Source organism: Aplidium turbinatum, chromosome 7 (genome assembly GCF_918807975.1).
Source record: "Aplidium turbinatum chromosome 7, kaAplTurb1.1, whole genome shotgun sequence".
NCBI lineage: Eukaryota > Metazoa > Chordata > Ascidiacea > Aplousobranchia > Polyclinidae > Aplidium > Aplidium turbinatum.
The window spans coordinates 20,631,571-20,703,659 of NC_137478.1; the positions used below are offsets into that span (position 1 = coordinate 20,631,571).

General features: G+C 37.4%; 2 protein-coding genes across 2 annotated transcripts; one reads left to right on the forward strand and one right to left on the reverse strand.

The window, feature by feature from the left end:
• Positions 1–20,472: 20,472 nt before the first annotated feature.
• On the forward strand, positions 20,473–44,450 carry LOC145774509 (centriolar satellite-associated tubulin polyglutamylase complex regulator 1-like). The gene is made up of 7 exons (XM_082585766.1): positions 20,473–20,744; positions 27,735–27,837; positions 40,672–40,802; positions 41,199–41,369; positions 41,688–41,822; positions 43,243–43,419; positions 43,673–44,450. Exons 1-7 carry the CDS (start codon positions 20,702–20,704, stop codon positions 43,735–43,737), a joined length of 825 nt encoding a protein of 274 aa, XP_082441892.1. The 5' UTR covers positions 20,473–20,701; the 3' UTR covers positions 43,738–44,450.
• A 3,305-nt stretch (positions 44,451–47,755) lies between these two features.
• LOC145773828 (uncharacterized) lies at positions 47,756–51,372 on the reverse strand. Its single transcript, XM_082584955.1, has 5 exons — positions 51,346–51,372; positions 50,798–50,957; positions 50,200–50,302; positions 49,751–49,938; positions 47,756–47,937 (listed from the first exon to the last, which is right to left on the reverse strand). The coding sequence occupies exons 1-5, from the start codon at positions 51,370–51,372 to the stop codon at positions 47,756–47,758; spliced, it is 660 nt and encodes a 219-aa protein (XP_082441081.1).
• Between the last annotated feature and the right edge of the window lie 20,717 nt (positions 51,373–72,089).

Consider the following 72,089-nt stretch of genomic DNA (forward strand, 5'->3'; position numbering starts at 1 on the left):
ACTTCCAAACTATTTAGCTGTGTGTAGGCCTATATAGGGCTACATACATATATAGGCATCCTCCATATATAGGGTGTTTCATATTGTCATCATTTTGTATTTAAAAAAGCTTGGGGTCTGATGTGGTTTGAATTAAAACTCGACACCTAAAATTTCAGCTCATTATGACATCATAAGGATGTGGGTAGCTGCGAGCCATAGGTTCCCGACTTCTTTGATAGACTATCAACTGCTAAACAAAGGTTCTTTATCGTTAGTGCGCCATTCTTGTGTATTCGCCTTCTAACGAGATTGGTTTTTGAGACTGCTTCGAGCTGCGTATGACGATTTCGTCCAGTGGTGCCGAAGTTAGTTGAGGATTGGGGGGGATAAATCTACATTTTTTCAAATTTTAGACAATTTTAAACATTGGGGGATGCATATTTTTATACACAATTTTAGTGGTACCGGTATTAAGTTTATTAAACAATCACCGGACCTCGGTAAATTAGCTGCTAACAGCATAATATGCAGATAAGAAATCATGGAGATAAAAGTGCTACCAGTGCTCTTGTGAATGACTGCTGCAAGATTAAGAAACAAGCAAAGAAAAATTAGTAGGCTACCGCCATCGGGATTCGAAACTATATCACCTTCCAATGAATACTTAGTTTTTCTAAAATAAACACAAGTTATAATAATCATAATAATAATCATGGTTTTATTTGCGCCCATTGCGATAACATATAGTAAACTGCGATCACAGATGCGATACAACAGACGACAGGAAGCAGCGAAGTGACATATAGTTTTTGAGTCAGCTGCTCCCCTTATTTTGGCTTGCCTTTAAGTGTCTTTCGCCTAGACACAGCCGCGTGCACTGGAGCGGTGTCGAACCCACTCCTTTCGAACGTCGCGCAGACCTTCTCACCACTCGGCTACGCAAAGTATACTTTTCTTCTTTTCCTCTCCTTCACTGGAATCACTACACCACATAGTGCACTACAGGACAAAGTCACTATAGTCAGGTGACTGAAAACAATCGAAGCTACAGATTAATCCATTGCATACCAGAGACACAAGACCTGCACAGGAAATTAATACAATCAGTCTCCTCATAAGCATTACTGTAGTGCCATGATAGGTCTTTCATTGTCTAGCGTCAAATCCAAGACAATTTAGATTTGTGATCAAACATCAATAAAAGAAAAACAACAGCAATTCGAGATGCTTGCGAACAACTAAATCGAAGTAGGCTACAACGTCAGAGCAAATATTTTTTTTCTAAATTATTGGGGGGATACTTCCAAAATATTGGGGGGGATATATCTCCCCATCCCCCCCCCTACTTCGGCACCACTGATTCGTCTTTTCTCGACTCAGATTAATCCAGGATACGATATACAATCTTGAAGCTGCATAATTGGATAGACGAACAGCTGCCACAGAAAAAGATTGTTTGTTGCTCTCAATCTGAATGTCCAAACGTCAAACAAAAACTAACTCTCATTGTGAAACAAGATTTTTCATAAAAACGAAAATGACGCATAGCGCGTAGACGCTTAAAATTGTTATTTAATATAATTTAAAAGATTTGATAGTTTTGTTTGTTTTTTGATATGTGCTAAAATTTAATGAAAGTTGTGATAACAAAATGTATCAGAATCTGGCAACACTCAAGGGATGTCCTTTTTTATTTGCATTTTTTGTTTTGTACATTACCGGTCTATCCAGGGTTGCCAACCTTGCGGTTTTCACGCCCAATTGGGCGGGTTTCCGTCAGTTGCGGGATTTTTTCGAAGGTTGCGGGTTGCGTTTTTTCGGGCTGGTTTGAGTAATGTGTCTCAAAACAACATAGCCTAACATCGCTAAAACTTGTTAAAAAGGAGAGGATTTAGTCGAGATTCAAATGTACTGTAGTTAGGTTGTATAGAAAGCTGTAAGTTGCTGGCAGTGTTGGGCGCGATAACTCATTTTTCAGTTAAGCGATAACGATAATCGATAAACGAAAAATGCCTAAAGCGATAACGATAAACGATAAATCAAAAAAAAGTTAAGCGATAACGATAAACGATAAATTATCGCCGATAATGTCCGATAACGATAATTTTTTTTTTCTTGATTAGCGCTGCCCCATCCCATGCAGCACGAACTGTTTTCATCAACATGCCGAAATATCGAACATAATATACTGTAAAGAGACAAAACTTTTTGTAAGTTATGCATAAATAGAATCGCAATAGCGGCAGTGGGTATCGAATCTTCAACCTCTTGATCCAGAATCAAACCACTGAGGTAACCACCGTGCTTATAATTATACCTTCAGATACCAGTTGGATGCTTTTATCAATTGAGTTACACTGCCGCTTACGTGCAGTAGGCAAAGTAGTTAAATCAAATGAAAATACCATAAAAATTCCAAACTTTGTATTTTGCTTTCTGCTTAAAGAGCTGTTTACAACAAAGTCAGTGTCACGGTTTCTTTCTATCTCTTACCAGGAAAAAGACTTGGAAAGGTTCAATGACGTATTTTAATGGGTTATAACCGAAAAGTATAGTCAATTAACCCTTTCTGGTATTCGTGTCAAAGACACGCGAAAAGCACGAGACGGGACCATTTGGCCACGCCCTGATTAATGGGTTATAACTCAGCCGCTAAATATCGCACATTTGAGAAAATTGGCATGCACATAGTCAAATGCTTTTATTTTATATTGTAATTATTTGTTTTCGAAATAAATGCTTAGTTTGTGTATTCTGAAGACATATGTTGCAAAAAAGCTCTAAAAACGCGAATTTTGCTGGCATTTAGTCATTTTATGTCCGATTTTCTTCGTTCGAATTTTAATTTTGATGATTTTGTGACCATTCAAAAAAATACTTTGAAACAAATTATTTTCTCCTACAATAAATACAGTATTTTTCATATTCATACTACATCAAGCGATTTTGAGTTTATTGTGATGAATTGCACTGATAGGTTCTCCACATGTGGTCATGGCTGCTTAGCATCGCAGTATCTCTCATGACAAATCAAGATGAATGAAAGCATAAAATTGTTGTCGCGTCCCAGCCAGCAAATCATTTTTTTACATTGATTCAACCTTCGCAGATTGATTTTCTGGTTGAAAGAACTCTAGGTTATCACATTCTTTCCCAGCCAGCAAAATTGGTCCTTTTTACATTTATTTAACGTCTGCAGACGTCGAATCATTGTTGAAAGTGGTTGATTTACTGGCTGGGTTAGAAGTATAGGTAACACGATTTCCAGTCAGCTGTTTTTTCAGGCGTTTCATTTCATAACATAGAGTGTAGCTTTCATTTCAACCTGCCAAAATGTTTTAGAATCAGAAAAAAAGCTTCTTTTTGATACTTTTCAATGTAGCTAAACGTTGAAACGATATAAAAGCCAACTTTTCTGCCTGGGCTGCTGCTTTTAGCTAAATTTCCCAGACAGCAAAGCCCGTCATTTTTCAGACGTTGAATCAATGTAAAAATGACTGGTTTTTCTGTCTGGGTTGTTTAACTTGAGTCTGGCAATGTCGAGACAATGTAAGAATAGTTAATTTTACTTTTACATAATTAAAAATGAAATGTACCACAATTCTGGTTCAACACACAAATGATCGTGGAGTTATGAAAAATTCAGTTTACAAGCATTTAGAGAAACACAATGCTCGCTGTTCTGTTGTGAGTAGTCAGGTAGTGCTTACGCCGGGAAGATCGCTCCTTCTCAACTGCAGCCTACATGTCATGAATGGCATGACATACATAGTTTCAGTATGTGCTTTGTGCAAAAAGGCATATTGCATTTGGAGCGACGATCAGAAACTTTGCCGAGATTATTTCTTTTTTTGGAATAACCCGTTCCTCTGATGTCGTCTACACATAATGGTACAACGCTTTGTGGATAACTGTGGTTGATGATTCGGTTGTGATTAGCCCTGTTTTTCTTTTCAGAAGTAGCAAAGTGTAAATACTAAACTAAAGTAACGGATTATTCCTAGTAAGCAAAGTTTGCTTTTCAGGTTTTGAACACGTCGAATCTTCGTAAAAACTGGTCAACTTCACTTGGCGAGATTGTGCAATGACGCAACAAAAACTGCCTGGGATTTAGATAAAACGATAAATTACACTATGAGTTCCATTGCGTTTAGTTCTAAGTTTAAATGTGTGATTGATGACTTGACTCGCGGTTGACTGCGGCCACTGTGTACACAATAGCAGAAGCGATGAGTCATTTCGAGGCCGATTGCCAAAATATAGGAATTTAGACAAAATTTCTGAACAACCTGTGACAAAATGCTTATTGTGAACCACATAATGTTCCAAAAATAACCAAATTAGGTTTAAACGATGCTCAAATGATAAAAAGTAAAAGTCAAGAAATATCAGCGCTTTAGGAGAATTCCTTCTATATAAAATTTCAAAACTAGTGAAGGGCGGGACCATCAGGTCCCGGCTGATAACAGGTCGAGTTAAATGTCGAAAGGTTCCACTAGTGAAATGATAATCTAACTTCTTGAAGGACCTTAACGAACGGCTTCTCAAAAATAACTCTAATTTCGAACACAATTTATATCAGCACCAATTCTCATCTACTTGTATTCGATTTCTTCAACTCTCAATCAACAATAATTTCTGCACCAACTACCAATCCACAACTCATAACACAACTCTCATAATCAACTCGTCATAATACAACTCCCATAATAATCATTACGCAAATTACACCACTATTTATAAAAGGTTTGTTCGGTCTAGTAACTTCGAGAAGGTTACGTAATGTTGCATCACACGAACTCATCGTTCGGTCACGTTGCTCTGAGCGGCGTAAACAAGCAAGTTTAAAGAAGACTCTAGATATGCACGTAGCAATTGAATGACCTAGAATACACGTTACATAATACAGATTTCGTAATCAGAGGTTACTTCAGGATAATGACCGATGATAACCTATAGCATAAGAATTTTACAATCCAAACAGCACGCTCGATCGAGATACGAGCAGCCCGTCGCAAGACCTCGCACATTGATTGTGACAGTCAGCAATAACTGAAAAAATTCCAAAAAACGCAAAATGCTTGAAAATTTATCAGTAATCTTAAGCGTTCATGGTAGTAAAAATCTGCATACTGTGAAATCTATCAAGCCTGTCAAATTAGTCGTGTTTGTTTAAGAACAATAACATAATTATCGTAATTTACTGATAATTTCTGATATTTTTTTTTGTTTTCTTTGTGAACACCATCATTAAAGCAATGGCAGAACGCTGAGTTGTTGAGATAAGAATTACAATGTAGGCACTGTATTAGTGGGAATCAATAGCGCACCCAGAAAAAAATTTAAGGGGGGGCTAATTCAGAAATGCCGGCCGAGTGATTTGCGACAATAGTAACAGTGACAATAGGGCAAGCCCATCCCATTGATTACTATATAAAGGCACTCACGGCACACAACCCACCGTTTGCCGATACATCAAGATTCGTTCTCTCAATCAGATTAGAAGTTGGCCTAGTGAACCCCATGCTATTAGCAACATCAGCACCCTCATCCATACGTCCACTCTTGCAATCTTCTATAGATCTCGACTTTTTTGTCATGTAACTTATGACAAAATAGAATTAGCTTTCCGTTTGCCAACACAAATAAGTGCGAAAACAACAACTAGCACGAAAACAGTTTGAAATAAAACACTAATTTTGTAAACAGTAAATTTGATGTGGACATTTTTCTTACTTAAAAAACATTCAAAATTAGTTCGTATTTTCAATTGAAGTCCCAGACGCCTTCGTCTCTCTGCTCAAATGTCGTATACTGTTATACACCACGAGAGTATGGGAGCATCTGAACTTAAGGGAGTTAACCCTATCTGTAGCGACACGGGGTTTAATGAGGACGCCCCACTTTATCAGTGAAATATTTCTCAAATGGAAATATGCTAGAAATGTGAAATTTCTAAACTTTTAGTTTTTGTTCTTTGCGAATTTTTTAAACCTACACTGGTCATTTTTTTACTTTCCCGCCCTTCACAATAAGCATTTCGTCTCAGGTGGCTAGACATTTTCGTACAATGCTAGATACATATAATTTAATGTAAAACAATGAAAACTATTAATACTACAAAAAGTGCTCAATGCCAAGCAAAGCGAATTAAATCAGATATAGTAATAACTATTAACTATATTTAATTTAATGTAAATGCAATATAAATGTTAGGCCTATACCGCAATTAAGCTTACTTTGAAATGTAAAAACGCCCAAAAATGCCTTATATTTATGAGCAAAAATAATTTTTTGTTTACTTTAGCATTACTTTATGCTAATTCAAAACTTTCAATTTTGAAGCTATTTTTGAGAAAGTAGAATAAAAACCGACTTTCTGACGTCTTTTCATCTCAAACATTTTATTTCAATAAATTTGTTGGGTAAAAATTTAATTTCCATACGCACAATACACATTGGTATTATCTTGTAAAATATTTTGGCTCTGTGATTCTCATAGCTCCCGTTATTAGCGATTAATTAGCCCGGGGGCTAAGATAGCCCGTGACGTGCTTTCCGCGTACGAAAACAGCTCGAATTAAGATAGGGTTGAAGAAAGGTACCATCAAAGACCATACCATGGAGTGTTCTTTTTGCACAGATCAAAAATTGTCTGGTGACTCATTTAAAATTTTATGCAAAGGAAAATCTCAATTTGACACCAAAATTCAGGAAGCACTCGTCGTCGTCGTCTGAGCTTCTGGGGCCGAGGGTCTATCCTTTTACCACCCCAGATTCACGATGTTCCCGGACTACACTGGAAGGCTGCTAGAGAGCAGCCAGTCTTTAGTTTCATCATCCATGACGCGCAGACCTTCCACTCCGTTAGGTGGCTTGAAGATGGTACAGTCATTGATGATGTGGTCTGCGGTCTGTTCTTCGGCACCACATTCACAGGAGGAGGAAGAAGCCATTCCCCATTGGTGCATGGTTGAGCGGAAAAGCCCGACGCCCGTACGGAGACGGTTGAGGCGCACCCACGCCTGTCTCTGTAGTGTCAGGCCGATGGGGCGTGTGTCGGCGTCGCGGATGAATGAATGGAGTCTGGTGATGCTTGACCTCCATTCAGAATTCCATTTATGGTCCGCCCAAGTAGCCGCAGAGATGTCTTGTTCATCAGCTTCGTTAATCAGAAGCCGAGCGGCTGGCACGAATGGGTGTCTTGATTTCAGTCGGCGGGGGTGCCCGTTTGGGAAGGCAGAGATCTTGTGGTGGAGAAGATGATTAGGCTCCAGTGCCCGTCGACCGAGGGACAGAGTGGCTTCTTCGCGACGAAGCTCAGCAGGTTGGATGCCAGCGAGAATGGGGAGATTGTCCAATGGTGTGGGACGCAGGCATCCGGTCACTGTGCGCAGGGCGCTGTTTATGGCAGTGTCGATGTTGTGGCAGTGAGCACTGCGGCACCAGACAGGTGCACAGTACTCTGCTGAAGAGTAGACAAGGGCTAAGGCTGCTATTTGCAAAGTGTCAGCCCTCGCCCCCCAGCTAGAGCCTGCCAGGCGCTTCAGTAATGCAGCGCAGGAAGCACTGTTAAGTGTTAACGGTACAACCCAAATTCAAACACACAATTACTTGCTGGAGGCGCGTCCATTCTCCTTAACATTTACTTGATATATCACGTTCCTTGTGGTGCAAATTTGTTTTTAGTTATTTACAGTATGTTGTTGCCTTTTCCTAATGTAAATTTACCTTCAAGAAGTTGAAATTTATTGCATTTTTTAATTAACTTATTTTCAGTTTCCTGATGAGGGCTTAAAGTTAAGCCGTAAACGTTCGACTGTTAAAACCATTTGCAAATATGTAATATGCCTGAAACTTGTGCTTAATATTTGTGTAGTACCGATAGCTGCTAGGCCTACTCGATTTCTGTGTGGTGTTGTATTTCGTTTTCTTTGTGTGTTTGTATCCTATGGACCAATTCTACTTGTGTCTGAAACAAAATCCAAATAAATAAATAAATATTGTTATAATGCTCATTGCTCAGCCCTGTTGTATTGTTGTGTCTTATTCATATCTAACCTGTAAGCAAAAGGTATAACTTAAATGGGGAACATACAAAAACTTCATTTTTTGTGGCGGATTTGGGGGGGGGCTTGAGCCCCCTTAGCCCCATGCTGGGTGCGCTACTGGTGGGAATAAAAATATTTGATTGGGGTAGGCTATGTCGCATAGGTAGGCTACAGTAAATGAGAAAGGTTATACTGTATTTTGCATAACTTTACCACGCAACTCGATCCGCCTATTGTCATGCAAAAACTACTACAAGATGCAAAAAATGTGATGTCGGTCTGCATGTTAAATGCTTCAAGCAATATCATATTCCGCAATGACTTGTTTCAGTGATGTTGTGTTACTTTGCTAACTTTCATCTTCATATTTTTTGAACTTTCATTTCAATAAAATGCTCGATGACAATAATGACATGACAAGACATGAACAAGACATTTCCCATTGATCACTTTGAGCGATAAGCAAAATGTAATAACGCTTAAGCATTACGCACAAGAAACTTGTGACATTTGATAACGGATTTGCCTAGCGTCTTATATATAGGACGGCTTTTTTCTCAAAAAGTACAAACACAATTAGGAAAAAAATAATTGTGATATGTTTTTAGGTCATAATTATGCAATATTTAAATTTTCCGAAAATTTTTTCAAGTACTTTCACTTTCGGCACAAATGGGTTAACTTTTTAAAGTTAAATGGCACATGCATTCGGTTATTATTTTTGGATTAAAGTTATATCGCCAAGCTAGAAAAAAAATCGATCTTACAGTTTATAACCGATCTTGTGTTGTTATTGTGTGTGAATTTTGTCTTTTAATCTGAGTTTGTGACGTAACCGCACGTCTCAAGGCAAGTTCTTGCAATTTTAGTTAATCTACTCATCTAAAGATTTAATGCGCTTAAAACAGTAAGTTTCATGTTTTGACGAGAGAGATTTTATTTTCTTACGACAAATACTAAAAACTAACTCTTCCAACAAAAAAATGAAAACACAAGAATAAAATAGTTGATCGTGAAGTGGCGCGATAGACCATGTTTCCGATGTAAAAGAGGCCTCGTATTGCGACACTTTCCAACAAAACAACAAGAGACTTGTTGCATGCATTTCATTGCATTGCAATGTGCAACTCTAAAAATTATTGTGTTGTCAGGGCCGTCGCTGCAGGGGGGGGGGGCGTGCCTCCTCCTCTGATAACGACCTGTGTACACACACTTCAGGCACTGAAGAAGAACTGGTTTTAATTTTAGTTTCATTAACTAGGTGGCTAGTAAAAATATTACTTTTCATGATCTTTCCACTTGTGTGTTGATCCAAAATAAAATTTATCGGCGATTAATTATCGGCGATAATCAAATATTGCCTTTGGCGATAACGATAAACGATAACTGAAAAAATAATTGAGCGATAACGATAAGCGATAAAAATTAATCGCCGATAATTATCGCCTATGAATTATCGCCGATAATGCCCATCACTGGTTGCTGCTGTAGTGCTGTCATGTCAGCCATTAGATTGGTCTCATAAAAAAGGCAAGTTTATGTTGTGCTTGCGAGATGCATGAATTAATGTTTTATTATTTTTTTATTTTCCTTAAGAAAGTTTATATAAAAGTTCAGTAGGCCTGCAAAGCTTTACCTAACGCTGTTGTGTTCATAACAAGTCATTGTTCACCATGGGAAAGTGGGCAAAATATGGCCATCTTTGAAATTGTTAGATAAGGTTGACGTGAATATGTATGATCATAAACGTGTAGGTGTTCCAGACGGTTGTTCGCCTGGTCAAACGTCATATCAAACCGTTCAAGTCTACTGAATATTACGTCATGGAAATTCCCAAAACATGAGCCAAAATTGCGCCATCGTTCGTAAGACTGTGTCAAACCGGTTTAAACCTGTTTCAGTTTGAGACCTGTTTGCTGGACATGAAATATTGCGTCACGAACTGCTCTCGTGCCTTTGAGTTATCACAAATTTTTCTGATTCATTCTCAAAGTTGTTTGTTGGAAGTCGGTCGCACATTTAACTGGTTTATTTGGTGCTTGCTAGCTGGACAAATTCTCCGTCTTTTATCCAAGTAATCTGTATCGTAGTGACAGTTTTTAGAGGTGCAAGGCGTTGCATCTCGATTTCGATAGCCGCGGGCTAATTTTACAGGAATACACTTACTGAATAGACGTTTCAAGGAGTGTTTCTTTTTCGGTCGATACATACAGACAAACGGATTCGGGAATCTTATGTTACAATTTTCCCACGAAGAGATTATGGTTTACCGCTGTGACCAGTAGGTAATGTGTAATTGGTCAAAATTGGACATACTGTGCCAGCTGTGCTGACCTGTATTTAGTAAAGTTACATATTTGTTATTTTATTTGCAATGTACTAATCTCAATTTTTACACATTGATTGTTCTTTTTTTACAGGTAACGTACATGCTAAATTCAGCGTAAAATTATACGATCTAGATATGTTAGACATCAGTATATATGACTGAATTGATTCTGTCAAAAATATTTTGAAAGTTTGATGCATATTGGAAATTGGGCTGGTTTTGGGCTGGTTCAGTGATCATTTTGGGCTGGAAACATTTTCAAAGGTTGGCAACCCTGGGTATATCCTTATCCTACCGGTAGCCACTTTAACAAGTCGAAATTCTGCCACTAAACTTGACTAGAATGAAACCGCCAACCAATCATAAGCTACGGTTTAAGTGACGTAAAAAATGGAGAAAAAAAGATGATAAAAAGCAAATTAAGTGATGGATTTTTTGTCAGCTGGTTGGCTTAGGGGCAGGGTTGCATTCCTGGGGGGGCTCTGGGGTGGGCTCAGCCCCCGAAATACAAAAAGGCTTGATGTAAGGGGGGCTCAGGGGGGGCTCGTTCAAGCTTCCATTTTTCAGCTTTTCTGGCTGAACAACAACTTCTCGACTGAACAAGTAACACTTTAACAGCTTTCTCACAACAGAACTGCAAAAAAAACACGAACATAAGTTGATAGCAATCGCCAATTATCACTTTTGTCAGAAACTCTTCAGACTGGGAATATCAACTTCGTAGTAGCTAATCGTCATGTCAAATGGACTGTTAATTCTCTACTTCAAATAAAAAAAGCTATTCAAGAAGGAAAGTATTCGTTTGATGAAGTTGTTAACTTGAGTCCCGGAAGTACAAAAAACTACTCCTTTAAAGGCACAACATTGGACCAGTTCAAAGCTCGACGAAGCGACTACCCTTCTTTTGATCGTAATCGGTTTATTCAAGCTTTGGTTGACAACATTGGAAGCAGGATGGTGGACACCAAAAATGGAAATTCTGTGAAGAGCTTGGAAATTATTGTACCAGAGTTATGGCCTGCTGCAGTCGAAGTTCCATGGCAAGAAGGGGAGCAGAGATTAAGAAAAATAGAGGAGAGATTTCATGTCATCACTCCTATTTCCGATTTTCGATTGTATGTTGACAATCCTTGTCATATACCAGATACGATAAAGTTGCTCAAGAACGTAGTAGGCTACTAAACATGGTTGCTATAAGTTCTGCTGAAGCCGAACGTGGATTTTCACAAATGAACTTGGTCATCCCACCAGTGGCGGTTCGTGCCATGGGGCTGCACCCCCACCTGAAAGAGAAGAGGGAAGATATGTTTTTCTCTATGTTTGTCCGACCCTGTTACTTGTTTCACTTAAGAATTGCGGATCGAAAATTAAAATATTAAAAGTTTCGTTTGGCAACACCGACTTTGGGCAAACTGCTCTGCAGCCCGAGATTCTGGATTTCAAGCGCTTTGATTAGCTAAAAATTATCCACCTCTTTTGGTATTTTACAGCAATTTTTGAATCTGTTGGGGCTGCATGGAAAACAGCCCCACCTAACCGAATAACTTTACAGACTTTTTAAAGTTAGTTTTTATTTCGCAGGGTAGCGATGAGCCATGAACGTAGAAGTGTTAGCTGTAAAGTTAGGGCATTCAACAGGTTATAGGAAGTGCTAAGGGCATCTCAAAATCACTTGAACCTTGTATGCAACGGCTAGGCTAGCCAAGACTAAGCTAAATTCTAGTAAAGTTTGTCCCCAAAGCAATATTGTTAGTTTTTTTTTAAATACAGCTTAAGAATACATCAACTTTTCAAGACAGTTTGAATGCATTTTTTTAACATTTGGGGTAAAAATATGCTCAGAACGCACCAAATTTAATGCGATTTTTCAAATTTTTCTAGGGGGTGACTCCTCAGACCCCCGCAAAGTCATCGCCCTCGGCAAATTCAGCGACGGGCTTCGCCCCCCAGACTATTCATTGCAGCCACACTGCTCACAATCAGCACCAGCCGCCACTGCATCCCACCGCTACGATCACGGCTGACCATATCACTTGTTTCAGCATTGTTGTTCATCAGTATCCATGGACCACCTCCTCATTTATGGAATGGCACTGCGGCAACTCAGAAGTGGTTGCAGACTCATCGGTCGGCTGTGGATATTCAAGTTAAGCATTCTAAGCTGCCCACATTGAATGAACTCAGATCTCTGCAAAAACTGTTTGCTGGCTAAAATCAACGACTGTCGTGGTGCTTTTAACTTAGCCAATAAAACCAAAACTACCTGGCAGACAGGCTATTTGTTTTGTGTAATCTCGTTTGCACTAACTTGGAATATGTTTTTGCTGTAATTGAAGTTTTTTAAACTGTTCGTTAATAACTAAATGAGATTTTAGTGTAACTGTCACATTGCCAGCTTATTGGTTCTTATATAGCAAATCTGCAACCACAAGCGCTCATTTCAAGAATTGCATTTCCTTACTTTCCTATTGCAGTCAATGTTTTTGCAAGTGTGCTTAGGATTGGCTCATACAAATATGTTTACAATTGAGTTAAGAGATTGGAATTAGCTCATGCAAATCGAGTTTCAAGTGTAGGCCTACGCAGTAAAAAAAAGCAAAGGAGATTGCAGTGTAGCAACCAAGCCAAATTTCAAACTTATAATTTTATATCGGATTCAACTACGTTTTCACGTTTTGTTGCTTCTAGCCTACCTTTTTCTGTACTTCAAGCTATGTTTTAGGGTGCTGGTTAAGGATCGGCCGCCTTGGTCAGTGACGTCACGAAAAGTGTGACGTCATGCAAAAAAACGCAACTACTTTTAGGAAGGTTGCAAAAACACGGAATAGAAGTAAAAGCGGAATGCCTACTGATTTTAAACTTAAACTGTACTATTTTGTACCAATTCTTGCTTTATTAACCTACCAACTTTCACGTTTCTACAAAACAAGCTTTTTTCCAAGGCGATTCGATCGTGGTTCAGTGTTAGCTGCCCACAGTTTGCTGTGATCGATGAATACTGCCTCCACCAAATATGCTGTAGCTTTCTCATTTCTGCTCGGATTCTAACAATTTTACTATCGTTGGATGGCATTATGCTTCATCTACTCGAATGGATTAATTGCCAATCTAAAGTAGGCATTATATTTATGTAGCGCTAACTTAAACTTTACTGTTTTGTACCAATTCTCAGCAATTCAATTTTTACAATAAAAATACCAAACCAACACAAATTAAAAGAGTATGTCTTGCCTTATTAACCTACCAACTTTCACGTTTATATGTTATCTACAAAACGAGAAATCGTTGTTCAAACGTAATCGCTCGACGAAGTTTTTTTCCAGAGCATTCAGGCGACTCGATTCGCCACCCGTTCGCTGTGATCGGTGAATAGTGCCTCCACCAAATGTGCTTTAGCTTTCTCATTTCTGCTCGGATTTCAATAATTTTACCATAGTTAGAAAGCACGATACTTCATCTACACGAATCAGTTAACCCTAATTCACAAATAAACACTGGAGTGAAAACCACTTATAGTTTTGTTTTTTTTTTAAACTCTACGCATGGACCAAATGACTTCAAAATTGGTAATATGTAAGGGCTCTTGATAGCCCTCAATATCGGTCACAATTAAAGTTTTCTCCCAGAACCATTGTAAAATTAAAGTAAGCGGTGGCTCATAATTGGACCAAAGTCACCCCATTTTACTTCTCGTATTAAAATAGGCGATGTTAAACTGCTTCAAGACGTAAAATTTGATGCTGTTAAGACTACTGATTTCTGCATCATTAAAGGGTTTCTATTCTTTAATCTTGAAAACTGGTGTTGCTGCGTTTGGCTAAATGTGTAGCCTACTATTTTTACTTGACCAACTGAATCTTGACTTCAAAAACTGCGTAGGCCAAGCACATTGATCCAACATGTCTGGAATAATTAAAAATGTTCAAGCAAGATTCAATTAAAGAGAATTAGTAAACACTTTTTGCCTAGTGTCTGCTTATGGATATCATTGCTTAAGTCTGTTTGGAGTTCATGGTGTTGTCCAAATGTCATATCACTTTCGGAGTAATTGATGTTATAATAGTGAAGTTTAAGTTAGCAGATAAATATACTGTATACCTTGGACATGCAATCAATTGATTCGGGTAGATGCAGTATCGTGCTTTCCAACGTCAGTAAAATTGTCAAAAAAGCTTCATCGAGCGGTTACGTTTGAACAACGATTGCTCGTTTTGTGGATTAGATATAAATGTGAAAGTTAACATGTGAATAAACCAAGACATACTCTTTTAATTTGTGTTGGTTTGGTATTTTTATTGTAAAAATTGAATTGCGGAGAATTGGTACAAAATAGTAAAGTTTAAGTTAACGCTACATAAATATAATGCCTACTTTAGATTGGCAATTAATCCATTCGAGTAGATGAAGCATAATGCCATCCAACGATAGTAAAATTGTTAGAATCCGAGCAGAAATGAGAAAGCTACAGCATATTTGGTGGAGGCAGTATTCATCGATCACAGCAAACTGTGGGCGGCTAATACTGAACCACGATCGAATCGCCTTGGAAAAAAGCTTCGTCAAGCGGTTACGTTTGAACAACAATTTCTCGTTTTGTAGATAACATATAAACGTGAAAGTTGGTAGGTTAATAAGGCAAGACATACTCTTTTAATTTGTGTTGGTTTGGTATTTTTATTGTAAAAACTGAATTGCTGAGAATTGGTACAAAACAGTAAAGTTTAAGTTATCGCTACATAAATATAATGCCTACTTTAGATTGGCAATTAATGCATTCGAGTAGATAAAGCATAATGCCATCCAACGATAGTAAAATTGTTAGAATCCGAGCAGAAATGAGAAAGCTACAGCATATTTGGTGGAGGCAGTATTCATCGATCACAGCAAACTGTGGGCAGCTAATACTTAACCACGATCGAATCGCCTTGAAAAATGCATTGGAAAAAAGCTTTGTCGAGCGGTTACGTTTGAACAACGATTGCTCGTTTTGTTGATTAGATATAAATGTGAAAGTTAACATATGAATAAACCAAGACATACTCTTTTAATTTGTGTTGGTTTGATATTTTTATTGTAAAAGTTGAATTGCTGAGAATTGGTACAAAATAGTAAAGTTTAAGTTAGCGCTAGATCAATATAATGCATACTTTAAACTTGCAACCAATTAAATCGGATAGATGTAGTATCGTGCTTTCCAACGATGGTAAAATTTCTCAAATCCAGGCAGAAATGAGAAAGCTACAACACGTTTGGTGGAGGCAGTATTCATCGATCACAGCAAACTGTGGGCGGCTTATGCTGAACCACGATCGAATCGCCTTGAAAAATGCATTGGAAAAAAGCTTCGTCGAGCGGTTACGTTTGAACAACGATTGCTCGTTTTGTGGATTAGATATAAATGGGAAAGTTAACATATGAATAAACCAAGACATACTCTTTTAATTTGTGTTGGTTTTTTTATTGTAAAAAATGAATTTCTGAGAATTGGTACAAAATAGTAAAGTTTAAGCTTCGTCGAGCGGTTACGTTTGAACAACGATTGCTCGTTTTGTGGATTAGATATAAATGTGAAAGTTAACATATGAATAAAGCAAGACATACTCTTTTAATTTGTGTTGGTTTAGTATTTTTATTGTAAAAAATGAATTTCTGAAAATTGGTACAAGATAGTAAAGTTTCAGCTTCGTCGAGCGGTTACGTTTGAACAACAATTGCTCGTTTTGTGGATTAGATATAAATGTGAAAGTTAACATATGAATAAACCAAGACATAGTCTTTTAATTTGTGTTGGTTTGGTAATTTTATTGTAAAAAATGAATTTCTGAGAATTGGTACAAAATAGTAAAGTTTAAGTTAGCGCTACATAAATATAATGCCTACTTTAGATTGGCAATTAATGCATTCGAGTAGATGAAGCATAATGCCATCCAACAATAGAAAAATTGTTAAAATCCGAGCAGAAATGAGAAAGCTACAGCATATTTGGTGGAGGCAGTATTCATCGATCACAGCAAACTGTGGGCGGCTAATACTGAACCACGATCGAATCGCCTTGGAAAAAAGCTTGTTTTGTAGATAACATATAAACGTGAAACTTGGTAGGTTAATAAAGCAAAACATACATTTTTAATTTGGTATTTTTATTGTAAAAATTGAATTGCTGAGAATTGGTACAAAATAGTACAGTTTAAGTTAAAAATCAATAGGCATTCCGCTTTTACTTCTATCCATTCCGCTTTTACTTACTTCTTGGATCTCAAAAAAGCCTTTGACACAGTATACCATCCCATTCTACTATACAAACTCAACCACTATGGAATCCGAGGTACAGCAAACGAATTATTCTCCTCCTACCTAAAAGACAGAATGCAGTATGTCGCGATTAATGAACAGGAATCTGAACAGAGATGCATAACACACGGTGTACCTCAGGGTTCAACGCTGGGTCCATTACTGTTTTTATTGTACGTAAACGACTTACCAAACTGCACGTCTTCTGTTCCAAGACTTTTCGCAGACGATACCTGCCTGGTAATTAACGCTCCTAATCTAACCTACTTAGAAAAGGAAATATCGTCTGAATTACTTAACATCAAGAACTGGATTAATGCCAATAAATTAGTTATCAATCCTTCCAAATCAAATGTCATTGTAATCCCTCCTAAAAAATGCAGCTACCCAGAAGATATCAATGTACTTTATAATTGTGTTCAGATCGAACAAGTTAAGTTTGCCAAATACCTTGGCATTATTTTTGACAATGGTCTAAATTTTGAACCTCATATTAATATGCTCCACAAGAAACTTTCTATATCTGTAGGGATATTGTCGAAACTCAAATACATTCTTCCAAACAAAACATTATTACAATTATACTACGCACTGGTACATTCTCATATCGTATATGGGATAACGATTTGGGGTTCATGCTGCAAGACACAAATGAACAAGCTTAGCACCTTACAAAATAAGGCTGTCAGAATAGTAGCAGGTGGCAGGTGGTCTGATCATGTCACACCTTTCTATAAGAAACTTAACATACTCAAGCTTAAAGATTTGTACGAACATGAAATTGCTAAATTCATGTTTAAATTTGATACGGATGTATTGCCTCTGCCTTTCGCACACTACTTTGAAAAAACCAAACTCATGTATAATGCACGACTTACTAGACACTCTTCCAATGATTGTTATTTTGTCCCACGTTACGCCTCATCCCGACTCCAGCGCAGCATTAAATATGCCGGAGTGAAAGTCTGGAACTCCTTACCAACGAGCTTGCGTAAATTGTCATTTTATTCTTTTAAAAAACAACACAAATACTCACTCATCGCCAAATATTAGCACGATTAATTTTGTATTACCTTTATGCTACCGATAGACTACTAAATATATTTCTCTATGACCATCTTCTAACACCTTGTCTCAATTTTCGTTATTGAATTATTCTTATCGCAATTTTAGAACTTCTATTAGAATCTGGGGTATCTGCTTGACTCGAAGACCCATGGTCTCTTCGCAGATTCCCGTTGCTGGAAATTCCTTTTTTATTGCTGTATTTATTGTATTATATTTACCTACAACGAAATAAAATCAATCAATCAATCAATTCCGCGTTTTTGCACCCTTCCTAAAAGTAGTTGCGTTTTTTTGCATGACGTCACACTTTTTCGTGACGTCACTGACCAAGGCGGCCGATCTTTAACCAGCACCTGTTTTAGCATGGGTTGTTTTTCGACATGATGTTCAGAAGTAAAAACATACTGAACAGTGTTTCCTTTTAAAAAAGGTGAACATTGTTGGCTAACCTACACTGATTACTTATACATACTTTGTCTATAACAACACAGCTAAGTGTTAGAGCCCCCCCATAAAAAATTTTAGGAATGCACCCCTGCTTAGGAGTTAGGGCTAAAAAGTAGTCATTTCATTGACGCGGGTTCGATTCCCACCACTGCTATTGCTCTTTTTCTTCTGTGATTACCAAATAAAGTTTAAAACAAGCATTAACTCTCTGGATGAGTGCTAGAAGGGTCACAATTGGACGGTAGCTTCTTATAACATGTTCTGATTGGTTGGCGGTTGCATTGTAGTCATTCGCAGTGGCAGAATTTCGACTTGTTAAAGTGGCTACCTTATCTTACCTCACCTGCTGCTGGAATCAGCGTTGGCAGATTGGGAAATAGGATATATACCAAATAAAAAAATTCTGGTGAAATTTAGAGGTCTTTGGTACCACACTTTTCGACCTTGGAACCAGACAACGTTTTCGTGAAATCTGGTGAAATATTCCCCACTCAAGTTTTTCCAATTTTTTTTAAACTTTTTAGCAAAAAATCTCTGCTCGTGCAGAAAACGTTGTTCCAGACAATTGTTCACCTAATCAAACGTCATATAAAAACCGTTCAGGTCTACTGAATCTTAGCGTATTACGTCATGGAATTTTTCCTAAAAATGAGCCAAATTGCACCATCGTTCGTAAGACTTGTGTCAAACCTGTTTAAACATGAAACATTGGATCACCAGCTTTGAACACCTGTTTGAATTGCGTGACAATGTCTTTCACTATTGCGTCACAGTACTGCGTACGTGAGTTTGAGATATTGCTATCTATTCTGGTCATTCGTGAAATAGTTGCTTGAAGAGGTTAGTCGCACATTTAACTGTTTGCTTAGTGCTTGCTAGCTGGACAAAAATTCCGTCTTTATCTAAGTAGTTTGTATTGTAGTGACAGTTTTTAGAGGCGTACGGTGTTGCGTCGCATTTTCGATAGCCGCGGGCTAATTTTACAGGAATACACTTTTTGAAAAGACGTTTCAAAAGAGTATTTGTTTTTCGGTCATTACATACAGACGAACGGATTTGGGAATCTTACGTTACAATTTTCCCACGAAGAGATTATGGTTTACCGCTGTGACCAAACGTTTTGCAAGAGGTTTGCGCATGCGTGATAGCAGTGTGTTGCAAGTTCAGAGTGACCAATTTGGACTTTTCAATCAATCTTTTGAATCTGACAGCAGCACTGTACCAGCAATCGTGTAGCTTTTGCCACTGTGGTTGCAGTCAGTGGCGAGACAATGCTTTTTGGAGAGTTCTTTTTACTAAAAAACTGGCCAAAAAGGCAAGTTTTATATTTAAAATTAGTGAAGGTGTAGCGATCCATTATTTCATCATATAAACTCCCTTTCTTTAACTAAAATGAACCATTTCAAACCATGCGTAATTTCCTAAAGAATTGTAATTTTCCATTTAATCTATCTAATTTATCTAGTTTGGCTATCTGACTCCATGAAATAATTTCCACACAATTGTTATTCGAATTATAATTTTAAGTTATCAGAAGGTGTTCGTATAATATTGTAGGTCTATAACACAAATTGAATTTAAACATTACAGAATAGTGAAATTGCAAAACAGTAAAACATTATCGCGAATTATTACATTTTAAGTAAACAAACAATTTAATGTTTTCTGAGAGCTGAACTGGTCTAACTGGGCTCTGCTTGAGCTGGTCCGATTTGATAGAGCTCTTTGTCTAATTGAGCTGGTTTGACGTGGTAGAGCTCTCGCCAAATGCGAACAAGTCATTTTATAATCATCAGCTCCCTTTTTCTTATTGACTTCGGGAGCAGATTAAATGGAAAATTACAATTCTTTAGGAAATTACGCATGGTTTGAAATGGTTCATTTTAGTTAAAGAAAGGGAGTTTATATGATGAAATAATGGATCGCTACAAAGGAGGTTGTTTTTTGCCCAAAAACTAAAAGTTTATTAACATCAGTGACCTTACATAGGCTACACAAGCATACAGTGGCCACTTGTTTCATTTTCATGGATATCCTGTGCAGGATATGCAAAAGTCTTTCAAATTTTTTCATCGGGATGTTATTGCATCTTGGAGTGCATTTTAACCCTGGCAGTAAAAGTTTCTGCTTTTAAAGTATAAACAACAACTTTTTTGGTTAAGAACTTTTGATGTTTATACTGATAATTATAACTGCTACTGTTATAATCCGTGTACGTTATGCAATGTGTGACAAAACATATGTTTTGTATATTCGTTTCATTTTAGTCTTATGTCTCAAAATCTATTTGCATTTTTAGGCGAAATTGCTTTATTTAGGGTGTTTTAAATATCTGGTGAAATTGAATGCAATCTGGTGAAATTTTAGTTACTTTTTGGTGCCAAGCAGCTTCCAGCATCTGGCAACGCTGGCTGGAACAGATTTCAGAAGAAAAAGTTTGTTACCACTCAACGCCTGTAACCCTGTATAGTGCAACGCCATTCTCATTCAACACAGATATTTTCTTTTCTGGCAGTTGGCCGAACTATATAGGATGGAGTCAGAAATGAAAGAAGTTTCCACAGAAGATTATTTGGGTATGTTGCATTCGATCAATCAAACATTTTTTTTATTCATTTTTTACCACTGTTTATCCAAAGACTGCAACTTTCCCCCTGTGCCACAAGTCCATACAGTGGATGCTCTCAAAATAATCTGGACAAAAATTAACACTCACAGTAATAGAAAGAATTGACTCTCAGCCTTAACTCATAAAATGCGAAATTATTTTTTGCAACTTTACTTAAGGATCGCAGCAGCACATGATTTTTTTTTTCTTTCATTAATATTACTGAACATCAGCCTATCTTGTTTCAACGTAATTTGCCGATGCTTGACATTTGTCACATTAAGAACTGGGAAGCAGCTGACTCGATGACTGATATAGTCTTTCGCTGCTTCCTGTCTGTTGTGGTATTTAGATAGCTATGGTATATATATACTATTTTATTCGTATTGTTTATAATTGTACCGTAGCCTACTATTGTCGCAACAGACAAAATAAAAGGTTTCTCTCTCTCTCTCTTCTCTCTTTCAACTTGCATTACTGTCTGTATTTAATTTCACGACTTGTAATGTTTGGGTGGCAGCTGACTTTGGTGACCTTTTGGTCTTTCTCTGCCATCCGTGTTGTGCGAATTAGTTGTGTTTATTGTGTTTTTGTATATTTTTGCTTTTTTTCTTTCTTTTTTGCCAACAAAACAAAAAATAAACTAAGTTGAACTGCAGTCTTTTTTTTTGGATGTGGCTATATTTACACTATAATATATAGGCTAGCGTAATAATAGCTTCAACAGTGTTGCCAGATAAAGAATTCTGCCCTAATTTGAGAAAAGTTTAAAGCTGTTGAAAACAAAAACTTGTATTTTGGAAATTTTTTTTAGTCCTGGGCAAAGATCAAAACCCTAATCTTATTCCTAACTCTAACCCTTACCTTAAGGCAGTGGCTATTTGACCGGCGCCGGTCTTTGAATCTGAAACACTATTTGACCGGTCATGACGTCACTATATAGGCACTTTCTTTTTCTCTTTCAAAGCAAAAGCCGAGAAGAGTGCCTATATAAGTTCTAAATTCGACTATTATGTTCAACTGATTGGATGGCGCGTGGAATACGTCTTCGGTTGGTGTTCCAGAGGGAATGAGTTCAATACTACGCGGAAGCATTTTTTTTTTACGTTTTAACTAAATTTTGACCCGAAGTGACTCAATCGTTAGGCTGCTGCATTTTTGTGGTCAATTTTTAATTTCAGAAGCCTACGCTCCAATTTTTTATGTCTTTTCAACTATGAGTAATAAAGTCAAGAGTTTTTTAATTTTGTTGAATTTGAGAATTTTTCTGGGTAATTTTCTGTTCGTCATAAGAGGATGTGACCATGTTTGCCGAACGACATTTTTGCGCCGTTCGGCAAACACGTTCACATCCTCTTATGACGAACGGAAAATTATCCAGAGAAATTCTCAAATTTAAGAAAATTAAAAAACTCTGACTTTGGGGTAGGCAGTACAGGGTGGATTTTAGGCACTAACTTCGGATTTTGCATAGGACTCTTTTTTAAACAATAATATGATATGACAATGCAGAATCAGCAAAAAAATTTGAACTTTAGGCGTTTTTGGCGGTTAGCACCACAAAAAACTGAAAATTGCATTTTCGGATTGTGAATTTAACAAAAAATCACAATTTTCTGGAATAAATGGTTTTCAAATGTACAATACTGCATAAACTTGTCATTTTTTTATGCAAATGGGCTCTGTGAAGATGGAATAATAACTCAAGACTAATTTGGAATTTTATTAGTCAAAGAAAAGTCCAAAAAACACAAAAAATGGTGAAAAAGCATCAATTTTTTATGATAAAGTGTTCAGGAAAGGACAGGCCTATTGCAAAGCCCTGGACACTAGAAGAGATACAGTAGAAGAATGGTGGGGTATAAAATGGTGAAGCTTTCGAGGTTAATGCATTTAATGGACTTCTTAAACCGAGGGGAGGACATTTCTGGGGGGAGGGGGGTATGAAATAAGGATTTGAGTGATTCCAGAGTCATGCCGCTGAGGGAAAATACCTAAACGGATTTTATTAAATACATTTAGTAGGCTACTATGATTATGTTAATCTTGTTACTAATATATACTATAATTGTTTTTTTCAAATGACAGAAAATAATACAATATTTGTGCTAGGGGATGTACTTCCTAAAAATTATGATGCAGCAATTGCTATATTTAGTGTTGCACAAAAACTGAAATCAGAGAAGATGACGCTTTGCATCAGGTTATATGTTACTGCTTTGATAAAAACATGGACAAAAGCATTCGGAAAAGATTACATCATTGACCGGAAATGCATCATGGAGAAAGTTCAAAAGGTCATAACCCACTACCACAATCATGTTTATGCCGAACACAACCGCACAAAACCAAAAAAGATAGGAATGGCTTTCGAGAAAAAGAGTATTCGGCATCTCCACATATCCTGAAGAAATATGTTATTGATGTTCAATTGTTCATAAAGAATCGCAAGACGTATACAGTACCAACCAATGTTCTTCTTGAAATAGGGAAGAATATGGATGATTTAACAAGCGACGAAAAGGCTTTTTATATCGACCAAGTGGGGTATCAAGTCATGCGCATCAGTGAAGAAATTGAGTAATAGTATGGCATAGAAAAGAAATCAGAACTAGCTTCTTCTTCTTTCGTTTGAGACTAGATCAAATCAAATTTCAGACAGGTGATGGAGAGCCAGGTGAGTGTAGCCTCGTCCAGCGTTGCTATACCATGCGTTCCATTTGGTGCCTTATAGATGGGACATTCGAGAACGACATGGTCAGCAGTTTGTTCCTCTGCGCCGCATTCGCAGGCCGGTGAGGGAGCCAAACCCCACTTGTGCATGTTGAAATGGAAGCGACCGACTACGGTTCGGATTCTGTTGAGCTTGACCCAAGTCGGCCGAGGCAGGTCCATGCTAGGGAGGCGCGCCACAGGGTGAGGTCTAAAACCATGTAGTTTCGTGTCGGTGGCACACCACGCTGCATTCCAATTGTCTTCCATGAAGTGTGCTGCGCTGATGGCATGATCGCTGAATGGGTGTAGCAATTCAACAGCAGCTGGCACAAAGGGGTGTCTTGACTTCAATTGCCGGGGAGATTCTTGAGGTGGGATGTTGAGTTTTGCATGAAGCAAGTGGTTAGGATCCCCCGCCCGGCGAGCCAGGTGTATAAGGGCTCCCTTTCGGCGAAGCTCAGCAGGTTGGATGCCTGCGAGGATTGGTAAATACTCTGTTGGAGTTGGGCACAGGCATCCAGTCACAGTTGGCAATGCGTTTGCATGAACCTGAAATATCAGTGCTAATCGGCCGGGGCACATGCGAAATACAACGACAACCAATCAGTTGATCACTTAATGTATTCGATAGGTTGGTTTCGTCTTCAATTTGCATGTATTGTTCTTCAATCCTATCTTGTTCAATGATTGTCTGTTGTTCAGCTAGTTCTGATTCCTTTTCTATGACATATACTCAATTTCTTCACTGATGCGCATGACTTGATACCCCAGTTGGTCGATATAAAAAGCCTTTTTGTCGCTTGTTAAATCATCCATACTCTTCCCTATTTCAAGAAGAACATTGGTTGGTACTGTATACGTCTTGCGATTCTTTATGAACAATTGAACATCAATAACATATTTCTTCAGGATATGTGGAGATGCCGAATACTCTTTTTCTCGAAAGCCATTCCTATCTTTTTTGGTTTTGTGCGGTTGTGTTCGGCATAAACATGATTGTGGTAGTGGGTTATGACCTTTTGAACTTTCTCCATGATGCATTTCCGGTCAATGATGTAATCTTTTCCGAATGCTTTTGTCCATGTTTTTATCAAAGCAGTAACATATAACCTGATGCAAAGCGTCATCTTCTTTGATTTCAGTTTTTGTGCAACACTAAATATAGCAATCGCTGCATCATAATTTTTGGGAAGTACATCCCCTAGCACAAATATTGTATTATTTTCTGTCATTTGAAAAAAACAATTATAGTATATATTAGTAACAAGATTAACATAATCATAGTAGCCTATTAAATGTATTTAATAAAATCCGCTTAGGTATTTTCCCACAGCGGCATGACTCTGGAATCACTCAAATCCTTATTTTATACCCCCTCCCCCCAGAAATGTCCTCCCCTCGGTTTAAGAAGTCCATTAAATGCATTAACCTCGAAAGCTTCACCATTTTATACCCCACCATTCTTCTACTGTATCTCTTCTAGTGTCCAAGGCTTTGCAATAGGCCTGTCCTTTCCTGAACACTTTATCATAAAAAATTGATGCTTTTTCACCATTTTTTTGTGTTTTTTGGACTTTTCTTTGAGTAATGAAATTCTAAATTAGTCTTGAGTTATTATTCCATCTTCACAGAGCCCATTTGCATAAAAAAATGACAAGTTTATGCAGTATTGTACATTTGAAAACCATTTATTCCAGAAAATTGTGATTTTTTGTTAAATTCACAATCCAAAAATGCAATTTTCAGTTTTTTGTGGTGCTAACCGCCAAAAACGCCTAAAGTTCAAATTTTTTTGCTGATTCTGCATTGTCATATCATATTATTGTTTAAAAAAGAGTCCTATGCAAAATCTGAATACCTTCATTTTTACTGCCTACCCCTATAATACTACTCATAGTTCGGCAAACACGGTCACATCCTCTTTTGACGAACGGAAAATTATCCAGAGAAATTCTCAAATTCAAGAAAATTAGAAAACTCTGACTTTATTACTCATAGTTGAAAAGACAAGAAAGCAATAGCTTTTCAACCAAACGACAAGCGCCCTTAGGTTGCACATTACTTGTCGAATAGTTTTTGTACGACTACACAAATCACTTGGTTTACATTTTACATCTTATTATCAATTATGATAGCTTATTTGGAGAGTTTGTGCAAACACTTTATTAATTTTTCAGAAACACCAATTATGATGTAATGTTTCTTCCCTTATACCCCAGTCTTCAATTACGGTGGACTTTCATTAATTACTAAAACCTACTATTATGAGTTATGACACAACAATGCGGTTGAGATTGGATTCTTAAATCTTTAATAAATTATGCCAATTGAAAGCTTTTTTTAATAGTTTTATGCAAATAAGGTAAAACTTCGAATTCTATATAATTCCTTGCAAATACCAAAATTGCTTCTTTTTGTAACACCAAAGTATCGGCCAAAATATTGGTATCAGTATCAGCCTAAAAAAGTGATATCGGTATCGGCCAAAATATTGGTATCGGTACATCCATAGGCGTCGATTTTTTCTTAGAAGAGAGGAATTCTGGGTGGGCTAGAGTCTTCAAACATATTTCAGTAAATATGTATGTTCGCAAATTCGCAATGGTTAGTCTTTCTCACAAAGACTGCGTTTAGCGTCGCTGCAGCAATTAAGCTTTTATAGGGTTGATGTTTGCTTTCTTGTGCCTTGCGATCTTATGAGCGTTGCTAAACTAAACAAATATCTTTTATGTTTTCCTTTGCGACCTAAAAAGTACGTGACTCGTGACCTGTTATCTTTGAAGTGGCGCCTTCGGATTCCCGCAAAATGTTCGGACAGGTGACTGCTGACTGTGCGGATATTGCGGTTTTGTACCGCACCAAGCTTACGTACAATGTGGTCATTCAATCAAGCAGCACGAGTGCAGTTGTAAAGTAGTCCTGAACAGAAAAAGGTTTATTCGACCAACTATACCTGCAGTGCCTCTGCCGATGAGTTGTGATGAGAGTCCTGAGTGTTTGTGCTTTATGATTCCCTCATTTCCTTATGATAATGCTCCCAACCTCCAGACTTCTTTGCCCATCGACTGCTGCATATATATAACTTCCGTTGTTCTGCGGCAGATAACCGATCGTTTTCCGAGGCCCACAAACAACAGCTACAGTAACAAGTACCATCAGGGTTAAGACGCATCCACTGGAATTCGGAAAAAAAGCCTTCTTTGCAGCACACAACCTTCCCGAGCCGGAAGCTGATCTGGCAGCATGCTAACGTCAAATGGAGCAGGTAGAGATCCATAGCTCATACTGTCTTCTACAACTACCAGTGCATTGCCTGAGACACTGACTTCACTACTGTCCATCCTTGAAGCACTGCTTTCTTCATCAATGTCATCTCTACATTCATTCGTGCTGGACGTGGCTTCTTCAGCGTTATCATCTCGACGCCTTTTGGAAGCTGGTTTTAAGAATGCGCGAATGGATGTTTGACTTTGCTTCATGTTTAACTTTTCAATAATGAAATGACAACATCGCGCGGTGCCCCAATTTATACCAAGCAACAAGTTTGTGATGAAAGATTTGTAAAAAGCGATTGTTTCACTCTTTGTACGTCTTTAATTTGTATCGGTTATTTTATTGTCATGTTCATATACCCTTACGCTGACCCGGAACTGAGCTTTGATTGTGACGTAACGAAAGTGAGACCATTCGGAGAAAAGATCAAACGTGGCTTTACCTCACCAGGAATTGCCAGCGTGTGGCAGTTGCCATAGCAACAACAATGCAGTGAGTATCGCTTTTTTTTCAACGCAGCGTTGTTGCAGAATTGATTAGTTCTGTTGGAAACCTAGCGAGAGACATAACTTAAAACAAGAAGTTGCGTTGCAGTTGGTTGGATAATTCAACGTTCAACAAAAACGGAAATAATTGTAACGAACACTTCATAAGTGTCATGAAAACAGGGTGGGCGAAACATATTTTGCCCACCCTCATTTCACGGCAGGGTGGGCGTCGCCCACCCTATTTCGACGCCTATGGGTACATCTCTAGTCATCATCATCATTATGTTCCTTCCTTGTGTTGAGGGTTGGATACAATGCGCCATTGTTCTCGACCAATATAGTATTGATTTATAAATGTACATTGTACATGGTGGACAATGAGCATTGAGCAGATATCTTAAATCATGTAATATTAAAATGGGATAACAAGTAATGTGTTTACACTTTACAAGGTAAAATGTCATAACATTGATTTGTTACAGAAAAACACAAAGTTTTATTGTATGTGGAAGATGCTATTAGCCAATTGTTAGAATACAAAGATGAGCATCCAAAAGTGATTCAATCGAAGTTTTTTGCTGATTAGTAAGTTGTGTTGTTTTTCAAATGTACATGGCATTTAGTTTTGTGTAATTGCTGTTGTACAACATCTAGATGACCTTTTTGTCTTGACGAGCCCATTTTGGTGCCACGAAGTGATCACAGGCCCATAAAAATACTTTAGTATCTATATTGCATCTTCTAACCAAAACAAATGTTTCATATTATTATTATATATAAGTTTAGAAATGAAACACTTCTAAATTTTCTGAACTCGTGACACATAATGACGATTGATGACATTGACAAAGTTATGCTATGATCTCTATTCTCTATGTTGGCAGACAGGATCTAAAATCAGCATATAATTTATGTCCTTGTCTAGTATCTACGGTATATGTTTTTCAAAATTACTCAAATTCTTGAAGTTTTTACCAACAAACTTTCCCTTTTACATTTGTAATTAAAACATTTTTGCAATCACAGTCATGAAAAAACTGTAAGCGCTACTTGGATGTTGGCAATAGTGCAGGCCCTTAGGGAAATCTTTACCTAGGCTAAATGTGTTACACGTTATTTTTTTGCATATTTTTGCAGTTGATCCACCCAACTTTGATTTTAGTGGGTGCTGCAACTTTTTGGGTCACGTGATCACCTCCAAATTGGGGATTTTCAGCTCTTTTTACGGCATTTTTGTGTAATTACATATTTGATTTTTGTATATTTTAACTTAAAAAGCACATACAAATAAATGAGACAAAATAAACACAAAATAATTTGATTGATGACGTCATTATGACATCATCACATATATGTTTTTGCTTTTTTAACCTATTTTGGTCGTTTGCTGTTGGTTTTAGTTGGAGTACCGGTTACTAAAACCATTTCACAATTCCTAAAAATAGTTTCGTCATGATTGCATCTTTTATGACATCATCATTACAGGCCTTAAAACTCGTGTTTTTTTCCGGCAGCCATCGTGGCCTACCGAGAGCTCCTTCTCGGCCAAAATACAATAACGATAGCACAAGTAAATAGCATTAAACTTGCAACAATGTTAAATGATCACTTATAGTTGTTGAAGTCTGGGCGACGTCCTGCAATAGAACTGTTGTACCACGCATTAAATGCTTTATCGGGATTGTAATCCGGTATTGCGGACCATCTAACGACCCTAAATTGTTTTAACTGCTCGCAGCTCAGTAAATTGTATTAACTGCATACCGCCAGGGCTGCGATTTTTGTCTTTTTCGGTGACGAGGTCACTCGACACGCGCCATCACTATTCGACAAACGCTGTGCCTTACAGAAAAAAAAAAAACGAAAAGTAAAAAGAAAAAAAACGAAGAGAAGACTAAACATCGTCAGGTTGAGGAACAATCGGGGGGGGCATCACGTGATGCAATCATAAGAGTGCTGACTTACGTAATCTTTCCTTTGCCAGGTACTTTAAAGCAAGGTCTAAAAGCAGGGTTGAGAAAAACCCGGGTTTTTTTAAAAAAGCCCAACCCGCCCGGGTTTTTTTAAAAAAACCCGGGTTTTTTGGGTTTTATTGGGTTTTTTTAAAAAAAGATGCAAAAAAAGGTAGATTCATGCTTATTTCACCTCAAAACTACTTTTTACGAATGAAGTGGCTTTCACTCACAGTACATGCTTGCCATAACTCAATAAAATAATGCACTAGGGCTGTTGTTGCTTGAATGTTGCATCATCCATTAATTTCAAGACCAAGTTGGATGTTGCATCATCCACTGATTTCTATACAAAGTTGATGCTACCGTGGTAGAAATCACATTTGCTTTAGATTTGAAGGCAAGGAGCATTTATGCCATCATGTTTAAATATTTTTTATCATTTATATATAATATTATATATAGTAATGGATGAGCAATTGAGCGATTGCGTGGCCAATTAGGCAAATGCTCTGAAACAGCCATGCGTTAGAATCCAGAATCTGTAATTGGTAAATAGCCTCCTAAATTGCATTTCACATCATATATACAGACTACAGTAGAGTAGTACTTTCACCAGTTTAACTATAAGGCCTTCTTGCATAAATGAGTTTTAGTGTAGTATATACACAAAGTGGCATTACTTGATTTTTGTGTACTGTACAATATCCACTGCGTTTTCAGTCTATTCTTGGAAATTTACTTCACAATCACATCCTTAAGTCCCAATTTAAAGTTTGTTTTAAGTGCCTTGTAGTGTTTTTGTTCATTTTTTTAATTTTCTAATAAAAACTGGACAAATATGATGCTCTGGGTTTTTTTATGGGTTTTTTTGGGTTTTTTTACGTGGGTTTTTTTAAAAAAACCCACCCGGGTTTTTTTGGGTTGGGTAAAATACCGACAACCCTGTCTAAAAGCGACGCTTCACACGAGAAACTCCCAAGGCGTCAGCGCCGCCATTTTGAACACTGCGACCATTTTGAACTTGCGGCCAGATTGATTTTGAACACTGCGGCCAGATTTGAACCGCCATTTTGAACACTTTGATCGAAGCTCCAACACTTGGCATCAAACATTTCGCAACACACGTTTCGTGCTATTCGACACAACGGGTTTCTTTTATAGATGAAATAACTTAGGCTACGTTGAGTTGTCAACGTCTATGCCAGTTTGTATTTTGCCGTTTGAGCTAATTAACAATATTGCTCTGGTAAAATGACTGTTGGATACTTGCTATGAAAGTTTTTCACATGTAGAAAACAGCCTAGTTTCCGACCAGACGTTCAGAAATACAGATGAAAAAAGCCGCTATTTTTATGGAAAGGAACATTTTGAACACTGCGGAAAAATGCTTTGATCGCAGTTCTAACACCTGGCATCAAATATTTCGCCACACACGTTTCGTGCTATTCGACACAACGGGTTTCTAACTTTCTTCGAAGTAGGCTACTTTAATTGTCAACGTCTATGCAAGTTTGTATTTATGTCGGACTTATGCAGTGCACTTGTTGTTCCAAGAATGGAGAACTTTTTTGCAATGTGAATAAAGAATAGTAGACAGATCAACACGGTTGCAACTCGACTTCCTTCCACTAAAAGGATTTCTGTGGTTACGTAATAGGCGATTTTGCACTTGCATTTACAAAAGCACACAACCTAGCTAGCAAAACCCGTTGCTTTTACATTGATTCAACGTCTGCAGACGTTGAATCGAAAAAACGAAAAGCGAAAAATATATATACTAGAGTAGTCTATCACGACCGCACTGTTTGATTTGTTGTGATGTAATAATACCAAAAGTAGCGATACGCACGCTGTCACGTTAATTCACCTTAAATAACTCAGGGGGGAAAAGTAAGTTAATTTTGGGTTAACTTTAAAGTAAGTTAACAGCACAAATCGATTTAAATTTTCTGGAGGGTTATATATATTCCGTAGGCTAGCCCAGACAGCAAAAATCATCATTTTACATTGATTCAACGTCTACAGACGTGAAGTCAATGCAAAAACAACGAATTTTGATGCCTGCGTATCAATGCCCAAGAAGAAATTTACGTTTGTTTTACATTAATTCGACATCTAGCGACGTTGAATTATCATAAAATAACGTTAATTGTTCAACCAGGTACCGGTAACAAATTAATAGCTCACTGCGAGATGATTGCCTCGATTTACGTTTACACTAACATAATTTCGGCACAATTGGAATACTGCGAGCAAACACGAGTCTGTTTGATAAAGAACTAGCTGTCAGAATTGAAATTATCAGATGCTGTATTGGAGGATGAGGTTGTCGCGTCGTCACTAGAATACTTGAAGACGCAAAACTGCCCGTTCATGAACGCGGGATGCCATATGATCGGAAGCATTACTTTAGTGCCAAAGAACCATTTATCGAATTTCGTACTACTTTTTTAACTTGACCCCGTAGCTTTACTAATTCCAATTTGTTTCCGTCATAAAATTCTTTACAAATTTTGCAAAATACCACACTAACTTTTCCTTCTGTTTGATAACACTGGCCGACACAATTTTTGGTGCCGGCGGTTTTTGAACTGATTTAGACTAACTTAGGGGCGCTGAATCCGAAAATGCAATCAGTTTTTCTCCATCAGGTCAACTTTTTAAGTTACAGTGATTCCACTGCATGAGTGAACCTGTGCATAAGGGCCATACCGTGTCGATTCACACAGTCAAGAGATTCAACCTTTCGATTTTCTTTAAATTTTACACACCTTTTTACTATTTTATATGATGAACACTTGCAAAATTTGAGTGAAATATATTGAGAAACACGAGAGTTATGAACCATTTAGTTTGGGGGGGGTCTGCTGAGGGAGCACAATTTTTTTTTTTGGCCATGTTTGAGGCCCTATTACTGCTAAACTAAATTAGGTAACAACCCAATTTTTTTACAGGTGATAGTACTTCTGCCAAATATTAAAAAAACAACATCGTTCACTTTGTCACTCTAAAAGGTCAAAGGTCATATAGGGATGGGCAATTCAGAATAATTCACTATTCCAGAATTATTCCGGAATACTAAACCGAATCTAGAATCGAATCCAGAATACCGAATCCTGTTAACTTCCAGGCTCCAGCAACACAAAAAGTAAAAAATTTCAGACACAAAAGCTACACAATCAAAGTAAATGTTTGTTGCAATGCTACACATTAAGGCATTCTAAAAGACTGCCAGTCAAACGGGAGCAGTGTTGCCAGATGATGGAAGCCGCTTGGCAACAAAAAGTAACAAAATTTCACCAGATATTTAAAACACCCTAAACAGGCCCATAGCCAGCCGGGGGCCAGGGAGGGCCTCGCCCCCCTGGCAAAATCCCAACATTCTCGAGCAACAGCTACAATTATAATGATTTTGCCCAAAAAAATTTTTTGCCCCCCCTAAAAATAGTTGGCCCCCTTGCTCTGCGGTCTGGCTACGGCCCTGACTCTAAATAAAGCAATTTCGCTTAAATACAAATAGTTTTTTAAGACATAAGACACTGCCATCATCCATATGCAAACCTCTTGCAAAACGTTTTCTATACGAGCAGGGATTATTTGCTTAAAAGTTTAAAAAAATTGAAAATCTTTCTTGAAAAAAATTGAATATGGAAAATTTCACCAGATTTCACCAAAAAGTTATCTGGTACCAAGGTCAAAAAGCTTGGCAATAAAGACCTCTAAATTTCACCAGAATTTTTTAATTTGATATTCTATTTCCCAATCTGGCAACGCTGAACGGGAGCGCAGCTTAGTTGCCATCAAGCCGCAGTCGAAAAGAATCGCTCGGAAGATGCTGATGTGACAGGTATGCTGAGGTGTTTCAGAGCCAACTCCTTTAGCAGGGGCATCTGCTCAATGTTGTTACGCCCACCAATCAAACTATCGCAGAGTCGCATACGCACGTGGATTGTAAAAAAGCATTGCAATGATTGCACGATTGTGCATGTGCACAAAGCGTGAAGAAAATGCGTGAAAAAGTTTGCCCCGATAGCTCAATTGGTTAGCGCGTCACTTCTGGAACGAAGAAGCTTCAAGATCAAGCGGCGCTGGTTCGACTCTCGGGGTGTGCGCTTGAGCAACGCACGTTAAGGACTGCTTTCCATTCAGCGGCATCTAATGGATGGAATAGTTCCCCGGCAACAAGACTTCAACAATCGGAAACTTCACTCTGTCAATCTCGGTGACCGGGCCTGTGTCAGTGAATCAAAGCCTCTACAAGTATGCGAAACTGCCAGGATTAAGCTCTGCAAGAAGCTTTCCCAGTCCGAGGATAAAGATTCAATCAATCAAAATTGCGCGCTTAGTTTCTTTGATTGCTCATGCGAGCGAGTGACGTAGAGTTGCATGCGCCGTGCGCGCACAACGCGTGCACAATGTTTTTGAAAGTGCGGAACTGCAGATGGTGTCAGTTCAAAGAAAAAAGTGAGTAAACCACACTTTTTTTCAGTTCACTGTCTCCAGCTGACAGCTTGCACAAGACTTATGCATATCTTTAAAACCGAATCTTATTACCCGGTTTTATTGCCGTTTTGGATTCGGATAGTTTAGGATCCGAATCCTTCTGGATTCGGTATTCTGAATTGCCCATTCCTAGTCATAGACTCCCAAATTTGGCCGTTTCCAGCTCTCGGCTAAAATTTTCCAAAATTTGAAAAGCTCACCAAGACCCCATTTCTGATTGATTTTGGCTGAAATTTGGTGGAAATGTTGTTTACAGGCTTCTCTATCAACTAAAAAAATTTTAGTACAAAATATTAAATAGGTTGGGAGATATTTTATATGAAACATGTGTCAAAATGGAAAAAAATCTAAAAGTGGGGTCCTTTTAATATCCCGGTTACCCATGACCCCAGGGAAAATTTGCACTGAAATTTTATCCACATATTCACCAAGATATGACAAGTCCACCATGCAAAATTGATCCATGGTTCTCAATGTTTTATAGAAAGTATGCGTCAAAGTAAATCCAATTGTGGCAACCCTTCAAAAACAGGAACAGGAAGTTCTTCACTGTGTACAAGTGTGTAGCACTGGCCTGATTGCTGAAGCTAGGTTTGGATATTGCAAGAAAGTCCTATTTTCCTGTTTATGCCTTTTGTGTTTACTGCACAAAAACAGCAGTCGCTATTATGATATTTTAGCTCATGCCACACCATTAGACTTCTTTTGTTTCGTCCATTGACGTAAATGTTCTTTCAAAGTTTTGCAAACAATGTGGGGAGCCCAAGACTTATCTTGATCCCCAACTTCACTTTACAGTAAAGTAAGCAAGAAAACTTTAAAGTAAACAGTAGTAAAGGTGTGGACACACAACACCTTCAGACTCCACACTTTTACTTTACTGTAAAGTGAAGTTGGGGATCAAGATTAGCAGTAATAGGGCCTCAAACATGGCCAAAAAAAAAAATTGTGCCCCCTCAGTAGACCCCCCCTAACTAAATGGTTCATAACTCTCGTGTTTCTCAATATATTTCACTCAAATTTTGCAAGTGTTCATCATATAGAATAGTAAAAAGATGTGTAAAATTTAAAGAAAATCGAAAGGTTGAATCTCTTGACTGTGTGAATCGACACGGAATGGCCCTTATGCACAAGTTCACTCATGCAGTGGAATCACTGTAACTTAAAAAGTTGACCTGATGGAGAAAAACTGATTGCATTTTCGGATTCAGCACCCCTAAGTTAGTCTAAATCAGTTCAAAAACCGCCGGCACCACAAATTTTTTTTTTTTGTCGGCTAGTGTAATCTATAGCAGGTAAATTTTACTTTTTAACTGTATATCTTCTTTCACCATGATTTATATTCGCAACGACACCGGTAAACAATAAGCATTCAATGAAAAAATAACTTTTGCGTAACAATAAACCGGTATTTATACGGTTGCAAAATTTTTACAGTTCACAAGAGCATTGTCAGCGCATAAAATAGCTTGCGTGATGCTCTGGGCTACCGCCGTGTGCCACGCGATGAAGAAACGCATAAAATTTTGTTTGATTAAACATTAAAGCATACAGCAATTGCCGGGCCGTAATCCAAGGTTTGTTGATTTGGCGACGGCAATGATTTTGCATACAAGCTACTTTCGAGGGCTGTATACATGTCCGGTAGGTACATAACTTAGTGCTTGATACTCCTTTGCAATCACTCAACCAGCATGCGATTAAAAACTTAAGTGACTCTGATACCACACAACTTGTGCGGTAACTCGCGGCCAAACGCTTATAATCTGACTCTTGTGACGTCATATTACTATTCGACAAACAAACGCAGAATTTTTGGTCGTTCGACAAGAAAGAAAAAATTGCAGCCCTGCATACCGCCTTTCATAAAACCTGACCATTTATTCTGTTATGATGTCACCTTTGAGGGTGTGAAGTCACTAACCCACAGCGTTCTCAACTATGAAGACACGTGTTTTACCCACGGATGTCAACTAACCTAGTTCTCCTTTTTAACAACGATTCAATGTCCGACAACATTGAATCTATATAAAAACGACAATATTGCCAGCCGATGTAAATTAGCACTTCGGATTAACACTTCGTTAAAATAAACATCGGGAGTTGCAAACAAGACTTACAGCGCTGGTGATCGCAGCTGGATGTATTCAATACAACAGTAGTGACTATGCTGCGCTGAACTAATTCTGCGTCACTCTTTGATGCTACATATTTTCGACATTTAATCCACGATCATTCTATTGCAAAATTAAATAATTGGCTAGAAGAAATCGGCGGCCAAACTTGGCCGACGAAGGAGGTAGCACAGGCGGTCATTCAAGCACTACTTAGCGGCCATGGCCGCCGGCTGCTTTAAGGCTTGTCATTACATTATTAAAACTAGACAACTTGAAATTCAGGAACTAAAGGTAAGTTTATTCCATAAAAAGCGATCAAATACTCTCCTTATAAGTTTTGCAAATGCTTAAAATTTTACAATTGCAAGCAATAACAGTAATTCCGGTACAGTATGACGCAATAACGACGTCATCAAGGGTATAACCAGAAGAGCAGCTACCAGGGGTGAATTTCCCTTTTAGTCATGCCATTTTAAAATTTAAAATAATAGGCTATGTAATTATGATCTACAAATCAAATTTATACATGACCCCAGATGATGCAATGTCAGAGTCTTAACACTGTTAATTCAAGATGAAAAAACTAGCGGTTTTTGGTGTTAAATTCTTACCATACGTAATTTGATGTTAAAAAAATTCGTACGACAAGTTTTTTCAAGTTACAACATAGAGTTACAACATAGAGTTTAGAAAGTCAAAAGCATTTCTTGAATGATCAGTGTGGATTGAAGATGAAACATCAGAGAGGATTGGATATTTTGTGGTCGAATTGCATGTTTCGTACTCCCATGAACAAAGACTTGTGCATTTTATAGATTTTTTCTTCAGGAACATCGAGAGCCACAAGTAGACTGACAAAACGGAACAAGCTGATTTGCATCGTTATGTTTCCAACCTCAAGCTAAAGGAGAAGGTAGTTGCTGAACATTTACGAGGCTTGATTTCTGTATTTCAGCTTGATATATCGCTCTGCGTGTAGCCTATGTTGCATCAGAGCAGCTGACGTTGGTGGCAGCTTTTCAATAGTGCAACCATTGGAAAACGTCATATAACGGCATTCGTCTACATCCGTGATAGTAGGACCATTGCCATAAAGAGCTATGACATATTTTTGTATGTCATTTATAGAACTAGGAGAGCTTGAGAAATTCAGAGAGTTAAATAAGCCACACTTTTTGGTAAGATTAAGCATCCAACAATCCCAAGCCTTTTTTTCCAAAGACGAAACAGTATCACAGATTGTGATAGCATAAAACAAAGGTAAAGAAGTGCAAATCATCGGAGATTGAGGTAAAGATGAAACAATATCATGGATTGGAATGAAGCGAGTTTTTTCTCCAACTCCAAACTCAACCCATAGTTTACAGATTTCTAACTTGTCAAACCACGACATTGCAATAATTACCACATCAGTATCTACTGTTTTGACTATGGCATCGAATTTTCCATGTTTCACATGGAGAAACATACGGGTGTCTGGTGTCTGCCTCTTCGTGATTACATGGGGAAACCTCAGACATGTCCAATGTTTGATTGTTAAGAGCTGTATCTAACGATGTAACAACAATTGTAGACAAGTTTGGATCGACTAAAGTTATCACAGCTTGTTGAACCAGTTGAAATAACGCAGTTTTGTTGCTGTCATTTCCCAAAAACTCAGACCAGTTGAGAGGAAGATGAGTATTACTTGTGACAGCCATGTAACATCCAGACCCTGTTTCTTGCAGAAGATTAGCCTCAAATAGCTACTGCCATCACAGAACATGCCAGCAGTGTGATGTCAGGCGATTATGAAGTAGTGAAAGAATCTGCCTCGAAAACCGATCACTACGTGCTTGATGGAGGGTTCTTGTTGCATCAAGTGCCATGGAAACTGGAGACAGTTATGGGTCTATTGCACAGTCGTATGCAGATTTTACCATTCGTCATTATCGCTTAGCAACGGTGGTCTTTGATGGATATGGTGGTCCGTCTATCAAAGACAATACCCATCAAAGACGTGGCATAAATGTCCACCCGGTTGTTCACTTTACTGTAGACACCGAGTTCATTGGAAAGAAGGAGCAGTTCTTGTCTCGAGCTTCCAACAAAGAAGGATTAATTTCTCTAATTTCTGCTCAACTGAGGAATAGAAGCTGCAATGGGATCAACGCACCAGGTGATGCAGATGTGGACATCGTCAAGACGGCAGATGGACAGCTCTCATTGACATAGTACGACTTTAATTGGTGAAGACACAGACCTTTTAATATTGTTACAATACACTATGCTGACACTGACCCAGACATTAAAGACCTTTACTTCCGCTCCGACAAAGCTTATGCAACCACGATACATGACATCAACAAACTTAAAGCAACCATTGGACCAGACATATGCTCACAGCTCCTCTTCATTCATGCATTCACCGGTTGTGATTCAACCTCAAGGATATTTGGTATCGGGAAGAAGACGCTTTCAAGAAACTAGTGAAAAGTCAACCAATAATCAAAGAATGTGCAAATTGCTTTATTCCCCCAAATCAGACAGACCACATCATTAAGGATCTTGGAAACAAAGCTATGACCGTTATGTTTGGCAACGATGGCAGTAGTAACCTAGAAACACAGCGATACTATACATTGGTCAAGAAAATTAAAACAGCCAAGTCCTTTGATCACCCTGAACGTTTGCCACCTACAATCCTACATCATCCTTTACCAAATTCCACTGCCTCAGAGTTTACTACCAGATTATGGTCAGGATGGGTAGGCTACTGACGATGGTATGGATGCTCTAGACTGGGGATGGAAAGTAGACATTAGACAATAATCAGATGGTTCCAATCATGACGGACATGAAAGCTGCCCCGGACAATCTAGGCTACTGAAAATGATCACTGCAATTACAAATCGTGTCCACCTCACTGTAGTTGCCGGAGATATGGGCTACCATGCCATGCTGGATGTGGACCATGCCAAACTGGTTCATGTGTCTATACAGCAATCACATAATTACAGACAATGACGTCGAGAGTGACAGCGATGAGCATTAGTAATACTTGATCCATTTGCTTTCTTTTTGCTGATCATGTCAAGAGTCTACATGACCACATCGCATAAACTCTTTATGCCTGCTCAGTTTACCCAAATATATATAATGTAGAAATTTACCAGGTTTTTTAATAAACCATACATAACATTTTAAATACATTTTAAATAACAATGCTATTGTATGTACATTTTTAATTGTTTTGGCAGCCATCTTGGATTGCCATATTGAATTTATAGGCTATCAGATAATTTAACAATTCTGACAATGGTTTCATTGACTTTACAGGGTGTAAAAACGTAGATATAGACACCAAAACTACATGTTTTGGTCATGATGACCGAGTTATGGTCAATTTACTGTTATTTTAATGGTTTGGCGGCCATCTTGGATTGCCATATTGAATTTATAGGCTATCAGATAATTTAACAATTCTGGGAACATTGGTCTCATTGACTTTACAGGGTATAAAAACCTATATATAGACACCAAAACTACATGTTTTGGTCATATGATGACCGAGTTATGGTCAATTTACTGTTTTGTTCAATGGTTTGGCGGCCATCTTGGAAGCTATCTTGAAAATAACCACTTTACGGAACTTGAATTACTTAAGATTTTGAGTATGTTAGTACTGACACCCAATACTAATCAAATCAGTTGAAAAACCTTTTGTTGCAATTTTTTGGGGTCAAACCATATATGCCCCGACCTATAGTTATTGCCTACCTACTATAGTAACCTATAAGAAAAACATCTGGAAAAAAATCACATAACAAAATTATGACGTCGCTCACGATGCAATACTGACGTCATATTTGAAGGAGTAATTATTTTAGCATTGGTAACTTATTGTAACCAAAAAAGTAACACTAACAACAAACAAGCAACTACAATAAGAAAAAATAAGCAAAAGATTAATATATGACGTCACAATGGCGTCATTAATAACATAATTTTGTGTGATTTTTATCTCGTGTATTTTGTAGTGGCAGTCAGTCCAAAAAAAAAAAAGGTATACATCTAATTGCATAGAAATGCCGAGAAAAGAGCTCAAAATTGATTTGGGGAGAATCCCCGATTTGGGGATGATCATGTGACTCAAATAGTTGCGGCACCCACTAAAATTGAAGTTAGATTCATCAACTACAAAAAAATGCAAAAAAAACAACGTGTAACACGTTTAGCCTAAAGATGGTCATTTTTGCCCCTAAGGGCATGCACTACAAACGTTTTATGATCATCATCCAAATTCGATTTTGTCCTCACCAGTGAGGGTGGTAAATTTTTCCTTGCAGCGATTACCTTCACTCCTATTCTCCATCTCAACGTTTGCATTTCTAAATTAAGCATTGATCAATAATATGCTGTCTAAAAAGAATTAATTGAGCATGCACATAGCCTTATGAAAAGATTTTACTTTTTTGTACAATATTATTTTAGTTAGGAAACCGAACCTTTGTGCGATATCTTTTAAAATCACTGTAATAAATCAAATATAGCACAACTAATTTTTAAATGTCATTATTTATCAATTATGCTGCAAATTCACAAACTTTCATGGTCCCCAGTTGAACAGGATGACGATGAAGATTTTAAATATGAATTGCATTAGATTTAAATTTATCTTACATTTTTTAATTAAAGTCATAAAATTAACTTTATGCTTCCATTATGCATGTGGTTTTCTAAAAAAAGAATTTCTGGTTCTTTAAAAGAAAATGTAAAAAGCAATAAGCACTGACTTGAGTTTGATAATGAAGTTTTAAACCTGAATTGATATATTTTTAATATAAACTATATTTGTTTTCTAGCTTCAAGAGTGTGTATCTGGGTGTCCATACATTATTTCGAGAATACAAATTTTTATCAGCAACTTCTCACAACCGTGCAAGCTTCATTAAGTGTGTGTGGAACAGCTTTCGTCACATCGCCACCCAAGGAGGTGTACTTCAAAATGTTCAATTTTTAATAAACTGACTTAGTAAATTTCAAATGTCGTGTTGTGAGAGTATACATATAGTGAAAACACGCTGAAAGCACAGATTTGTTGTTACACTTTGATACTCATTTAAGGCAACAAATGTTGATTGCCATAACAAGCATGCCATAGTTTCAAGTTTTACATCGTTTCAAAGTTTAGCATTGTTGAAATGATGTAAAACGGGCCACGTATGTTTAAAAAAGGTATAGCACGTCTAGTCGTATAGGTATGTTGACTTTCTGGTTAGTTTGTGCAGTAATTTTGAACATTATCCTTCATTGCAGAAATAATTTTATAAATTCCTATTTGCCTGGATCGTTTAATACTTTAATGCAACTCCTTTGTCTAATTACTCAGAACTTTTGAGCGTCAAGGAGTATCACTCGCTCTTGTGTTTGCTTTGTTATGACTTTCCTATGGAAATGGTTCAACGGACTGCAAGGATTGTGCTCATGGACGACGCGTTAGATTGCCATATGTCGTTCACAGACTTCTTGTACGCTTTTCAGATACAATTCTACTACGAAGGTAATCCTGTCGCTAATACTTGTTCATACGTTTCAATAAAAGAAACTTGTAAAGAGCAACTGTAAAACGTATTCTGCTGATTACGTTGCATTTTTGGCAACCATGCAAACTAGCGGTGGGGTGGCGCAGCCGATAAGGCGATCGCCTTCCAATCATATGATTCTGGTTCGATTCCCAGCTTAAACTGGTTTTTGAAAAACACCTCTCACCTCTACCCAGGGTGTAATAAATTGGGTGGGCGTAGTTGCTGAAGGAAAGGCGGCCGAAAGAAAGGAACTGGTCACCCCTACTCTTGTTAATGCTTTTAACCTTTTCTAGATTTTATCAACGTCTGCAAAGAGCCGTATGGCTACATGCTTTCTGGTGCCACCACTGTCTTTGTTCCGTCAACTGAAGACTGGCAACACGAGGAACCATCAAGCCACGGAGGGGATACTGACAAACAGAGCGAAGGTTAGTCGTCTTATCATTTCTCTCATCCCGAATATGCGAGTTGCATTTCGGTGTGTTTCCTAAAAGTAACGCAGTAATTACAAAGTATCGTTTTTTTGCCGTAATAAGCTTTTTTATTGTTGCTACAGTATATGTATTACCATATGTGATTCAGCTGTCTTTTCAGTATTTTTAGTTTAAGTTGTCAACATACAGTTTCGGTAGAGAGTTTATCTTGTTGAACCATAGGCATACGAAGCCGAGCAACGTTATCAAGTTTAACATATTAAAGATTATTATATTTACAAAAAACACAAAACTACGCAACAATTAAATATCGGAAGTTTTCGACTTCACAAGATGTCCTTTTCAGGAATAATATACATACAACTTAACTACATCTGAATAAAATACAATGGTTAACTAAATGTATAAACAAGAAAATATAAAAAGTGCACAGTACTTCTGACTAGCTCAAACTCAACGATAGGCTCCACGTCCACGAGAATCAAAGGTAACTGCATCAAAAGGAGTTAAACAGATCACATGATATGGTAGAAAGGCAAGGTGCGAAAAAACTAACTTTGAACAGACAATTGTATGCTTGCGGCTCGTCTTTCTTGCTCTCTGTATTTTAAAATTAGTTTTTTCGCACCTTGCCTTTCTACCATATCATGTGATCTGTTTAACACCTTTTGATGCAGTTACCTTTGATTTTCGTGGAGCCTATCGTTGAGTTTGAGCTAGTCAGAAGTACTGTGCAGTTTTTGTATTTTCCTGTTTATAGATTTAGTTAACCATTGTGTTTTATTTAGATGTATATAGTTAAGTTGTATGTATAATTGTATATTATTCCTGAAAAGGACATCTTGTGATGTCGAAAACGTTCGATATTTACAAATTGTTGCGTAGTTTTGTGTTTTTTGTAAATATAATAATCTTTAATATGTTAAACTTGATAACGTTGCTCGGCTTCGTATGCCTATGGTTGTCAACATACTTTCCACTAATGAAATTGATTTTTTAAACGCTAGAATGTCTTTCTTCGTCTTTCCCTTTTGAAACTTTTGGAAGCATTTTTCTATTTGATATACATCAACTCGATGCTGTGTGTGGTATTCATCAATTGAGTTGTCAGTGACCAGCCTGCAATTCAGTGTTAACCATTTCTATGGTGAAACTATGACGCCATGTTATCATTTGTTTACGTTTATTGTTTTTATTTTGCTGTTTACTTAAATTGTAAAACAACAAGTAAAATATAGGCTACCATTTAGAAAATGTGGGAATACATCGTTGCTACTTGATGTAATTGCGTTGTAGACATTTCTTAAATCGCTTAATTTCTTTCTTTGTTATGATCACAGAAATCTCCTATTTTAGTGTTTTATACTGCATAGATTTCTGTTAAACTCACTCTTTTCACTACTTTTTTCACCAGGTGTCAACAGCCATTCATTTTTCGAGGCAATGGAGAAAGCATGTGGTAAAATAGGCCCTTACACACCAAAGCCATCCTTAGAATTCATCCGCGACGAACTTGAGAAACTACCACGTGTAACTTTGTACGGCTTATTGATGGCGCTGAGTAAGAATGAAGATATCAATGATGAAATAGGTATTCGGTTTCTACTTTTTGCCCTAGAGATTAAAACGTTGTCTCAATCTGTAAAAATTCATTTTTTAAATTATAAAAGTTTTACTAATGCAGGCTGATTGCTTAAAAGCCTTTTTATCGAAGTTTCAAATCTAGCTGCTATTGTTCTAGCTGGCAAATATCACTGTAGCCTAATTTTTAAAGTATAAAAACATTTGTGAAAGACAACGAGAAAACCTCATGATTCACATTACACCTGAAATGTTTTCTTCAGGAATTTTGCCTGCGCGTCAAAACATTTTGGATGGCACGGATGCCGACGTCATACTTCACAGCTGACGACGCCACTTTCACGTTTCATTCCTCTGAACTCGTGTTGACATCCCATTCATGTTCCGCTGTGTATTAGGCTAGCTTTCAAAGACACGCGTATTTTTTAATTTATATAGATTTTGATGTCACAATTTATTTTGTAAGAAAATAAATACGATCTAGTATGAATGTTTTTTCTTGTACGCATGCTTACTGTTTAGAGCAGTGGTTTTCAACCAGTAGGTTCCGCCAGTAAGTCCAGGGGTTCCGCAAGTTTACATTCAAATCTGAGAGTCTATTTTATTATTATATGCATATTGTTTAAATATAATCAAATATTGATTAGGTTTGCCACTATTAATAAATTTGCTACACTTTAACACGTTCGCTGCGATCCCGAATTTTCGTTGTTTTCTTGTGGTGCGATTACCTTTAACTTTCTGCATTCCCGCCAAATTTTGTCGACATGTTTTCTTCGCTTCAAGGAGTTCTTTCAGACAGTTTAATCGTTTGTGCAGTACACCGGTGGGTCAAATCCCCATAAACGTGTTAGAGATCATTTTGTTTTGCCAGTATTAGGTTTTTTACAGTTTGTATTTTTATTGTACATAAATAAATCTGAACATGAATATTTTAATTAAATTTTATTAATCGAATGATGTTTTTTGCATAAGGCAATTAAATTATTGAACAGGGGTTCCTCGAGCTTTTGGAATGTTTCTTTGGGTTCCGTTCTCCAAAAAGATGAAACGGGACAAGACGAGAAGGAAAGCAACATCTTTGACGTTTTTGATGATGATGATAGCTTCAATTTATGTTTCGCTTACTGTATTTAATTTTTGTAAAAGAATATAGAAGAATAAGTCCAACAGTGACGAATAATTTCAAATTTACCTGAAATTCATAGATTTAGCCTAGGCTATCCTTTTGCTTAATCGGTAATAACTTTTTTTCTGTACATTTTCAGGGTTCTGGTTAATATAAAAAGTTGTTCCCCTTGAAAAAAGCTAAAAAATGATGTATAATATGTCCTATTTTGAAAAACTTGAAACTTTCATATGTTGGACCCAAAGGGATTGTGACGTCATTTGGAAAAAGGGGTTTCCCATCATCAGATTGATGGGGATTTCTTCCTGAGCCATCTGCATAGTATGGGGAAAGTATGAGCAAAGTATCAGCTTGATAAAAAACTTTCCCACAAAAAATTTCACACGACTGTATTATTAAGACAAATTATCGCGAATGCAAAACAAAAATAATTGCTCCCATACTCCACCAACCTGCAAAAAAACTTGTCAACACACCTGGAGGCATCGAAACAACTTACAGTGAGTGAGTGACATCCATGGCGACCTTTATAGGCTACACAAACCATGAGAACGTGAAGCTTCAAATTTGACTTAAGGCCGATATAGGCTATTACTAGCCAAAATTGCTAGCACAAGTTGATAGTTTGAGCATTATTGTCTTATTTGTGTAAGATAAAGCTGTCCATATCCAAAACAATGAAATAATAAGCTTACCTAAATGCAAAGGCCACAGAGAACCACTTTGGATGTCGTCAATTTTAAGAGTTCACTAACTATCTACTGTTACAAATTCACATATTAATAAATAAATATAACCTTTGTGTGATTTTGAGTCACCTTTATGCCTTAGGTATCATACAACTGATGGAGTACATTTTGGCACTTGTGGCCAAATGCACACACAGTTATAATACCAACCTGGGAGAAATAATCTGCAGCATTACACTAGTAGGCCTACGTGCATGCACTGCATAATATGTAGCCTAATGATATCATTGTTTTAACCTTAGAGAACAATTAGAGTGTTTTGATACAGTCCTTCTGGGGTATTCACCGAAACCAACACAAAATAAACACCGCCACCAACTGACAAAAAAATCAAAATAACTACATCCTGGCTACCTTTGGAACCTCGTGTCTTTCCCAAAACTTTGAAAATGGCGGAAGCTCAGTTTTTAGAGATTTTTGTAAATTTCCCAGAGTTTTTTTGTCGTCGTCCAGACAAACCATGGGAAGTTTAAGAAAGATGGAAGTGTGGTCTGTTGTTAGTGTTTAGTTGGTGCTGCAAAGTCATATAGGTTAACTTTTCGCAAATATGTGTCTTAGCTCAAAAACATCGATTTTCCATAAAAATTTCAGAGAAGGTGATTTGATACACCTTGGAGAAGGTGATTTGATACACTGTATCAAATCACCTTCCTTAGCAAGAAGATAAATCATTAAGTGTGTGGTGGTTAGATAACTTCCGTATTTATGTAAATATTGTTATTTATAGCAAGCCACATTGTCAATAAACGTTGGAACTCCTCATGTTCTTTGTTTAATGCGATCTTACGGACAGCATATGATATCTGCTTCATTTTGTTGTTGTAGGGTCTAAATAATACATTGTTAAAAATTACCAGTGTTGTACGCGTCATTGAAATATATTGACGGCGTCAGCGCGAATTGCCTAAAAACTTGACGGCGTAAAGTACTGCGTAAGCTCTTAAAGAAATTGACGGCGTCAGCGCTAATTTCTAGCGCTATTTTTTGCCAGCGTCTTATAAAACGGAAATATCGCAACCAAGTTTAGGCTAACAATAGCTAGGCTATAAATAAAGAGCAGGTAGGCCTATTATGTTTTGAGACTGTATTGTAATTAGCTACTTAACTTCCCAGCTAACACAAGTATGCAGGCCCTGTACAGGTAGAGTGTGGGCTGCATTGCAGGCCCTTATAGTACCCGTACGGTTTTGGCCGCCGGGGAAACAGTGGTCCCGAGCGGGCTAAACGCAGTTTGAACGCGAGAAAACTGCGGTTTGTGCACGGGCTGAGCGAGGGGGAAGCAGTGGTCTCGAGCGGGCTAAACGCAGGCTAAATGCGGTTTATGAAATGCTAAACACTGCGGGTTGGACGTGGTTACGAAAGGGCATGCCACTATTGACTATAGTATCTGAGGTACAAACTGCTGATTAACTGTCTACACTGTAACAGCACACAAAGTCAACAAAAATTAGTGAATTTTTTTTTAATTTTACAAATACAATTTAGTGTAACGAGTATCTAAAAGACCAAAAAACAGAACACACACACGATGATCAGTATTTATCGTTACAACTTTGAAAGGTTATAGTAAGGAAATGAAGCAAATTTTTTGAGTGAAAAAAGTGTAATATTAAAGGAAAAAACATTAAAAAACTAATGTCAAAATTATCATTCAATATGTCCGCCCTTGGCGTCGATCACCAACTGAAAACGTTTAGAAAACGCCTTATACACGAGTCACGAATTACGCTCTCCGGAATTTTGGTCCATTCCTTTCGAAGCTTCATCTTCAGAGCCTTCAAACTTCGGTGACATGACGACGAGACCTTGCTCTCAAGGTAAGACCAGATCCGGAAGTGAAGAGGATTCAGATCGGGGGGGGGGGGGGGAGGGTGGCCACTCTTCCTTGGAAATGAAGTGTGGCACATTGGCTGAAAGCCACTCCTGCGTATCTTTAGCTCCATGAGACGGAGCTGAGTCCAGCTGTAAAGACTAAGCACGCTTCTTAAAATGCTTTTTAGCCCAGGGCAACAATGAACCATCGAGAATATCCTTGCAGTAGTTTTCCTGGTTCAGTTTCACTCCCTGACCCACGTAAAACAAACTACCCGAGTCCGTCACGGCAGCACTTTGCGTCCGAGACGCGACACGAGGTGTTTCATCCCCCTGACGTGACCAAACACTATCGTTTTGAGGGTTAAAATGATGTTGAACATCGAATTTATTTTCGTCGCTGAAAGCGATATTCGGTAACGTGCCTCCTTGGATGCGAGATTGAATAATTCGAGCTCTCGGAGAGCTCGAATTGATCGATGCCAAGGGCGGACATATTGAATGATAATTTTGACATTAGTTTTTTAATGTTTTTCCTTTAATATTACACGTTTTTTACTCAAAAATTTTGCTTCATTTCCTTCCTAGTTGCTTCATTTCCTTTCCTTACTAGTTACCTTTCAAAGTTGTAACGATAAATGTTGATGACCCTGAAATCAACAATAATCCACAGGCCCTGAGAGCAACGGATAAGGATCACATATAGATAGAGCAAGAGCTTTTGATCGTTTGGCTCTTCTTCCCCCACGATCCCTGCTTCCTCGCAGCCATTTACTGACACTTCTCTCTGCATCACTTCTTGATGCATGACTTGTTGAAGTGTTTCTTTTGAGTGCTCCTACAAAATAAAAATGATGTAAACTGATTGTCTTTTACTCACCAACTACGTACTGTTGATTACCTGAACAAACATAGCCTAATATTAACATATAGGAATGAAAGAATGGTATTAGTATCATTTTATAGGCTCCTATCAATCCCCTGGCACACATTTTTTACCGAATTTTCTTCATTGCTTGAAATTATTTCAACAAGATGTGATTTGACATTGATTGGTGGTGATGTGAATATTCATTTGGATGCTGTTGATATTAACAAAGTAACTTTCAATGCTCTGCTGGAGTCATGCTCTTTCATGCTCTGCTTGACCCAAATTATCTCTGAACCCACTCATAAATTGGGTCACTTGCTGGATGTTTTACTTAATAATGAACCACAGAAAATATCAGAAATATGTGTGAAAAATGCGATCATTTTTGATGATGATGGCTTTGACAGCAGAGCACTCCGAGCCATTGCGGGTATCAAATGGCAACAGCATGTCACCAACACTGAGCTTCGCAGGCAAACCCAGCAGCTTCCAGCCTCATGCATCGCTGCCCGCCACCGCTGGCTCGGACATATGCTTCGTCTCCCTGCCGATCACCCAACACTCGCCTTACTTCATTTTGATCCGAAGGAGGCTGGATGGAAACGCCCACGGTGTCCAGGGACCTCACAGAGATAAACCTGTCATTGGAAGAGGCCTCACTTTTTGCAGAAGACCCCAGTAAATGGAGGACCATAACCCACTTGATTGGTTCTACGCATGATGTCAACCCGGACATCGAGCAAGAGGACTGATTGATTGACTTGAACCAGTATGGATATAAAAAAGGTCACAGTAGTGAAACTCTTTTATTAACAATCGTAAATGACATACTTTTGGCATGTGATGAAAAATCTGCGAGTGTACTGTTCTTTTTTAGCTTGTTTTATTTTGCTGTACAATTTTACTGTAAATTTTCACTCGCAGGTGGACAGTTGTTGCTAAATCAGCGATTTTGCAAGCCACATGACAACCTCATAAAATTGATCCAGGTTTTCCAGGGTGCCGCAAGGTCAGAAACGTTGCGAATCACTGCCTTAATGGCTTAACCCATTGATTGCACACAACACATGCCAAACATCAACTGAAGTAGGCGTGTTTTGTTTAGTACGCAGTCAAATACTTGGTTTTCATAAAGTTTGAAAACTACAGCGGAATATGTTTTAAATTGTTCTGATTTTTTCTTACAGCAATGTATTGAAACGGTATCTGAAAACAAAGATCGCACCAAATCTCAAGTTAAATAACTAGTGCTCTGTATAAATGCTACATGTACTTACAACGCCATTCATAAAAGTTTCTTCTTTTAGTTTCTCTACCATCGCCTCCAATTTGTTGCGAGATTTAATGGGAAACGAAGCTCCGTCTGGCAAAATATCTGGCGAAATATTTTTCATCCCTGTCTTCCTCAAAATTGATGACAAGATGCCAGAATGCACCTTTTAGGCTTTAGCGTGTCTTTTATCACTTCTTGGTTTCTTAGAACTTGTATCAACAATTTTTTGTCCGACTCATCAATACTGCGTCTAAATACAAAGTTTTTTTAAGCCTCACTATAATGTAACATTGCATACACTTTTCACTTACTTTGAACCCAATTTTAGTTTGTAACAACACTTTTTCTGACATGTATGCATTTCAACATGTTTAAGGATTAATTCCGCTCAAAAGCAAAAACGCTCACTACAGGTAACTCTCAAGTAATCAGCTTTGCAAACGAAAAGGATGACTGCTGTTTTAAGCAGAGAGTGATAAGGCATTTTCATTGCATTAACTAACGCACCATTCCTGTTTGTGTTGCTGCTCGTTTCTGGATCAATTGGCACTTCATGCTGAGGTTCAGCAACATGCAACCTCTCATCATCACGGGATGACATGAGGCTTGGCGGTACACGCGGCATAACACTTTCGCTTTCGTCACTTGAAGAACTGTCATACCTTTTGAAGTGCTCTTCATATTTTTCAGTTTTCCTGAATCATCATGAAATGGTTAAGCTACATGACGTTAATTTTCTCTCAAAACTGAGTTGCTGACAAGTGGAATGGAATAATCTTGAATTATTATATCAGTACATATTGCACTACTAGTTTCTTAGTTAGGCACCAAATGAAAACAACATAACATGTAAACATTTCTTCCCTTGGTGCTATGCATGACAATCTGAACATATATGCCAGAAGCAATTGTGAAAAACTCCAGCAGTTAATTCCTCTAGTCAACTATAAGCATACCTTCTTTTCCTTCTAGGAGGGGATGCCACTACTCCATTATCAGTGGCAAGATCAGATGTATCCAGTGACAACTGTTGTTTCCTCAACGCTTTTTCATATGTCCCTGAAAGAAATTGCATTTACGTACGGTAGTTAAATATATTAAGCATAAGTTAACGTCATCCAATCATCATAAAAATTAGAGTTTGGAAGAAAAACTACTCCAAGAACATCAAACTGCTTCGAAAACTGAATCAGTATATACTTTTCCTATCAGTTCCTATTATGTGAACATTAATGCTGCTGCATTGACAGACATCAAAGCAGCTATTCAACTGGAAAAATTAACTTATTTCTGCTATTACATTCAGCACTTGACTAAAAGAAAAGTGAGAGCATGTTAGCAGATACTGTAGTACAAAATACATGCAATCTGCATTATACTGAGTATAATAAATAATGCACAGTTATGGAAGCACAATAATTAGAATATTTGTGTTATTTATTGACAGTTTTTATAAACACCAAGCAATTCTATACTTAAGAGAAAGATAACTCAATAGTTCAGCATTTTAAACAACTTTTGTTTAAGTGCTTCAAACGTTTAGTATTTTCACACCTGCTTTTCCGGGAACATGGATATCATAAACAAACCAGGATGCGCAATAGTCACACTTGTCAATAACAGACTTTTCTCGTTTGGAAGCACTCCATGATCTTGGGGGCCAGTAACATGCAGCTTCTTCATCTCCATGAAACCACCGTAGATGGTATAATTGCTACAGTTGTGGACAAAACAAATTCAACTATTGCATATTGAGCCATCACAGTTTTAGGGTAAATATTAATATACCTACACTGAAAAGACAGGTTTAAGATTAATACACACTGAAAAGTATATTAACGGATATATTTATGAACATGTTTGCCAACAAAGTTGGTAATTAAGCATTGAGGTTACCACAGCACATACAAAACATACATAATCTAAAAAATTCATATTATGCATATGGATATATTTATAAACATGTTTGCCAACAAAGTTGGTAATTAAGCATTGAGGTTACCACAGCACATACAGAACATACATAATCTAAAAAAAATCATATTATGCATAGTTGCATACACATATCACAATGCATTATAGTGTAAATACTGAACACTTACTTGACTATAAAAACTTTCCATGATCATTATGCACAAACGGCATTGCTACAAAATCATCATTAACTGGTAATAAGACAATTTTTTTGGTTAATGCACTTATTGGTACAACCAAAAGATCACAGGCAAGTCTTGATACAACGTATATTCCAAGACTTTTAGAGTTCAATGGGGTGTCAAAAAAACATTGCAAGGTTAAGAACTGTTGAATTACAACATTAACTTCTCCATTAGGTGCAACAAGTATATTTTTCACCAAAACTATCTGGTTATTAACTTCAAAGCAATTATTACGTTGCGACGTAGATGCTAAAAAATCTTCAATGTACTTCTTGTACTGACTACAGTGTCTGTGAGAAAGTGGTATTGGTCCAGCTAAGTGTTGTTGCTTATAACACTTGGTTGTGTCATCTTTAGGGGGCAACAATTTGAGCAACAGAATTCTGAGGCCTACGCACCATAGCTTTTAGCTGTCCTAAAAAGCTTTCAAATGGAAAACAGGAAATATTATTCAAACTTCCATACTTCTTGGCATCTTGTGCTAGATGTATTAAACTATGCATATTATAGACTAAAGCTTGGCGACCATATTGCTCAGGAACTTTCTTAACAAATAGTTTTAACAATTTGCATGCATGCAAACTGTGACTAAGGGACGAAAGGGGTTATGGCCCCCCAAATTTTCAAAGTTGGATTCCGAAGTTGAGCCCTTTGTTGAAAATGTAATAAAATTTGTAGAAATTTATAATGCTTTCCAAGACATCTGGCTATTAACACCCCCCAGGACTTGTTTTAGACACACAGAAAGACACCAATAAATTTTGCAAATTGTAAATCGCGCAAAGTTTACGAGATTTACGTTTCTTTGAACTAATTTGTAGAAGCAATTTCAGAATGGCTTACTGTGTTGGATTTTTGTGTACAGTAGTTATTGAGTTTATGTGTAGCTGAGTGACTTGTAGAAAAAAAAAGCAGAGATACAATATAATTGAGCGCAATAATGTATAAGGTGATTAGTGAAGATTAGCTTATCTGTAATTGATGTAGGCCTACTTTTCATTCAGACAAACTTTAATCATATAATTTCAGTTTAAAACAGTGGTATTAAAACAAGTGAATTAGGTTAAAATGCTACGCAATTAAACATAGCCTATGCAGCTTTGAAAATAAAAAGTGGTCTGTTGCAGTTAATGGATCAAGTAGCCTAATTAAGACATCAATTACTGTAACATGGGGAAACAAAAATAGAAACAACAACAAAAAAACAAGAGAAGGAACAGCTCGAAAGGTCAAATTTTCAAAAATATTATTGTTGCGTCATAAAATATGAAAATTAGGCAAAAATTATAAAATCAGTCAGACTGAGTTGATTACATTTACATTTTTATAAATTCAAAATTGTGCAGAACTACAAACTATTGGCCAACAAAAAAAAAATATAAAAAACTAAGTTGTAACATACAGTACCGTACCATACAATCAACAGTCCAGATTCAATTCTTTACAAATTTGATTGGGTAATCATAAACAACATTCTTTAGAGTCGATGATTACAGCACCAAGCCTGGATAGTGTTTGAACTTGGTTGAGTGAAAATGAAGGTTGACTACGGTTAGGTGGAATATAAAGAAGGCCAAAACCATTTCTTGTGACTTCTCTTTACTTTGTCTTCAAAATTCAATAATAAAAGTGGCTATCTACGAGCAATCCAACTCAGAAAATGCAAATAACAAAACGGCTGCCGAATTCACTGGTAGGCCTAGCTAACCGGCTAGGCTAAATCAAGGTTTCTTTGAATTGTCCCTTCTCTGCGAGTTCTTCATCGATTTTAAAAATTTTGCAACTAAAATGACCACAATTACATTCCTTTCTCAATTTGTCCAAATCTAGCTATTCTCCAGGCCTAAATTTTTCTTGATTCCAATTGATATATTTAGACCTGGAGAGCAAAAACTTTGCTGTTCACTTTAAAAAAGCGCGGGAAAACTGATGTAGCTTCAGTGCTTCACACAAGTAAAACAATTCTTTTTGTTTTCGTGGCTACAGCTTACAAACATGCGGGAATTGTTTATTTGGCTATACATAATAATTATAAAGTCAGTTGAGAAGACTTAATACTTGTAAATGACAGAATGAGCAAAATTAATTACAGCTTTACGTTGTAAACCGCGCTGTTCCCTCACAGTACCGGCATTGGCATCGAAACCTAACAAGCCCGCATAGTATAATTCATTCTTATTTATATATCAAGGCAGTTGCTAAAACCAACTCGAAACTGCCAATTTTTAAACATTTATTACGTAAAACAAAAATGAAATAAACTCACAGCGATCTGCCTGCACAGTTACTGTACAGCTCCACAACAGTTTATAAAAAGTATTGGAGTTTTCTGCTAAAACTACGCTGACAAGATTATTCGACAGTTAGATAAATTTTAAGGCTACCTAAAGATTTTAATAATCTCTCAAAATCATTTCCGACAGTTTAAAAAGAAGTTAACGATGTTACACCGCATATAGTTCCTGCAACGGTCCACTACAGTTTATAGCATCATAAAAGTAAAATGATAATTTTTGTTTTCGTGGCTACAAACACGCTGGGATTGCTTATTACATAACACAATAATCATAAAGTCAGTTCTGGAGAATTACAATGCTTTAAAAAAGCAATCAGAGGAAATTTAAATATGTCTACGTCAGCGAAACTGCATGGTGACCGTGCAGTACCCGCACTGGCATCGCAGCCCGCACGGGCCTGCAGAGCCCCTCCCTAAACCCGCACGGGACCTGCATGGCTGTGTTAGCTGGGTTATTAGTAGGGCCATTTTAATTTAACCCAGCCTAAAAAAAAAATTTCTGACTTTATTTTTATCAAATTTTGACTTTATTTTAAACTAACGAAATTGCTTATTTATAGAGGGTACAGTTCTTTCTTGAATTGATACCACTTACCAAAACATAATGATGTGTCGATTTCAGACCCAAACGTGATACTTTGTCGAAAAGTCAAGGTGTTTTATGGATTATAAAAAGTTCGTTGTGTTTTATAGCAATAGGAAAATCTCCACAAATCTAACTTTTGCTGAAGACAGAAGACGATTTAGCTTGCTTAGGCATTTTTGTACTACAGAATGTAATTAGGCTAGGCTATTCCTAAAATCAAAACTGTTGATCTTCGAAAAGACCATATTTGTGAAGAGGGAGTGTTTCATAAAAATTATATAACGACGTAACAATGAATAAACAAAGGACAATTTGCGATAAAAGTTACTGCTGATCCGTGGTTATTGTGACATATTCCTGCTTTTATGGGTTAATATGGTTTAATTGTGTCGCAGTTCTTGATTTGCAATGCTTCCACGAGGATTTTGACAAAAATTACTCTCTAGAAACACAGAATTAAGTTTGTTAAAAGCCATAATTTACGCCGTTAAAAGCCAATTTCGACTTTATTATCAATTTTGACTTTATTTTGACCTATAAACTTCTTAGAAACAGTCCCTTAGGTGCTGAAAACAACTATATTCTTTGATTTGTGGATAAACGAAGTCCTTAAAAAATTTTGACTTTATTGACTTTTGCGGGCCCTGCTTATTAGTTATTTCCTTGCAGAAAAACAAGCATTTCAAAACGTTTGTCTGACAATCTGCTGTGTTTGGGACGCGTATTATCCTTTCCAAGAAACAACATGCGTTCCATCCATAGCAGCGCTGGTTGGTATAGGTGTGTTGTATTTCAAAAACAAGTTGAAAACGTTTAGGTTACTCGAAAAGGTATCACTGTTCCAAGCGTGCTGTGATAGTTTAGCATGTATAAATATTTTAGCGAGGTCCACTGCACCAATATCGCTCTTTTCAGGGGCATAAAGCTCTTAAAATAAAGTATCGTCAACGTCCGCGATGCCATTCATGGATTTTTCGCTTTCTGTCTCTGATCCCTCGTTCTCAATACATGTGTGATCACCATTTGGCGAACTTCTTCCGCGTGTATTCCAGGGAGCCATTCCAACCAACGCAAAAGCCGGTAATTCGGATGAGTCGCGTTGGCCAGAAAACATTGTGAAACTCTTATTGTGTAACGAGATTTTCCATGAAAAAAATTGACGCATAGCGCTTGACGCTTAAAATCGGCAAAATAGTTGACGGCGCTATCACTTCCGTCAACTGAAAAATAAATTGACGGCGCTAGCCTCAGCGTCAACAAAAAGTTGACGCCGTCAAATGACGCCGTCAAATTGACGGCGTCAAATTGACAGCGTCAACGTACAACACTGAAAATTACCATGCCTTCTACTTATGTCAGAAAAACAAAGCGTTGTGTTTCTTCAAGACTAGATGATCTTGAAAAGGCTGCGAAGCAAGTCCGTGAGAATAGCCTGTCTTATCGAAAGGCTGCCGATATGTTTGGTGTGGATAAAATGACTTTGCTTCGCGACATGAAGAAAAACCAAACTGATTCAAACCGTGCTTTTGGATATCATTCAACACGTTGAATGACGTTTCATTGTTGTTTGGCTGCATTAAGCCTATATCGATATATTATGTTTACACAAACTTTTTATTTCCAATATTAAGTAAAGTATCCCCCCTCCCCTTTAACAGTTGATCCCCCCCTAAATTGTCTATCTGGCTATGTAAGTGTAGTGTAAGCGCGTGTGACCTTTCAAAATCCTTGGTGCGCATTAATCAGGTGCCTAAGCGTAATGTAACAGCAAACATTAAACTTGACTGCAACTGTATCAAATCACCTTTTGAGTGTATCATATCACCTTCTTAGGAAGGTGATTTGATACATGTATGTGAGATATTTTAATTATCAATATGAGAAAAAGTAGTTGAGATAGAACGTTGAAATTTATTCATAATTAAGTTGCCAAAAAGCCTACTTCTTTCAGGAAGCCTTAAAGTAGATTTCTCGGCCAGGCGGTTTGCAACTGATAAAGTTCATAAGGTCAAAAGTGTATCAAATCACCTTCCTTTCCCCTACAGCAAAAACATTTTTTTGCAATTTTGAGCCTCAATAGATTTAACGTCGTGTCGTTTATTAGCCTACATAGATAAAACTGAAAGTAATCCCAGGCACATTTCTGAGTTGTATAAACGCTATTTGGAACCAATCACGTTGATTACAACCCAAACAAACGGCTATGTAACGTTTAATGGCCTAGTAACAATCAAAATACGACGTGAAGCAAGCCTTAGGATACTAGATGTAGAATAGCCTATACAACTTGTGCTTTGCGTTAATATATTTGTTGACTTCAACAGTAGCTTATCAGACTTACTAACTAAGCTACTAAGTAGGCTAACTATTTCAGCTAACCTAGCTCAAGTTAGGGGGGTCACCTACTTTATAGGTCGTCTGTCAGGGGACAGTAGCCTACCCACCACCAAATTTGTCTGTCACATATCTTTTTGTGAAGCTTAACACCCACAGATTAATAATAATCAGTTGGTTTTATCCGGTACCGGTAACTTTTTCAGCTGAACTGACTCAAATTTTGGGGGGTATAAAACTTGTCTGTCAGAGCCTCCCACACCGAAAATGTCTGTCACATACCAGACAATCATCTAGAAACAATTTACTGTATAACCACCTTAGTTTCAAGCGGTAACTTTTTCAGCTGACCTAGCGCATTTTTTGGGCCATGAAAAATGCCCCCCATTCCCACACCAACTACCGGCAGCCCGGCAGACTTCCAGATTATGAGTACGCACATACCACCGGACATCGCTGTATGAATAGTGTTACGGATAATCTTCAAATCAAACGTCACATAGAACCGTTGTCTACTGAACCTGACGTCTTACGTCATGGACTGTTGCTAGAAATAAGCAAAGATTGCATCACCTTTGTCACACCTGTGAAACATTACATAATCGTTAAATCTTGAATTACGAGATATGGTGTAAGCCCAATTTAACAAGTGCTTGAATAGCTTCATAATGCTTATCATTATTACGTCATAGAAGATGGTTACGTGCGTTTGAAATATCGTAATCTATTCTCTCATTCTTAAAATTGTTGCTTGAAAAGTTGGTCGCATATTAAAACGGTTTTGCTTGTGTTTACCAACTAGACAAAATTTCCGTTTTATCTCAGTAATTTGTATTGTAGTGACAAGATTTAGTGGCGTACGGTGTTGCGCCTTGTAGCGCCAGAGAGCTCTGTCGTCTCTGACGTCACACGTACACGTCACTAGAATCTTCCAGAAGACTCCGCCTTGAGCGCATAACTGCACGTCTCGGGAATTCAATTCAGCAATCGGGAATTCAACTTCTGTAATCAACGTCACTATGCCGAATTCCTACCTTGGTTCATCGTTATGTAGAATTGCAGTCGTGTTGCGTTGTGTGATCATATGTAAAACTCGCAATCTCACACTAGTACCTTCTTAAAGAAGTTAAGCTCATGATTTTAAATCAATCAGTCGTTTGCTATGCGAAAATTTAGTCTTTTGTAGAGTTCTACAACATGTAAAAGCAGAGTGTGTTAAGTTTTTGCTATGTGAAAATCAATAGTTTGTTGAGTTTTTGTTCAATATGAAAGGTCGGTTCTTTCAATATGGAAATCAGTTGAATGCAATATCAAAAGTCAGAACTTAAAACCGGTATCAAGAAATCAGTCGTGGTAATTCTAAAGCAATATATCAGTTTCGTTGTTGCTACTGTTTTCTATTTTTGGCACTGCCAGGATGACGTTTGGATCAGTTTATTGTTAATGTAGCAGCGACGATATTTCGTATCCAGTTGTTGGTGGTGGAGCTTTAATATTCCGGTGTTTTCCTTTACTTTCGGTGTTGCTGGATCGAAGATTAAAAGCTATAAACAACTACGTTGTGAGCAAGCATTGATCTTCTGAGTTGAGTTAGTAAACAATACAGCAGCGTAATCGACCTCGTGTCCTATCATTCCTTGCCGACTTTGCCCAGGAATGTTGCCATCCCACTGATGGCTGTGTATGGGTGGATATGCTGAAAGCAGCGTCCGCTACACGCCTCATTCTTCGACAACCTTGAGGCTATTTTTACAGAAATACAATTCTTAAATAGACGTTTTCAGAAGAGTGTTTCTTTCGGTCATTGCATACAGACGAACGGATCCGGGGAATTTATGTTACACTTTTCCCACGAAGAGATTATGGTTTACCGTTGTGACCAATTAGATATTGGTAAACTTTTCACCCGTGGTGGACGTCGCGGGCTCCCGGTCTATTAGGAGTTTTGCAGCAACTTGATATTTAGTGATCACACTTTTGGCAATTTTATTTCTTAAAACTATCATTTCAAAGGGATATAAGTTGAAGTAAATTTTACATCGGCCTTTAGTCAGACCACTTCAACCAGACCATAGATGGTCAGACCACAACAACTCTCCACTACTCTCCATATAGGCCAATCCTATAAATGTCTGCTGGTACACCCCTTCATTTTCTTTGAATATAAAGTGGTGGTCTAACAGAATCGGCAACTCCGGTATCGGCAACCCCGATCAGCGGCTTTGGCACTTCTGTATTTTTTACCACCGTCATTCTGGCAGAATAGTTTTTCCGCTTTCCGCCTAAAAAAGTCATCCGTGAATAAGTGCGAGGCATAAAGTGCGACCTGACATACCTTCGAAAAACCTTAAATAAAACAATAACTCGCAACACGTGCCACTTAAATTTTACATGCATCGGATTCAGTATTAAATTACCTTTGCAGGGATGTGCACCAATAGGTGGGCATTTGGAAGGAACTATCAGCAGAACGCTCCAAAGATGGAGGATATATTTACGATAAACATTAAAATAATATGATTTTTGCATAATAGACACCACTTCAAACATCTTCGAATAGAACTATAATCCGCAACACGTGCCACTTAAATTTTGCATGCATCGGATTCAGCATTAAATTACCTTTCCAGGGATGTGCACCAATAGGTGGGCATTTGGAAGGAACTATCAGCAGAACGCTCCAAAGATGGAAGATATATTTACAATAAACATTAAAATAATATGATTTTTGCATAATAGACACCACTTCAAACATCTTCGAATAGAACTATAATCCGCAACACGTGCCACTTAAATTTTGCATGCATCGGATTCAGTATTAAATTACCTTTCCAGGGATGTGCACCAATAGGTGGGCATTTGGAAGGAACTCCCAGCAGAACGCTTCAAAGATGGAGGATATATTTACAATAAACATTAAAATAATATGATTTTTGCATAATAGACACCACTTCAAACATCTTCAAATAGAACTTTAATCCGCAACACGTGCCACTTAAATTTTGCATGCATCGGATTTAGTAATAAATTACCTTTCCAGGGATGTGCACCAATAGGTGGGCATTTGGAAGGAACTCCCAGCAGAACGCTTCAAAGATGGAGGATATATTTACGATAAACATTAAAATAATATGATTTTTGCATAATTGACACCTCTTCAAACATCTTGAAATAAAACTTTAATCCGCAACACGTGCCACTTAAATTTTGCATGCATTGGATTCAGTATTAAATTACCTTTCCAGGGATGTGCATCAATAGGTGGGCATTTGGAAGGAACTCTCAGCAGAACGCTCCAAAGATGGAGGATAAATTAACAACAAGCATTAAAATAATACGATTTTTGCATAATAGACACCACTTCAAACATCTTCGAATAGAACTATAATCCGCAACACGTGCCACTTAAATTTTGCATGCATCGGAATCAGTATTAGATTACCTTTCCAGGGATGTGCACCAATAGGTGGGCATTTGGAAGGAACTCCCAGCAGAACGCTTCAAAAATTGGATGATATATTTACAATAAACATTAAAATAATATGATTTTTGCATAATAGACACCACTTCAAACATCTTGAAATAAAACTTTAATCCGCAACACGTGCCACTTAAATTTTGCATGCATCGGAATCAGTATTAAATTACCTTTCCAGGGATGTGCACCAATAGGTGGGCATTTGGAAGGAACTCCCAGCAGAACGCTTCAAAGATGGAGGATATATTTACGATAAACATTAAAATAATATGATTTTTGCATAATTGACACCTCTTCAAACATCTTGAAATAAAACTTTAATCCGCAACACGTGCCACTTAAATTTTGCATGCATCGGATTCAGTATTAAACTACCTTTCCAGGGATGTGCATCAATAGGTGGGCATTTGGAAGGAACTCCCAGCAGAACGCTCCAAAGATGAAGGATAAATTTACAATAAACATTAAAATAATACGATTTTTGCATAATAGACACCACTTCAAACATCTTCGAATAGAACTATAATCCGCAACACGTGCCACTTAAATTTTGCATGCATCGGAATCAGTATTAAATTACCTTTCCAGGGATGTGCACCAATAGGTGGGCATTTGGAAGGAACTCCCAGCAGAACGCTTCAAAGATGGAGGATATATTTACGATAAACATTAAAATAATACGACATTTGCATAATAGACACCACTTCAAACATCTTGAAATAAAACTTTAATCCGCAACACGTGCCACTTAAATTTTGCATGCATCGGATTTAGTAATAAATTACCTTTCCAGGGATGTGCACCAATAGGTGGGCATTTGAAAGGAACTCCCAGCAGAACGCTTCAAAGATGGAGGATATATTTACGATAAACATTAAAATAATATGATTTTTGCATAATTGACACCTCTTCAAACATCTTGAAATAAAACTTTAATCCGCAACACGTGCCACTTAAATTTTGCATGCATCGGATTCAGTATTAAATTACCTTTCCAGGGATGTGCATCAATAGGTGGGCATTTGGAAGGAACTCCCAGCAGAACGCTTCAAAGATGGAAGATATATTTACGATAAACATTAAAATAATATGATTTTTGCATAATTGACACCTCTTCAAACATCTTGAAATAAAACTATAATCCGCAACACGTGCCACTTAAATTTTGCATGCATCGGATTCAGTATTAAATTACCTTTCCAGGGATGTGCATCAATAGGTGGGCATTTGGAAGGAACTCCCAGCAGAACGCTCCAAAGATGGAGGATATATTTACGATAAACATTAAAATAATACGATTTTTGCATAATAGACACCACTTCAAACATCTTCGAATAGAACTATAATCCGCAACACGTGCCACTTAAATTTTACATGCATCGGATTTAGTATTAAATTACCTTTCCAGGGATGTGCACCAATAGGTGGGCATTTGGAAGGAACTCCCAGCAGAACGCTTCAAAGATGGAGGATATATTTACGATAAACATTAAAATAATACGATTTTTGCATAATAGACACCACTTCAAACATCTTCGAATAGAACTATAATCCGCAACACGTGCCACTTAAATTTTGCATGCATCGGATTTAGTAATAAATTACCTTTCCAGGGATGTGCACCAATAGGTGGGCATTTGGAAGGAACTCTCAGCAGAACGCTTCAAAGATGGAGGATATATTTACGATAAACATTAAAATGATATGATTTTTGCATAATTGACACCTCTTCAAACATCTTGAAATAAAACTTTAATCCGCAACACGTGCCACTTAAATTTTGCATGCATCGGATTCAGTATTAAATTACCTTTCCAGGGATGTGCATCAATAGGTGGGCATTTGGAAGGAACTCCCAGCAGGACGCTTCAAAGATGGAGGATATATTTACGATAAACATTAAAATAATATGATTTTTGCATAATTGACACCTCTTCAAACATCTTGAAATAAAACTTTAATCCGCAACACGTGCCACTTAAATTTTGCATGCATCGGATTCAGTATTAAATTACCTTTCCAGGGATGTGCACCAATAGGTGGGCATTTGGAAGGAACTCCCAGCAGAACGCTTCAAAGATGGAGGATATATTTACGATAAACATTAAAATAATATGATTTTTGCATAATTGACACCTCTTCAAACATCTTGAAATAAAACTTTAATCCGCAACACGTGCCACTTAAATTTTGCATTCATCGGATTTAGTATTAAATTACCTTTCCAGGGATGTGCATCAATAGGTGGGCATTTGGAAGGAACTCCCAGCAGAACGCTCCAAAGATGGAGGATATATTTACGATAAACATTAAAATAATACGATTTTTGCATAATAGACACCACTTCAAACATCTTCGAATAGAACTATAATCCGCAACACGTGCCACTTAAATTTTACATGCATCGGATTTAGTATTAAATTACCTTTCCAGGGATGTGCACCAATAGGTGGGCATTTGGAAGGAACTCCCAGCAGAACGCTTCAAAGATGGAGGATATATTTACGATAAACATTAAAATAATACGATTTTTGCATAATAGACACCACTTCAAACATCTTCGAATAGAACTATAATCCGCAACACGTGCCACTTAAATTTTGCATGCATCGGATTTAGTAATAAATTACCTTTCCAGGGATGTGCACCAATAGGTGGGCATTTGGAAGGAACTCCCAGCAGAACGCTTCAAAGATGGAGGATATATTTACGATAAACATTAAAATAAAACGATTTTTGCATAATAGACACCACTTCAAACATCTTCGAATAGAACTATAATCCGCAACACGTGCCACTTAAATTTTGCATGCATCGGATTTAGTAATAAATTACCTTTCCAGGGATGTGCACCAATAGGTGGGCATTTGGAAGGAACTCCCAGCAGAACGCTTCAAAGATGGAGGATATATTTACGATAAACATTAAAATAATATGATTTTTGCATAATTGACACCTCTTCAAACATCTTGAAATAAAACTTCAATCCGCAACACGTGCCACTTAAATTTTGCATGCATCGGATTCAGTATTAAATTACCTTTCCAGGGATGTGCATCAATAGGTGGGCATTTGGAAGGAACTCCCAGCAGAACGCTCCAAAGATGGAGGATATATTTACGATAAACATTAAAATAAAACGATTTTTGCATAATAGACACCACTTCAAACATCTTCGAATAGAACTATAATCCGCAACACGTGCCACTTAAATTTTGCATGCATCGGATTTAGTATTAAATTACCTTTCCAGGGATGTGCACCAATAGGTGGGCATTTGGAAGGAACTCCCAGCAGAACGCTTCAAAGATGGAGGATATATTTACGATAAACATTAAAATAATACGATTTTTGCATAATAGACACCACTTCAAACATCTTCGAATAGAACTATAATCCGCAACACGTGCCACTTAAATTTTGCATGCATCGGATTCAGTATTAAATTACCTTTCCAGGGATGTGCACCAATAGGTGGGCATTTGGAAGGAACTCCCAGCAGAACGCTTCAAAGATGGAGGATATATTTACGATAAACATTAAAATAATACGATTTTTGCATAATAGACACCACTTCAAACATCTTCGAATAGAACTATAATCCGCAACACGTGCCACTTAAATTTTGCATGCATCGGATTTAGTAATAAATTACCTTTCCAGGGATGTGCACCAATAGGTGGGCATTTGGAAGGAACTCCCAGCAGAACGCTTCAAAGATGGAGGATATATTTACGATAAACATTAAAATAATATGATTTTTGCATAATTGACACCTCTTCAAACATCTTGAAATAAAACTTCAATCCGCAACACGTGCCACTTAAATTTTGCATGCATCGGATTCAGTATTAAATTACCTTTCCAGGGATGTGCATCAATAGGTGGGCATTTGGAAGGAACTCCCAGCAGAACGCTTCAAAGATGGAAGATATATTTACGATAAACATTAAAATAATATGATTTTTGCATAATTGACACCTCTTCAAACATCTTGAAATAAAACTTCAATCCGCAACACGTGCCACTTAAATTTTGCATGCATCGGATTCAGTATTAAATTACCTTTCCAGGGATGTGCATCAATAGGTGGGCATTTGGAAGGAACTCCCAGCAGAACGCTCCAAAGATGGAGGATATATTTACGATAAACATTAAAATAAAACGATTTTTGCATAATAGACACCACTTCAAACATCTTCGAATAGAACTATAATCCGCAACACGTGCCACTTAAATTTTGCATGCATCGGATTTAGTATTAAATTACCTTTCCAGGGATGTGCACCAATAGGTGGGCATTTGGAAGGAACTCCCAGCAGAACGCTTCAAAGATGGAGAATATATTTACGATAAACATTAAAATAATACGATTTTTGCATAATAGACACCACTTCAAACATCTTCGAATAGAACTATAATCCGCAACACGTGCCACTTAAATTTTGCATGCATCGGATTTAGTAATAAATTACCTTTCCAGGGATGTGCACCAATAGGTGGGCATTTGGAAGGAACTCCCAGCAGAACGCTTCAAAGATGGAAGATATATTTACGATAAACATTAAAATAATATGATTTTTGCATAATTGACACCTCTTCAAACATCTTGAAATAAAACTTCAATCCGCAACACGTGCCACTTAAATTTTGCATGTATCGGATTCAGTATTAAATTACCTTTCCAGGGATGTGCATCAATAGGTGGGCATTTGGAAGGAACTCCCAGCAGAACGCTTCAAAGATGGAGGATATATTTACGATAAACATTAAAATAATATGATTTTTGCATAATTGACACCTCTTCAAACATCTTGAAATAAAACTTTAATCCGCAACACGTGCCACTTAAATTTTGCATGCATCGGATTCAGTATTAAATTACCTTTCCAGGGATGTGCATCAATAGGTGGGCATTTGGAAGGAACTCCCAGCAGAACGCTCCAAAGATGGAGGATATATTTACGATAAACATTAAAGTAATACGATTTTTGCATAATAGACACCACTTCAAACATCTTCGAATAGAACTATAATCCGCAACACGTGCCACTTAAATTTTGCATGCATCGGATTTAGTATTAAATTACCTTTCCAGGGATGTGCACCAATAGGTGGGCATTTGGAAGGAACTCCCAGCAGAACGCTTCAAAGATGGAGGATATATTTACGATAAACATTAAAATAATACGATTTTTGCATAATAGACACCACTTCAAACATCTTCGAATAGAACTATAATCCGCAACACGTGCCACTTAAATTTTGCATGCATCGGATTTAGTAATAAATTACCTTTCCAGGGATGTGCACCAATAGGTGGGCATTTGGAAGGAACTCCCAGCAGAACGCTTCAAAGATGGAGGATATATTTACGATAAACATTAAAATAATATGATTTTTGCATAATTGACACCTCTTCAAACATCTTGAAATAAAACTTCAATCCGCAACACGTGCCACTTAAATTTTGCATGCATCGGATTCAGTATTAAATTACCTTTCCAGGGATGTGCATCAATAGGTGGGCATTTGGAAGGAACTCCCAGCAGAACGCTTCAAAGATGGAAGATATATTTACGATAAACATTAAAATAATATGATTTTTGCATAATTGACACCTCTTCAAACATCTTGAAATAAAACTTCAATCCGCAACACGTGCCACTTAAATTTTGCATGTATCGGATTCAGTATTAAATTACCTTTCCAGGGATGTGCATCAATAGGTGGGCATTTGGAAGGAACTCCCAGCAGAACGCTTCAAAGATGGAGGATATATTTACGATAAACATTAAAATAATATGATTTTTGCATAATTGACACCTCTTCAAACATCTTGAAATAAAACTTTAATCCGCAACACGTGCCACTTAAATTTTGCATGCATCGGATTCAGTATTAAATTACCTTTCCAGGGATGTGCATCAATAGGTGGGCATTTGGAAGGAACTCCCAGCAGAACGCTCCAAAGATGGAGGATATATTTACGATAAACATTAAAGTAATACGATTTTTGCATAATAGACACCACTTCAAACATCTTCGAATAGAACTATAATCCGCAACACGTGCCACTTAAATTTTGCATGCATCGGATTCAGTATTAAATTACTTTTCCAGGGATGTGCACCAATAGGTGGGCATTTGGAAGGAACTCCCAGCAGAACGCTTCAAAGATGGAGGATATATTTACGATAAACATTAAAATAATGCGATTTTTGCATAATAGACACCACTTCAAACATCTTGAAATAAAACTTTAATCCGCAACACGTGCCACTTAAATTTTGCATGCATCGGATTTAGTAATAAATTACCTTTCCAGGGATGTGCACCAATAGGTGGGCATTTGGAAGGAACTCCCAGCAGAACGCTTCAAAGATGGAGGATATATTTACGATAAACATTAAAATAATATGATTTTTGCATAATTGACACCTCTTCAAACATCTTGAAATAAAACTTTAATCCGCAACACGTGCCACTTAAATTTTGCATGCATCGGATTTAGTATTAAATTACCTTTCCAGGGATGTGCATCAATAGGTGGGCATTTGGAAGGAACTCCCAGCAGAACGCTCCAAAGATAGAGGATAAATTTACAATAAACATTAAAATAATACGATTTTTGCATAATAGACACCACTTCAAACATCTTCGAATAGAACTATAATCCGCAACACGTGCCACTTAAATTTTGCATGCATCGGAATCAGTATTAAATTACCTTTCCAGGGATGTGCACCAATAGGTGGGCATTTGGAAGGAATTCCCAGCAGAACGCTTCAAAAATTGGAGGATATATTTACAATAAACATTAAAATAATACGATTTTTGCATAATAGACACCACTTCAAACATCTTGAAATAAAACTTTAATCCGCAACACGTGCCACTTAAATTTTGCATGCATCGGATTCAGTATTAAATTACCTTTCCAGGGATGTGCACCAATAGGTGGGCATTTGGAAGGAACTCCCAGCAGAACGCTTCAAAGATGGAGGATATATTTACGATAAACATTAAAATAATATGATTTTTGCATAATTGACACCTCTTCAAACATCTTGAAATAAAACTTTAATCCGCAACACGTGCCACTTAAATTTTGCATGCATCGGATTTAGTATTAAATTACCTTTCCAGGGATGTGCATCAATAGGTGGGCATTTGGAAGGAACTCCCAGCAGAACGCTCCAAAGATAGAGGATAAATTTACAATAAACATTAAAATAATACGATTTTTGCATAATAGACACCACTTCAAACATCTTCGAATAGAACTATAATCCGCAACACGTGCCACTTAAATTTTGCATGCATCGGAATCAGTATTAAATTACCTTTCCAGGGATGTGCACCAATAGGTGGGCATTTGGAAGGAATTCCCAGCAGAACGCTTCAAAAATTGGAGGATATATTTACAATAAACATTAAAATAATACGATTTTTGCATAATAGACACCACTTCAAACATCTTGAAATAAAACTTTAATCCGCAACACGTGCCACTTAAATTTTGCATGCATCGGATTCAGTATTAAATTACCTTTCCAGGGATGTGCATCTTTGAAGCGTTCTGCTGGGAGTTCCTTCCAAATGCCCACCTATTGGTGCACATCCCTGGAAAGGTAATTTAATACTGAATCCGATGCATGCAATATTTAAGTGGCACGTGTTGCGGATTATAGTTCTATTTGAAGATGTTTAAAGTGGTGTCTATTATGCAAAAATCGTATTGTTTTAATGTTTATCGTAAATATATCCTCCATCTTTGAAGCGTTCTGCTGGGAGTTCCTTCCAAATGCCCACCTGTTGGTGCACATCCCTGGAAAGGTAATTTAATACTGAATCCGATGCATGCAAAATTTAAGTGGCACGTATTGCGGATTATAGTTCTATTCGAAGATGTTTGAAGTGGTGTCTATTATGCAAAAATCGTATTATTTTAATGTTTATCGTAAATATATCCTCCATCTTTGGAGCGTTCTGCTGGGAGTTCCTTCCAAATGCCCACCTATTGGTGCACATCCCTGGAAAGGTAATTTAATACTAAATCCGATGCATGTAAAATTTAAGTGGCACGTGTTGCGGATTAAAGTTTTATTTCGAGATGTTTGAAGTGGTGTCTACTATGCAAAAATCATATTGTTTTAATGTTTATCGTAAATATATCTTCCATCTTTGAAGCGTTCTGCTGGGAGTTCCTTCCAAATGCCCACCTATTGGTGCACATCCCTGGAAAGGTAATTTAATACTGATTCCGATGCATGCAAAATTTAAGTGGCACGTGTTGCGGATTAAAGTTTTATTTCAAGATGTTTGAAGAGGTGTCAATTATGCAAAAATCATATTATTTTAATGTTTATCGTAAATATATCCTCCATCTTTAAAGCGTTCTGCTGAGAGTTCCTTCCAAATGCCCACCTATTGGTGCACATCCCTGGAAAGGTAATTTAATACTGAATCCGATGCATGCAAAATTTAAGTGGCACGTGTTGCGGATTATAGTTCTATTCGAAGATGTTTGAAGTGGTGTCTATTATGCAAAAATCGTATTGTTTTAATGTTTATCGTAAATATATCCTCCATTTTTGAAGCGTTCTGCTGGGAGTTCCTTCCAAATGCCCACCTATTGATGCACATCCCTGGAAAGGTAATTTAATACTAAATCTGATGCATGCAAAATTTAAGTGGCACGTGTTGCGGATTAAAGTTTTATTTCAAGATGTTTGAAGAGGTGTCAATTATGCAAAAATCATATTGTTTTAATGTTTATCGTAAATATATCCTCCATCTTTGAAGCGTTCTGCTGGGAGTTCCTTCCAAATGCCCACCTATTGGTGCACATCCCTGGAAAGGTAATTTAATACTGAATCCGATGCATGCAAAATTTAAGTGGCACGTGTTGCGGATTATAGTTCTATTTGAAGATGGTTGAAGTGGTGTCTATTATGCAAAAATCGTATTGTTTTAATGTTTATCGTAAATATATCCTCCATCTTTGAAGCGTTCTGCTGGGAGTTCCTTTCAAATGCCCACCTGTTGGTGCACATCCCTGGAAAGGTAATTTAATACTGAATCCGATGCATGCAAAATTTAAGTGGCACGTGTTGCGGATTATAGTTCTATTCGAAGATGTTTGAAGTGGTGTCTATTATGCAAAAATCGTATTATTTTAATGTTTATCGTAAATATATCCTCCATCTTTGGAGCGTTCTGCTGGGAGTTCCTTCCAAATGCCCACCTATTGGTGCACATCCCTGGAAAGGTAATTTAATACTAAATCCGATGCATGCAAAATTTAAGTGGCACGTGTTGCGGATTAAAGTTTTATTTCGAGATGTTTGAAGTGGTGTCTACTATGCAAAAATCGTATTATTTTAATGTTTATCGTAAATATATCTTCCATCTTTGAAGCGTTCTGCTGGGAGTTCCTTCCAAATGCCCACCTATTGGTGCACATCCCTGGAAAGGTAATTTAATACTGAATCCGATGCATGCAAAATTTAAGTGGCACGTGTTGCGAATTATAGTTCTATTTGAAGATGTTTGAAGTGGTGTCAATTATGCAAAAATCATATTATTTTAATGTTTATCGTAAATATATTCTCCATCTTTGAAGCGTTCTGCTGGGAGTTCCTTCCAAATGCCCACCTATTGATGCACATCCCTGGAAAGGTAATTTAATACTAAATCTGATGCATGCAAAATTTAAGTGGCACGTGTTGCGGATTATAGTTCTATTTGAAGATGTTTGAAGTGGTGTCTATTATGCAAAAATCGTATTATTTTAATGTTTATTGTAAATATATCCTCCATCTTTGGAGCGTTCTGCTGGGAGTTCCTTCCAAATGCCCACCTATTGATGCACATCCCTGGAAAGGTAATTTAATGTTGAATCCGATGCATGCAAAATTTAAGTGGCACGTGTTGCGAATTATAGTTCTATTTGAAGATGTTTGAAGTGGTGTCAATTATGCAAAAATCATATTATTTTAATGTTTATCGTAAATATATTCTCCATCTTTGAAGCGTTCTGCTGGGAGTTCCTTCCAAATGCCCACCTATTGGTGCACATCCCTGGAAAGGTAATTTAATACTGAATCCGATGCATGCAAAATTTAAGTGGCACGTGTTGCGGATTATAGTTCTATTTGAAGATGTTTGAAGTGGTGTCTATTATGCAAAAATCGTATTGTTTTAATGTTTATCGTAAATATATCCTCCATTTTTGAAGCGTTCTGCTGGGAGTTCCTTCCAAATGCCCACCTATTGATGCACATCCCTGGAAAGGTAATTTAATACTAAATCTGATGCATGCAAAATTTAAGTGGCACGTGTTGCGGATTAAAGTTTTATTTCAAGATGTTTGAAGAGGTGTCAATTATGCAAAAATCATATTGTTTTAATGTTTATCGTAAATATATCCTCCATCTTTGAAGCGTTCTGCTGGGAGTTCCTTCCAAATGCCCACCTATTGGTGCACATCCCTGGAAAGGTAATTTAATACTGAATCCGATGCATGCAAAATTTAAGTGGCACGTGTTGCGGATTATAGTTCTATTTGAAGATGTTTGAAGTGGTGTCTATTATGCAAAAATCGTATTGTTTTAATGTTTATCGTAAATATATCCTCCATCTTTGAAGCGTTCTGCTGGGAGTTCCTTCCAAATGCCCACCTGTTGGTGCACATCCCTGGAAAGGTAATTTAATACTGAATCCGATGCATGCAAAATTTAAGTGGCACGTGTTGCGAATTATAGTTCTATTCGAAGATGTTTGAAGTGGTGTCTATTATGCAAAAATCGTATTATTTTAATGTTTATCGTAAATATATCCTCCATCTTTGGAGCGTTCTGCTGGGAGTTCCTTCCAAATGCCCACCTATTGGTGCACATCCCTGGAAAGGTAATTTAATACTAAATCCGATGCATGTAAAATTTAAGTGGCACGTGTTGCGGATTAAAGTTTTATTTCGAGATGTTTGAAGTGGTGTCTACTATGCAAAAATCGTATTATTTTAATGTTTATCGTAAATATATCTTCCATCTTTGAAGCGTTCTGCTGGGAGTTCCTTCCAAATGCCCACCTATTGGTGCACATCCCTGGAAAGGTAATTTAATACTGATTCCGATGCATGCAAAATTTAAGTGGCACGTGTTGCGGATTAAAGTTTTATTTCAAGATGTTTGAAGAGGTGTCAATTATGCAAAAATCGTATTATTTTAATGTTTATCGTAAATATATCCTCCATCTTTAAAGCGTTCTGCTGAGAGTTCCTTCCAAATGCCCACCTATTGGTGCACATCCCTGGAAAGTTAATTTAATACTGAATCCGATGCATGCAAAATTTAAGTGGCACGTGTTGCGGATTATAGTTCTATTCGAAGATGTTTGAAGTGGTGTCTATTATGCAAAAATCGTATTATTTTAATGTTTATTGTAAATATATCCTCCATCTTTGGAGCGTTCTGCTGGGAGTTCCTTCCAAATGCCCACCTATTGATGCACATCCCTGGAAAGGTAATTTAATACTGAATCCGATGCATGCAAAATTTAAGTGGCACGTGTTGCGAATTATAGTTCTATTTGAAGATGTTTGAAGTGGTGTCAATTATGCAAAAATCGTATTGTTTTAATGTTTATTGTAAATATATCCTCCATCTTTGAAGCGTTCTGCTGGGAGTTCCTTCCAAATGCCCACCTATTGGTGCACATCCCTGGAAAGGTAATTTAATACTGAATCCGATGCATGCAAAATTTAAGTGGCACGTGTTGCGGATTATAGTTCTATTTGAAGATGTTTGAAGTGGTGTCTATTATGCAAAAATCGTATTGTTTTAGTGTTTATCGTAAATATATCCTCCATCTTTGGAGCGTTCTGCTGGGAGTTCCTTCCAAATGCCCACCTATTGATGCACATCCCTGGAAAGGTAATTTAATACTAAATCTGATGCATGCAAAATTTAAGTGGCACGTGTTGCGGA

Excerpts from the sequence above, each read along its gene's own strand:
- LOC145774509 (XM_082585766.1), top strand. The coding sequence starts at position 20,702 with ATGGAGTCAGAAATGAAAGAAGTTTCCACAGAAGATTATTTGG. Across the intron at positions 27,838-40,671 it reads TCGAAGTTTTTTGCTGATTA|CTTCAAGAGTGTGTATCTGG; the intron begins GTAAGTTGTGTT and ends TTTGTTTTCTAG. Across the intron at positions 41,370-41,687 it reads GATACAATTCTACTACGAAG|ATTTTATCAACGTCTGCAAA; the intron begins GTAATCCTGTCG and ends AACCTTTTCTAG.
- LOC145773828 (XM_082584955.1), bottom strand. The coding sequence starts at position 51,372 with ATGATCATGGAAAGTTTTTATAGTCAA. Across the intron at positions 50,303-50,797 it reads CCATGTTCCCGGAAAAGCAG|GGACATATGAAAAAGCGTTG; the intron begins GTGTGAAAATAC and ends AATTTCTTTCAG. Across the intron at positions 49,939-50,199 it reads CCTCCTAGAAGGAAAAGAAG|GAAAACTGAAAAATATGAAG; the intron begins GTATGCTTATAG and ends ATGATGATTCAG.